At 39.6% G+C, this 62,997-nt stretch overlaps 1 protein-coding gene across 1 annotated transcript; it reads left to right on the top strand.

The window, feature by feature from the left end:
• The first annotated feature begins 8,558 nt into the window (after positions 1–8,558).
• On the top strand, positions 8,559–61,883 carry MOXD1 (monooxygenase DBH like 1). The gene is made up of 12 exons (XM_083830704.1): positions 8,559–8,921; positions 20,376–20,522; positions 21,991–22,158; positions 22,279–22,362; positions 41,224–41,403; positions 43,659–43,761; positions 46,879–47,045; positions 49,300–49,491; positions 52,287–52,346; positions 55,540–55,682; positions 59,010–59,178; positions 61,395–61,883. The coding sequence occupies exons 1-12, from the start codon at positions 8,643–8,645 to the stop codon at positions 61,560–61,562; spliced, it is 1,860 nt and encodes a 619-aa protein (XP_083686830.1). The 5' UTR covers positions 8,559–8,642; the 3' UTR covers positions 61,563–61,883.
• Positions 61,884–62,997: the final 1,114 nt, after the last annotated feature.

Below are 62,997 nucleotides of genomic sequence, written 5' to 3'. Positions count from 1 at the left end.
TGCTTGCCTCCTTCACTGGTGGCACAGCCAGTTCTTTCTGTTGTTTCATGCTGGGAGTTCATGCTCTGTAGGTTGTTTAGCAAGACGCCACAGACTCTTTCAGCATCACTGCTTTCAGGGTACTTTTTCTATCATACGTCTCTAACTTTCTTTCTACGCTTGATGTTATGGTCTTGCATTCTTGTGTTCCTTGTTAGGTATGCTGTGTGTCCCCTCAAGTTCGTGTTCCATTGCTAATGTCCAGAGGTGATGTCATTTGTTTATTTTAAGGTTTTTAATTATGTTGCTTTCTGTCATATTCTTTTCACTTTTCTAGTAACTGTGATTGTCTTTCTAGGTATGAAACTTGACAAAAGCACCAGTGATAAGCAACTCAAAAAAGTCTAAGTGGAAAATCCTGATGTTTTAAAGATCACCATGTTTAAACACCATCTTTTGGAAATCTAACAGTAAATATACCTTCAAATCAGCAAGCAAGAAACTCATTCTCCAGTTTGTGTATACCTCATACACTTTGTTTATAAATTCTTTTTAATCACAACTTCATTCATTACTTAAACACAAGCCATCTTGTGCATGTGTAAATGTTTGGGAAGCAGGGGGAAAGGGGAGCTGTTATTTCTAAAAGCAAAATGTATTGCATCCGTTCTGAGTTAAATAAATAAATAAGAAAAGAAACAACTCAGCAGTGTGCTTGAAATTTTTAGAAATGGGTATTTTTCATCTAGGAATGTTTTCCTTCTAAAAAGCAAGGTTAGTTCTGTTTGTGTTTGGAGATTTACCAGTGACTTCAATGGAAAGAAGATAGTGTTCAATGCTTTGCTGTGTTGAAGAATTCTGGAAACTTTTATGTGATGGAGCAATTGCGTGACAATCTTCAGAATTCATTGGGAGGACAGATGCTACCATTGTTGTCCAAAGGATGCAGTACATTTGGCATCCTCTTTCTGCTACATTTTTCTTTCTTGTGGGTATTTATAGCTTCAACTAGCTATTCAGCCCATTTGCACAGAGGGTTGCGAATAGTTGCCCGCTTGCACATGGGGTTGTGCTCCACTTCTGCAGAACAACATATTTCCTCAAAGGCAATGAGTCCTACCTCCCATTCTCCTTCTGTTTTGTGTTTGTGATGCTAATTTTACATTAAAAATGAGAGAAATTAAAGTTATGCCTTCTGTATTTTTTATCTGTCCAATTAGGAAATAGTGGATATTGTCCATTTAGCTTTAGAAAAATGGGTGTCTATCGAGCTTTGTCAAAGCTACACAACAGGTAGGGACTTCAACTTCTTATAAAAGTCATACAGGTTGAAAAAAGATATCCACCCATTGTTTCATGAACTATACTAACAGGGAGAGCAAGGCAGCGCAGCCTAGGGACCAAGAAGGGCCTTTCTCCCCTCTAGGAGCGGCTGTGTTGGCTTCCAGTCAGTCAAACAAATGTATAAGGTTCAGAACAGCAGTTATGGCCTTAAATTGCCTCCATGAAGATTAGACTCCTAGCAGAGCTGTCTGATGGGATGCGTGGTGATGGGTCACAGTCACACTGAAGTGAGAAGGAAAGAGGAGAACGGAAATGAATCTGCACTGAAAGACATCTTAAAGGGTAGGCTGGACAGACACCTCTCAGGTCTGACACAGGTAAAAGCTGATCTTGCCCTGCACTAAGAGCTTGGCTGAGATGGTCTCTCAAACTAAATTCCAACCTAGTGAGTGTGCTACTCTAACAAACATTTCCATTTTGATTTTAGCCTGCCTTCAGGGAAAAAAAAATCCACAGGACACCTTCAGACTGATAATTATTTGACAACCCGCTTTTTTTTTTTTTTAGTAAAAAAGATGTTATTAAAGTTGTTAACCAATTAACATATACTCTGTCTCTCAAAAAATTAGTATTATGTGGAGATAGCAACAATTTAATTAGCCAATAAAATATGTGAAAAATGTCTCTACAGTCTTGTTATAATCAATAAAAAAAATAATTTAATAACTTTGGTTTTCCAGATTTTTTCTCATGTTTGAACTGACTAAGACACAGCAGAGAGAAGCAGGCAGACTCTTTTTTCACTGGTGTCATTGTGGTAAGAGTCCTCTTGGCACGGGCTGTTCTTTCTGGGGTTGGCTGGCTTCCTGCACCCTGTGTCTAGTCCAAATACATGGATTTGTCTTGCCATATGAGAGGAAGAGTATGGGAGTTAATTTTTAGATGTAGAAATGTAAGAAAAGAGTAACTATTCTATTGTGTCAAATCCATTCAGATGTTTTGCATAATCACCAAAATTTTTGAATCATTGCTCCAAAATATGGGTTGATTTTTTAATGGGACTATGAGAAGTTGATTTAGAAGTGTCGGAATTTCAGACATTTTGGAGTACCATAAGCCACCCACAACCAGAAGCCTCGGACCACTAGCTTGTTTTGAAAACAGCAATGTATGAAATTCCATCTTTTTTTATATATATATTATTATTATTGTTATTTTTGCATTTTCAGCTGTGGTTTGTGTGCATTTAAAGCTACAGCGATTTCTCTCCAAACGATATACTATTTTCATATTCCTTACAGGTAATGAATTTCTCATAAATTCAGGCCTAAGACCTGTATGTAAAGTGCATGTGGCAGGTTTCAGTGTTGTAGGGAATTATCAAGGTTTAGCAGATGCTAGCGAGTTCAGGGAGATAGGCACCTCTGCTCCTGGTGCTACCCTACCGAGGGTGCCCCTAGGTGTTGATAGGAGCTGGGGAGAGATGACAAAGCGATGATGTCTCTGTTGTTCCTTAATGAGTCACTTAATTACGATGCTTTAGCCTGATTACAGGTAGTGGCCTAACACCTAATTGAAACAGGGAGCAGCCCAGCCCAGCCCAGCTCTATGCTCTGTCCGTTCGCAGAAAACAGGACATCCCACAGACATACAAAAGTTTAATTTCCACCAGTTTGTTCCATATCCAGCGCTCGGTGGTGTGCTTTGTCTTAGCTGTGTGCTGGCTGTTCTCTTATGCACTTTAGCCTACAGCAAGGAAATCCGTGCATATGGGATATTGGCTACACATTACTAGTAAACACAAAGTCTTTTATAAATGTTTAACAAATTACCTAGCCACTGCAACACCATCTTGCTAGTAGAAGGCAACAAGAAGTTTGTTCACACCTGTGGAAAATGAAATAAAAAACCTTTTACCTAGTTTTTGAATTCCTTTTCTGTCCCCCATCAGAATGAACGACATAAATCCAGATTTTGTTGTCAGGGGGGTGCGAGAAGGTTAGAGAGTTAGGTTGCTGATCCAGCTGGGAGCTTGTTATATTGAGAGGATACCGACACGGAGTAACCTCCCCAGGGTACGTAATTCAGCTCGTGTTCCATGCAGATGGGGTGCCAAGAGCAGGAAGGGTTGTGGGATGAACCATGATTTGGTTGGATATCAGGTTGGAAATGAGGAGACATTTCTTCTCAGAAAGAGCAGTCAGGCATTGGAACGGGTTGCTCAGGGAGGTGGTGGAGTCACCATCCCTGGGGGTGTTCAAGGAAAGGTTGGACATAGTGCATAGGGACATGGTTTAGTGGGTGACATTGGTGGTAGGGGGACAGTTGAACCAGATGATCTTGGAGGTCTTTTCCAACCTCAATGGTTATACGATTCTGTGATATTGCCTCTGAAATGCTAAGGCACAGGACAGGCTGCTGGGCAACACAATCTGTAAAGCTCCTCTGTCTTGATGCAAGGCCAAAGTTTCTCCAAGAAGAGCAAGATGGAAACGTTCCACCTATGCCTCCACTGGTGCCGTTTTCTCAGGCACATACGATGATTCAGCTGCTGTTAAACATTTGTTTAAAACACTTGACTTGGAGGGAAACAAAACAAAAACCAAAATCCTTGAGGTAGGCAACAACTGTTTTGTCCTAACCTACTCGATTAAGCTTGGAGACAAGAGCATGATGCTTGTTTTGTTGATGGATTTTTTGAAGCTGCACCCAGGAGAATAATGACATGGCCATGTAAATACACCTGAAGTTGGGCATTTACTGTTCCTGTGCACTCCTGTGTTTTTCTGAATAGATATCAAAGGCATGAACTAGCTCTGAGAGGAGAAATATATGGCTCTGTTGCATCTTCTGAAAATAGAAGCCCGCTGAAAGCAAGATATTAGTAAAAGTGGGGATACAAGTTCTCCACCACTCAGCACTTCAGTAAATATTTTGTCTGGAATTTGATTTATTACTTTATTTTCTTTTATCTTCTGGTCTTTTGAGATTTTTTTTTTCACTTGTCTTTTTTCCACCCCATTTCCTAAACACTCAAAAACTATTTTTACATTGTACAATGGAATCTACCTGCAATTTAATTGATCACTGTAAACAAAGTAACCACATGAAGGCTTTTATAAATCTTTCTAATTCTCTTACTGTGCATTTTATCTATTTGTCTTGCATTTTTCTTTTGCTGGGGGAGTGGGGAAGAAGGTATCTCTGCTTTTGCTTTCTGGTTGGCATACCAAGGAGTTACAAATTCTTCTTATGAAGTAATATACATTAATCACTGGAAGAAATATTTGGCACCACTGGGAACATAGGTAGAACAAACCTACCTAGCTATTCTTGAAGCAGCTTAACCCTGGCTCAAGTTAGGGTAGTTTTGGACCTCTCCTGTGCTGCCTTAAACCGAAGTACTAAATGTTTTGTTAATCTCAGACTAATATAAATAAGGACCAGGACACTTTTGGCAGTTCTTATGCTGAGTTTTGGCTCATGTAGGCTGATGCTTGAAATTACTTGCCTGAGGACAGAAAAACAAAATCAATTTTAGGAAAAAAAAAAAAGAGAAGTTTTCCCAATCCTGTGCTGGGAGCATTAGCAGAATTATTTAGCTTTCTTTTCCACACTGGCAGACTGGTATCTGCAGACATTGCCAAATTTCCAAATACTTTGAGTTAAGTTCATAGAGACTTCTCACTTCTCCTGGGAGAGAAAATTGGAGGGCAAGGTTTTTATTAGACCAGTTGGAAAAGCATACAAGCTTTACAGCAAAGAGTCTCTCATTTCTCTTGGTTGTGGTTGTTGTCCTTTCACTTCTTTTAAGAGTGCCTCCGTGAAAGGAAGCACTTAGTTGCAGTCATTCATGCAGTGCAATACTGGGAGCTGATTCACGGGCAGTGCCGCAACGAGCTACATCAGCAATGGCATTTCTGTGCAGCCGTAGCTCCTCAGGTGTGTGGGAGAATTCCTTCCCTTTCACCCCAATTTGTCCCAATCCCAATTTGGGGATTTTCACAGAATGTATCACTTCCTCCCTAGATGGAACTGCTTTTAAAATATGTACCTTTATGTATAAGTACCTTTTAAAAATGGTCGACTACGCTTCATATTTACTGATCTAAGACACATATAATTATATTTCTATTTGTCAGTCCATCTAAATGTCACACAATGCATACCCGGAGTTTAAATGCTTTTTACATAGGCATAACAGCAATTTTTATTTTGTTTTGTTTTGTTTTATTTTATTTATTTTCAGTAATTGCTATGTACTATTCTTCACAGCATTATTCACAGGTGCATGGTGCCACACGTGCACGTAATGTATCTGCATGCATTTCTTGCAGGACATGGGAAGGTCCTTACCCACTTGGCTTCAAATGTTTCTATACTAATTAAACATGGGGTGCCTGGTGCAGGAGCCTTTTTTGGGCAAGTGTTTTGTTTGAGGGAGATGATGTTGCTCTGAATGAAACCCAGCATCGCTGTTAGCTCCGAGTGATTTTTTTATTTTTTACGCTGTTAGCTCCGAGTGATTTTTTTATTTTTTATTTTTTTTACATTTCTTTCTTACAGAGCTTCAGTAGTTCATCGAGCAAGGCACAGCTTTCCCCTGAGTAGGCAGAGGCTGTTGCTTCATCTGTGACATGGTTTTTCTCTGCTTACAGTTCTGGGAATTCATGGGTGGAGTGTCTTCTGCAACAACAGGCACTGGTTTGTATCAAAAGATGTCTACATTTGTAATAAGTTTTTAGTGCTTTATAGATCTTGTGCTTTTTTCTCAAATGTTTGTGACATGAACAAGAACGACATTTTTACACAGTATTTTAGTATATGGGCAATGCCGTGTAACTGTGTGAGGCAAGATCATCTTCTATAATGTCAGTAAGAGATCTAAAGAGGGAAAGCACTCACTGAATCACTCTGTGATTGGTGTGGTGCCTGCCTTCTTCTGAAAGAGAAGAGGTGGGATTGGGTTCAGCCAGGAGAAGGTGGTGACCAGATGTTGCCTCCTGCTCCTGCCCACAGCATTGCTTCTAGGACAAGGATCAGGTTTAGAATGTGCTTTTGTACGAGTTTGGTCTCATTCTGATGAAAAAAGAAAAAAGAAAAAAAAAAAGAATTGTTTTGTCACTGAAGTGTCCTACTGTGAGATTTGGGGTTGCACTACTCTACCCATAAAGTGCCTCTTCTAACTCCTCTAGGAAAGTTTTATTACATTGGTATTGTTCTTAGGATTATAAATAGCAGCAAGTATGAAAAGGTTGGTTTTGTCACTGTATTTGTAGATCAAGCACGCCAGCTGTGCAAAACTGTTTGGATGGTTTGTTTTAATGGAAAAATATCTGCTGGAGGTTGGAAAGCAGCAGGCCTGCTATTCCCGCACTCCTCGTGTTCCAAATTCAGGCACTGCAATGGGATGAGCAGTGCCACTGGGCTCAGTTCAGTCACTGGAGGACAGGTTAGCATCCTCAGATGTTGGTGAAGGGTCACCAAGGCTTGTGAATAAAGCCTTCAGCAGCAGCTCTCCAGAGCTGTGAAGGCGCAGGCTGACCCTCGAGCGGCGTGGAGAGAAGTTCATTCGGTCCCACAGGGCACTGCAGGAACTCTAGTATTGTTTCTGTCCCAGCCCTCAGCCTCCAGAATGCCATTTTCCCCACAAAAGAAAATAAAGCCCAGCAGCAGTCTGGGGCTAGCTCCAGAGCCGTGGTGGAGCAGGGAAGCCCTGGCCATGGGCTCTGCAGGCACAGGATGCTGACCTGCATGCCAGGCTGCTGGGGGGCTGTCCCGCTCCGAGGCAGGGCTCCCTGCAGCTCGCCTGAAACACCAGACTTCCCTGTAGCATCTCCACTTTCATCAAACCCCTTGGAACAAACCTCTGGTCATCTTCTCTGCAGCATGCCCAAGTTACGAGGTGGTGCTGCTGTCTCGGCTTTTGGCTGAATTTACTGGAATGAGTTCAGCTGACCCAAAGCCTGGGTTCATGGGAGCCTGCTCTTTAGTTTCTTGTCTGCTCCTGTGTGGAACAGCCTGTGGGCAGCCTCCTCAGTGCTCACCTCACTCCACCTTCACTTTCCCCCTGGCCCTAGCATCCCTGCTGGCTGGGAGCCCTGCTTCTGCTCCCTGTGCCCATACTGGGCTGCGTGGGGTGCTCTCTACACAAGAATACCCTGTGTCATGTACAGGTTTCTGAGATGTCAGTATCGTTTCTACTAAACATCACAGGGTATGTTTAAATAAGTATTTTCCATTTTTTTTTCTGCACGAGTGGTGGCCGCTGTCACGGTTGCACGACGACAGCTCTCCTCCCAGACGTGCACCTCGCTCCGTCGGTCCGGGAGTGAGGTTGGTGCCTGAGCTCGTGGTGTCCACAGGACTGAAACTTTACCTCGGGGTTTCTGTTGTGTAAGAACAGAATAAACAGCCTAAAAGAAAAGGAAGCCACGTTTTGGGAAATAGCCTCCATTCAGAAAACATAAGCATATTTCGTGTAGCCGTGTAAGAGGTGGTTTTACAAAGGGCGTGTCCCCCACTCGAGTGCTGAGGCCACACCTGTGGCCTGCAGAAGTATCGTGCACTTGCAGCTCCTGCTTAGATTCACCCCCATCTCCTTGTAGCTGTTAGCTGGCTTTGAGACGAGAACCTAACAAGCCAATATTTCACCGTTTTCTATTTTGTGAGTTGCCCGAGTTTGCAGCGGTGAAGTTACCGCTGTAACGGGAAGAAAGGCCACGCCGATCTTTTCCCTTTGAAAATGATTTCCATTTCACCGGTACCTTTTTTTTTTTTTTCGTCCTAATTTCTTATGATGCTTTAGGTGAAAGTAATTTTTGGCGCTTATTTATTTATTTATTTATTTATTTTTCTAGGGGCGTTTAGTTCGATGTCTGGCTCACATGGCGGCGTGTGCTGCTGTTCGCCCCGGTGCTGTTCGTGTCAGCAGCCCGTAAGGGCGGCAGCCCTCACCCCCGGCCCGTGCGACTCCGGCCGGCTGCCAGGGAGCGCGCGTTTCGCTCCCGCTGAGCGCTGCCGGGCTCTCCCCGGTAAGTTTCACCTCGCACAAAGCACCTCCAGCAGCCCAGCGCCTTCCTCTCCAAGCGGACCCCGGGCTGCCCGCGCACCGCGGGGCTTCCCCCGTCGCGGGGGGGGGGGACGGGCGATGCCCAGGTGCTGCCGGCGGGGCTCGGCCCCGACGGGACCCCCACGGGTGGTGGGCACCGGGGGGCGAGCAGAGCGGCGGCGGCGGCCCCGGTGCGCGCACCCCCGACGGGGCCGGCCGGCCGGCGCGGTGCCGCCCGCAGCGGGGGCGGGGTGAGCGGGGCTCCCGGCCCCCCCCGGGCCGCCGGGGCAGCGCACACGCCTCGCACACTCACACGCGTGGCGAGAGGATGCGGCGGCTGCGCCCCTGGGCGCTGGTGCCGGTGCTGGGCGCCCTGCTCGCCGCCGGCTCCGGCTCCGGCTCCCCGTCGCGGAGCTACCCGCACAGCGCCCTGCTCGACGGGGCGGCCGCCTACCGCCTGCGCTGGGGCCGCCGCGGCAGCGCCCTCGCCTTCCGCCTGGAGGTGCGCACCCGCGGCTACGTGGGCTTCGGGCTCTCGGCCAGCGGCGGCATGGCCTCGGCAGACATCGTGGTGGGGGGCGTGGAGGGGGGACAGCCCTACCTGCAGGTAAGGACCGGCTCCTTCCCCGAGACGGCACCCCCCGCTCCGCTCCCCTGCCCTGCCCCGAGCCCCCTTTCCCCGCCAGCCTCCTTTCCCCGGCCCCCGGTTCTCCCGCAGCCCCCCGCTGCCGGCCTCCCCCTGCCTCCCGCACGGCTCCCCCGCTCCCCTCGCCCTGCTCGGCGCCGGCCTTTGGCTTGCTCCCTGCAGCCCCGCGGGGGCGAGGGCGGCTATAACGCCCCGGGCTGCCGATGGACGTGGCTCCGGGAACAGCCCCCGCTGGCCCCGGCCTTTGTCTTCCTCCTCTCCTCACCCGGAGATGCTCCGACCTTGCCACCGAAAAGGATTTAGGAGCGGCCGCCGGGACTCGCCACTTGTCCCTCGCCTGGCAAAGCGACCCCCGAGGAGCCCGGCCGTGTGAATCCCTAGATATTTTCCCCTAGCTGTCTAGGTGTTGCTGGGGACGTGGGCTCAGCCGGGGCTTGCAGCGAAACTCTGCTCCGAGAGGCACCGGGGGGGTGGGAGCCGGGGGAAGGGACCCTATCCTCCGGTCCCCCCCCTGAGCCCCAGCCTGGGGGGTTGCTGTGGGGCCAGGGAGCAGGGACAGCACGTCCCGTGGGACAGAGAGGGGAGCCAGGCTCGGCATGGCGACCTGTCACCCTCCTTGCCTGGATGACAACTTTTAGAGAGACAAACTAAGGGCAGAGGAATGCCCGGTACGGTCGAGGAGCTGTCTTTCCTCATTTTGTTGGAGCTAGCTGATCTTTGAAGTTGCTGCTTAAATTTTGAGAGTTTTCTTTTGTAAGAGTATGGATTTTTGCTAACTTTTCGCCATAAGAAAACCAAACAGTTAAGAATCTCTCCCTACTGTTTGTCAGGACTATAAAAGCAAACCTTTTCTGGAAAAAGAGTGCTTTTAGCATAAATGTATTTTTCCCCTATTAGTTTACTATATCAAGTTTAGGCAAATATTTGTCTTATTTAAGTTCAAACCAGTGATTTCCAGAATATTTTTTTCTCCTATTTCAAAGTGAAGATCATTTTTTCAGAAAGCCTCAGTCTAAATAAACCCCTAATAATAAGAAAACCCATTCTAGTCATCGCGCAGCATAGCTCTTAGAGGCGCAGAATGTGAGGCTTGCTGGAGCCCTACAGTTCAGAAGATACACCTACTAAGCATTGAAAGAAACCAAACTTTCTGTTTGGCTAAAATTTGGCTGTCCTCTTTGTGCAAAGCAAGCATTTCAGAAAGGCATCCAAACCTAGCGTAAAGGCGTCCAGTGACGGAGAATCCATCACTTCCCTTGGTAGTCTTTGGCAGTGGCAAGACTTTAGCCCTTCCTCATTTCCAGTATTTGTCTGGCCAGGTTCAGATTCCAGATATGCATTTTCTCTACCAGATTTAAAAGTCTACTTCCTCCACCCTGCCCCCATAAAATAATTTATATGCTGTAATCAAGTCACTCCTCAATTTTCTTTTGCATAAAATAAATAGATCGAGCTCTGTAAGTATCCCACTGCAGGTCATTTTCCCCAGCACTCAGTGCACTTTTGTGGCTCTTTTCAGCATCCCTCACAGGTTTTCAGCATCCTTAAAAATGCCGTGTATACAGAATTCCATTCTTCTTCCAAAGGCATCACATGGCAAATACAACATGCAGAGAAAGGGGAAAGACTGTAGCAAGTGCCTCCTGTCAGGGAACAGCTGATACTTTTCCTGAAACACTAATTTAACACATAAACATCTGCTATGCAAAGTGCTATGAGTTATTGTGTTACACTCTGGAGTAGATAAGGCACAGAAGAAATAACTTCTATCTGTTAAGCTTGCTGGAATTTTGGTGTTTTCACTATCCCCATTTCTTCTTCAGTTAGGCAGCAAAGCAAGTTTTATTTTTAAACTGGGAGGAGGTCTTTTAAAAAAGGTGGTCTGTTAAAGTATTTCTGTGCCTGCACTGAAAGAAGGAAAGGTGAGAAACAAAGAGGATGGGCTAAACGCTTTGAAGAAACAAAATTTGTCCAAAGGTTTTCTTCTGGACAGGCAACACAGACTGATATAAAACGAATACCTAGTTCCTGAATCCTGTTTTAATAGTGTCTAATTCTTTACTTAGACACACAGTTAAGATTTTAAAAACACTTCATTTATTAATTGTATATAATCGTTTACAGTTAGTTTTAGTTACTACTAAAAAGATTTTTTCATAGATAGTGGCCTTGGAAGTATGTGGTTTTATGCCTAGCTGCACACTATAAGATTTGTACACCATATAATGAAAGAACTTACTTTTCGGTTTTAGAAATATGTTTTTATTCCATGATCATCACTCGGAAAATGTGCATCGTGGTGTAAACTCTTAGAAGGGTCATTTTTTGGTTTCTTTGACAGTTTTGAGACGCTAGTTAGTGGCCTGATTTTTCGAAGTTGTTCTGAAACACCTTTATAACCTTTCAAGTGGGCATTAAAATTGCTAGTCTCTTAGGAGAATTTAGCTTTTTCCCCACCTTAAATCCTCTCTCCTCCTCTAAAAATAGAAAGTGTTCTCGGAGGGAAGAGTCCTCTTGTGGGAGCAGACGTGTAAATGCAGTTAGACTACCACCCTCTGTAAAGGAACTAACAGCAGATACTCCCTGGTTTGTGAGAGAGCAATGTACCGAGGTGGAGGAAAAGTTCCAGTTCATTTTCAGAGAGGAGAGAGAACATTTCCTCTGGCATTTATTCTTCATCCTCTCACAACAAATGGATGTGATTCCCGCCATCAGCAGGCAGTGCCTTTCCTTTAAAAAATCTGATGACTCAAAGTTCTGGATATCTGAAATTGGATTTTATTGGTTTTTAGATGTTCTGTGATCTTTGGTGTAGTGGGTTACTTGTTTTGCTTTGCTTTTCCATGTCTGAATTGTATTTAAGGAAAAGGAGGTCCGGCATAATGAGTAAAGACTGGAAAGATTCAAAAGACAGAATTTTAGTTTTCTCTAAGTATATTAAGGTAAAAAGTGTTACGATGCCATGTGAGAGATGTACTAGAGTAGCTTTTTGAAGAGGTTTTGAATGATCCTCAAATTACGCATTGATTATCGTAACACTTTGGGAAGTCAGTATTTGGAACAAGAACCTAGACGTCTTTGGGGAGGGCGTAGAAGGCATAGCGTGCATGCATGCGCGCATACATGCACAGCAGTGTTGTATTTTGAGGGAGCCACCTCCACCAAAAAGAGGCAGATCAGTGAGCACATAACTCTAGCACGTCCCTGAGAGCCCCGTGGTGCACAGCTGCAGACTATGCGCTGTTTGGGTGAGCATGTTTGAGAAAAAGTAGAAGATATCGATGGGGTCTGGTGTTGAAGAGCTGAGAGCTGCCTTTATCTCTGTAGGGAGGGGGTGGGCTTGGAAGAATAGCTTGTACTCAGCAAAATGTTCCCTGCAATATTGCTGTGGTCACTTGCAGCATGTGTTGCTCTTCATAAAAGTTTTTGGGACAGCTTCAGCTTTTGCATTTGGCATTCCTTCCTTCCTTCTTTGTGTGTGTGTGTGTGTGTATGCTTATGAATTGACACAGCATGCATTTTCATGCTAGACCCATGCCTTTTCCTTGGTCTCCACCCCTGTCTGGAATTGTGCATCCCCACCCGCAGCACGTAGCTGCCGAGAGCCCCATTTTGGGGAGAGTAATCCTCCTTGATGAATGGCTATTTTGTGCAAGTTATACAAGAGAGTTGCATTGTTAGAGTCTTCTGTTGAACTTGCACAAAAATAGTCCCTACTCAGGGTGAATAGGGACTGTGTGTCACTAAAAAGTACTTTATTATTCATTACAGCCTTGCTTGTTAACTGTCACCCAAACTAAAGAATATCTGTTATCAAATGTATCCCATGGAGTTAGCTTAATTGCTCACAGGGAAGTACTTGGAAGAGATTTTAAAGGACAGAAAACAGTGAGCATTCTCTGTACTTAACGATATGCTGCTTTTAAGTGCACTCATGCCAACAGCAACAAAAGAAGTGTTTAGAAAACAACTTGAAAGGCACCAAAAGAGAGATGCAAAGTGAGTGCCACACTGACATATCTCAGTCGGTGCTTTGTTGGAGGTATTTCATGCCTTCGGGCATTGTGGCAAAATCTCCAGATGACTAATGAGCCCTCTTGGCTTCAATGTGGGGCATAAAGAGACGCTACAGCGTACATCTCCACCGGCTGGGTGCTTTGTATTTCCCTTTCAGAGGTACAATAGTTAGGACAAGGAAGCAACAATTGGTGAACAGAAGATGAGAATAATTCTGGAGCTCTTGTGTTTTGCAGGCCTCAGGGGTCTGGTTTGCAAGCTGTTTTTTGTTTGTTTGTTTGTTTCCAAAATACCTGGTGTGTTGCTTGCAGATTGGATTTTGGCAACACCAAGGAAATTAAATGTTCTTACAGCTCCACAAAAATAAGTACCTCTTACAGTCAGAGCTTCACACCTGGAGCAATATGGAAAAGTAGCTACCATGAGTGACGCAAAGGCTTAAAATTATGGGATAATGGTTTCATTTTCCATGTAAGCAAGTATCTTAGAAATAGGAGAGGGACGAGGGGAGATTTTTGAAGGCACATATAGAAATGTTGGGAACAAGTCTCATTAATATTTGTGCTTCAAAATCCCTGCAGTGCTTTGAAAACTTCCTCATAATTGAAGTAATTAAAGTTATTAAAACAAGAAAACTTTTGCTGTTTAAATGGGCTCCTGTATAAGGAAAGTTTCTTGTGATAAAGTACAGTTGTGAGATTAGATCATGCAGTATCTCCTAGTTACGGTTTTCTTTCCCCTAAAACACATTGTGACATGTTTTGTCTAGTCTGTTTGTGTTAGGACAGCCTTTAATCTAGCTTCGTAGCTTCTGATATAGCTGGAGTATAACTTCTAAAATCAACATTTATTCTTGATGTAAAGGCTCCTTGGGACTGCTGCAGTCGAATGCTCCACGCTGATAAGCGATGCTATATTTTAACTTAAAACTGCTGATGCTTCATACACCTGTGTGTGGCAGCTAGAGAGCCCATCACGATTCAGTGCTTTTCATTTGTGTGTGTGGAAAGTGAAGTTTTTGTATCTTCCATGAGTGCCACAGAAACCAAGGGATGTCAGGTTGTTGGCTACTGGAAGGCAGCCCGGGGCAGCATCAGTCGAGGTACGAGAGAGACACTGAAGTGTATTCAAATGACTTATGGCTTAAATGAGCAAAGACACGTCTCTCAGTAAATAATTATTTCATGTGTAAAAAATGTTTTTTTTTTCAAATACAATATCTGTACGTGTACACACAAGTGCATGCATTATCTGTGTACGTAAATGCACAAATGGAAAATGTGTGTGTGTGCATTTAAAAAACAGACCCCCCCCCCCCCCTTGTTATTTGTTACAGATAAAAATGTTCCGTCCTTGTTACAGTTAGAAGTATACCTGAAGTAAACAAGCCACACTGACTCCAGTGTATCTCAGGCAGTGTAACTGGAACCGTACCAGGAGGAGATGCAGCTTGTCAGAGCTGTCCGTGTGACTAAGATCTGGGCTTCTCAGGAAGGAATGAATCATCTCATGCTAATCTGGTGTGTAGGTAAAAAAAAAAAAAAACACCCAGCAAATCAGTCCATTAGCTCTGAGCAGTCTGCTTACAGGGCAGCAGCTGAACTTACTGATCCCACTGACTTCAGGAACTTCTTGCAGCTGTTTGATCGCTGCCGCTGTACCTTTTCCTGTGGATATTTTTCCATTTGCAGGCCAATCCCAAGATTGGATCAGTCTAGTGGAATGCTCTCAAGGTGTTCCTACATGAAGCAGTGATGCTTTCATACTCCTACTACTTCATGTTAGTTTTCTGTGGGTGGGCTTTGCTTTTCACTGACATAGGAGTATAGTAAGATCTTTGCATTAAACTCAAGCTGAAATTATTTGGGGTTGAAAAAAGTTAGTTTGCTTATTTGTAAACTCATGCTTTGTTTACTTCTCGCCAAATACAATGTACAAACAGCTTTTTTTTTTTTTTTTTTGGTGGTAATATCCAGTGTGTGCTGGAACCATGAGCAGCAGGATTCCATCTGAATTAAATGCAACAATAAAAAAGAGAAATGTTAACCACAGTTATTTTTTTGGAAACCCAGAAAGACATAGCTTGGTGCTGATTTCAGACAGAAGTTTTGGTCGCTTCTTTTGCATACTGTGGCAATTTATCCACCCTATTTATACTAGGATAGATCTTCTCCTGTGCCAACTTTCATGTTGGTTGCAGCTTCCCAATTTCTTTGCCAGGCTTGTCTTCAGCCCCGGTCTCAGACATCAGATGGGTCGTCTGGGGATATTCAAAACTGCACGAGCTGCCTGCAGACCACAGGTTAGGACTAGTTGTGACAAAGCTTGATTTTTCCCTCATTTCCCATTCCTAGCTTGTCCCTTGACTTGCTTGCAACTCTTCCATTGCTGCTGGGATGACAGGGAGCTCCTGTCTGGAGGAGGGCAGCACGCATAAATCAGAGCTGCTCCTGAGCCAAGCCTGCAAGGCGATTGCTGGATGGGGCCACAGTTTGGAAACTGTCTGCTGCTCCTTTAGGTTGAAAGGTGCTGTATATAATTTAGCATGGGAAATGGATACCATAAACAAAACGAGCTTGTACATTGTAAAGATCTGGGGAGGGAGTCCTATAAACACCTGTTCAAGTATGCGATGACAGCTGGTAGTGCTTTTCGGGTCAGGCTTCTTGGTGCAGCTGTGCTTACATTCTCTGAGGATAAAAAAGCCTATTTGCATCCTTTTTTTTTTTTTTTTTTAACAACCTTAAGAAATTATTCTCCCCATCTTTGTAGCACAACAATCAGAAACTGTTTATGCCACACGACATTTTTTTTTTTTTTGAGAAAGAGGGAGGTTAATAGGATCTGAAAAACTGTGCAACATGATGGGCCTCACTTCTGGAAAAGAACATACAAGAACTTGTACAATCAAGAAGATTTTTCATTTGCCGTATGTTGTTCCAACTTCTAGGTAGCGTAAGGAACAAGATACCTAACTATTTGATCGCACAGCATAGCCCCAAGTTTAAAATGCCAGCTTGTGCAATATAATCAATGGGAGTGCAGAAACTTTCAATGTTTCAAAAGTAAACAGTTTATCTAAGTATATTTTAAAATAATAGCAACATCTTTGTTATTTCATGGCATGACAAATAATGCTTCCAAATCTTTGTTTAAAACACTTATTGTTTAAATAATCAAAATAAGATGTTCATACCAGAAAAATAGTCATTACAGCTTTACCTTCTTTCTGTAACTCCTATGCTTCTGTAAAATTGATGTAAAACTTAGAAGCTTTATCTTTATTTAACATATATATTCTGTGTGTGCATAAGAAACCAAAGAATCTGGATTCAAGGGCTGAATCAGTAAATAAAGCCGTATTTACAGGTTTTTGCTGAGTGTTTCAGAAATTCAGTATTAAGAACCTGATAATTTTTACTGATCTGTGCTGGAACTCCATTAAATTCAGAATTATTTGTATCGGTATAATCTTGCCCACAAAACATACAGGTTTTCTGACTGTATGGCATGTCAAAACCAAATCTTTGTAAAAGATGTAGCCTTGTTAGAGCCTTTTCCTATTTGGTAGGAAGAATAAGCTGTTCTGAAATGAGGCAGGTTTCAGACCATCTGTGATGGATATTGAAGCACTGCGATTCTGTTGATGAACATGGCCCACTCCTTTCTCAACAGAATTAAATGTGTGAAACTTGGAAATTTAGGTGAGTTCTGTGTTATGGCAGGCTATCTCTGAGAGCATTTGGGACCATATTTAGATACCTTCTGTTCAGCTGAAGCCCAGATGCCTGATGTCTGGCTTCTGGTGCGTTCATCCTCTGTGCTGTCCTTTGGCCTTGTAAGTCACATTTACGGGCCTTCAAAGGAACCAAGCTTTCTCCCCGAGCAGACACAAGGATTTAAGTGGAGTATAGGCTGTCCAAATGTGGTAACATGGTGTTACACCATAGTCCACAGGACTTTTATTTGTTATCATTTTTCCTTTCTGAAATGAAGCATCTCCAGATGCACGTCTTTATGCCTTTGATGTTTGTGATGCCACTTACCCAAATTGCAAAGGGCTTACCTGTGTTGCAAGAAAGTTACCGACATTATGTATGTTCCGTGATAATGCATGAGTGTATTTGTTTAAAAAGTAATAGGCTTTACACAGGCTTTGCTTAGCAAGTATGAGGATAGATGACTGAAACTTCCAGACACTTTTTCTTACTTTTCCAACATACTGTTGAAAAGGACGTGGCATCGCAACTTGTCAGTGTGTTTTCTTTTTTGATAACCTCCTTTTGTTCATTAAGGCTGGTACGCAAACATGCGTGTATGTGTGTCTTAAAGTCTTTTAAGCTCTGATGAATAAATTGAGCAAAACATGCATAGTTTGACTTAATCTGTTCTGTGAACAGAAAGAGATCAGAATGTTTTGGCAACGTGGCCTTATTTTGTTTTCAAAGTGGCAGACAAACTGTTTTCATGTCAGGGATTGAGCAATCAAATTCTGAGCTGTTCTGAAATTTTCTTGTTACATTATTTGATTTTAGTTTTGTGATGAACATCTGGATGATTTTCAACAAAAGAAATAAAAATAGTAATAGAGGCAGTTTATAACTCATAAATAGCTCCTGGCATATATATTCATGCCTGATTTTCCTAGTGCTGCCCAATTGTACTCAGTGGAGTTATAGGACTTGGGCGATACAGGAACATCCCTGTCTTTCTGTGAGCTGCATGAATTTGCTTCCCAGGTATTCTCAGGACCCTGGTATTCAACGGATGTTTCAAGGTGGTGTGTATCAGGCAGAGGAAGTAAGTAGAGCCAGCGAATTCATTAATTCACAGAAATTTTCACGTGGGAAAGATTAACGTTAGTCGGTCAGATTAAAATCTACCCGCAGAGTACTTTCCGGGGAGCGACAGAGCAAGGTGCCGCGCAGAGGCGATGCGGGGTCGGCAGCGAGCACCCGTGTAGGCAGTGGGATCACCTTCCCCAGAGCACTCACCTGCAGGCACAAAGGGAGCCCCTTGCAGCGAGCCAGAGCTGGGACCCATCTTTGACTGTCATCCAGGAGAATGAAATCATTTCACTGACAATTGCATTATCAAGGCACATCTGAGCCAATATCTTAATTACACAGCTTCTTCCAGTTATTCTTGCACTCTCCCTGCAGGCTTATAGAAGTCAGGGCTATATAACATGCTTTTGTTGTTGTTTTTTGGTTACAGAGATGTCCTTTGGAGTTTTTAAGAAATGGTGAAGATCACCAGAAAAATATTTGAGTGTACACACCTAACTTGGCTTTATATTTCTGAACTTTCCTTCCCAGATGTTTCATGCAAAAACTTTCAACCTACTCCCATGTGGAAAAGCTATTCTTGGATTTCTGTTCCTCAGTAATTTGATCTCTGGATGCTTATTCTAATACAAGGATGCCTTCTTCCAGTTTAATCTAACAGAAAAGATACCACACTTAGGTAAAAGCCAATGTTAACAAGGACACACTTCTAGTCCAGATAAGCCCTTACTATTTCTAGGATAAAAGCAGAGGTTCTATAGAAATGTGTTTTCAGAACAGGGATGGTATTCTGTGTAGATATACGCTGTCTCTGTCCAAGCTCTGATGTAGGGGTGAAATGGAGCATTTTGTTCGTATAAAATACCCACCTTCAAGTACCATCCTAGCACAGGCCCATTATTTCCATCTGGAAAAGCAAATTGGTCATTCTTTCTCTAAACAAATATAACTCATCACTTCCTTTTGTTTCTTCAGCTCCCAGACCTCTCTTTTGCTCTTTCTGATGACAGTTTTTCAAAGTGTGTATTCTTCCATATAAGTATTCATTCACTTCTAGTCACAAAAAAGTGCTGACAGGAAAAGGATGACTCTTTTCAGTACCTTTCAATTTTATTATTATTTTTTTTTAATTTAGATTTGGTTTGGGGTGAAAAAATCCAAAATGTTTCAATAGTTACAGGAAGACAGAACTAAATCTCAAAGTTTTCATACTGGTAAAAATGGTCTGCTTTTTACCCTTTTCTTCCTTGAAACCGCATCATGAGATAATTTTATTAAATTTTTCATCTAAATTAAAATATCTTAATGAAATGTTTGGGCATGCAGCTATTTGTACATCAATAACAGGCAGACCGGCTTGTGAGCTGTGACTGGTGTGCACGTGGTCTCTTGTACACACAAAGATTTCTCGGGTGCGGTTAAGCTGAAGATTATGGCTCCCAACTGATCCTTTAGTGAATTAAAACCGGCAGCCACTTTTACCAGTAATTGGACATAACATTTTACATTTTTTCAGCTTTGTTCCCTTCCCTTTAGCAAAGGGATGTAAAAGCTAGAAATCCCTCTAAAACTAAATGGAGGTCCAAATAGCTTTAGAGTTAAATGCCTTCAAGGAGCAGCAGGTGTTGTGTTATTTTGCTAAGGATGCTGCATGGTTAATGGCATCTGCCAGTAACATGTTAAAAAAAAAAATCTGACCAAATTGCCTGCCATCAGGTGGTGTATTATGGAAAAAAAGAGGTGTTTTGCTAACCAAGGCTAGAGGCTCTTCTCTAGGACTGGGTGCCCAGAGCAGTTCCCGCAAACCACCCAGCCCTGCCCCAGCCTGAGCAGAAACAGCCTAAAACTCACGGGCGGGCAAGCAGAGCATGCACCTTGGAGGCAGTGGCAGGAGGAGGCTGGAGGAGAGGGAGGAGGAGGCCGGAGGGGCTCTGCACAGCCACCGCAGCTGCGCGGGGCAGCAGGAATTTGGGGTGAGGAGGTTAATGACCCAACATTGCTGCTCGGCTCCTCCATTGTACCGTGCTTCTGCTGAGCCGGGGATCGTCTTTCTTAACCTTTCCTCTAAGAAAAACCACCCAACCCCAAACCAACAAATAAACTCCAAAACCCTCCAGGCACCTTTTGTGTGCACTAAGCACTGTTCATCCTGGTTAAACTGCAGGATTCCTGGTTCCAATCGATTTTAATCCGAGAGGTTTGCTTTTTGTGGGGAAGGAAAAACAAAGACAAAGTCGTGAAAAGAGGGAACAGTGATTTTGTTGATTGGAGTATTAAGTGAATTTGTTTCCCTCTGTAATTTCCCCAAAGTTCACAGCACCCCAGTTATGATAATTTACGCTTATTGGTTGAGTACAGCCTTTATTTCCGTAGTCATGTACAGGCAGTGTATTGTTAAAGTTGTTCAACACATTTTTTAAGCTGCTTACCAAGGAGACTTGCTTTCTTGAAGATTTTTAATCCAAAAAAATGTTTAGCGTCGCTCAAACTGTCATCCCTCAATACTTTATATAAAAACAATGTTTAAGTGGGTTTAGCATTTGACAAAAAAGTTATGTTTTTTTTACTTAATATTACCTTTTAACAATGATCTACCTTTTATTTTAAACAGGATTATTTTACAGATGAAAACAGAGTACTGAAAAAAGACCCACAACAGGATTACCATCTGGAATATGCCATGGAAAACAGTACACACACAATATTGGCTTTTAGCAGAGAACTGCACACTTGTGATACAAATGATAAGAGTATAACGGTAAGATGCTCTGCCTATAGAAACAGAGATGAAATAAGTAACTCAGGCCAAAAGTATATGGTATTATGAAACTGGTTATTAAAATCTCATTTTAGTAAAAGAAAAGAATTAGAGAAGTTCACTTAGCAAATGAATTCAGCTCCCAAAGCACTTTCCAAAACATTTATTCAGTCAAATTAACCAGGTAAAATACTTGTGCTAGTTTTATTAAACTCTTATATTTTAACTTCAGCTTTCTTTGTTCCTTCACTTCAATGCATAATATTCTCTAATTTGTAACACACCACGTGAACATAAGATTCAAAGAGGTATCTCTGTGCTCCCAGCTCCTGTGTCCCACAGTTGTAATCATTCAAGAAATGTCAACTTGAGAAACACTTTTAGATCTTACACTAACTTGTAATTCATCTTAAATCTAGACTTTTGAGCATATGTAGCTAAAATATTTATTTTTTGGTTTAATTCTATATTAAAAATAAAGAAATTGAAGAATTTTATGATGCAGCTTTTTCCATGGTAAATACTTCCCATGGGAAATTCTTTTGTTGCCCTAGCGACCACTGTACTTCCTAAGCATCATTTTAAATTATATGAAGTTGATGATTTTCATATTGGAAATGACAGATAGGTTAGAGAGATTTACAGGACTTTCCATGCTTTGGCTTGTTTACTACTACTCATTTTGGAAGCATCACAGTAGCAGTTTAACACTATTGTCATTATCTATGTTTTCGCAATGTATGCAATAATAACAACACGAGGAGCTGAAAGATACACGAAGGAATTCCACAGCTGTATAAACCGCCAGATTTCCAGGCGGTCGATGGATCTGTGGTTTTTGCACCTGCTCCAAATTGTCTCAGTATAATTTAACATTCTTGGACACTTCAGCATTTATTACAGTATTTTGTCTCAGGGGTGATTATTGCAATCTGAGGATGGTGTACTGAGAATTGGTCTGCACTGTAGCAGTAGCCTGATTTTTAAGATATAAATCCGTTCTGTAATTGAATGTCTATCTTCTCTAGAATATAGGGACAGCAGCTCACAAAAGGTGTTCAGATCTTTGCATAGTTGAACCTGGAAGCTGTTTTGAAGCTGTTCTGAGTGCTGGTCAAATGAGTGCCATCTCTAGGAAAAAATGTTCTATGTACTTAGTTGGTTATGTCTTTATGAGTCTGTTCTGCCATTTGCAGTTATGACTTAAATTTGCTGCATTAGTGAAGCAAGCTATCAGAGAAAGATACAACTTCTGTAGATCCACATGAAGCCTGCAAATAGAAAACGTGATTCATTTTAAAGAAAACTCTGCGTCAGTAGATGATTTTGCCTCTGGTATGCATTATCGTTGTTCAAGTACAGCGATGTCTACATCACACCTATATTAGGAATTAAATGAACTATGTGAAGAAGATATTGTTCCTGTTCCTTATGGGTTTTGTTTGTTTGGTTTGTTTTGTTTTTCCAGGAGAGCACAGTGCGGGTAATATGGGCCTACCACCACAAAGACATGGGAGAAGCAGGTCAAAATTACCATGGGTCTAATCGTGGTACAAAGAGTCTACGTTTACTGAACCCAGAGAAAGCAGATGTCTCATCTGCCTCTTTGCCATACTTTGACTTGACAAACAAAGACGTAAGTTACTCTGGGTTTTGGATTTATGTGCAGTTAGGGTTAAGGTTAAGCCCAATATTTAGGCTTACACAACAGGGTAGTATGACTTTTATAATATCGTTGCCCTTTTCATTAAGACAGGTGCCTATACCAGACAAGGATACAACATATTGGTGCCAAATGTTTAAGATTCCTGTACAACATGAAAAGCACCATGTGACAAAGGTGAGTGATTCAGACTGTGTGAAGTCCAGGTTATGTTTTCTGTTTTTGTGTTTAGAGTTCAGGTGAGGATGATGACTCTTCAAATCAATTACTGCACTTTCAAAATTTGTTTAGCTCCGTGGTAGAGTAAAACCAAGACCTCTTGTACGTTTTCACAAACACAGGTAAAAAGTACGTATTTGTGTGCTCAGCACCTGGCCCTGGTATTTCTGTAACAATTAGCATGCAGAGTGATAGAGACCCTTTCTTTCTCTTCTCCCATGTCCTCTCTCCCCTAAGAAAATAAGGTTGAAAGTTACTGCTGTTCATAAATATTTTTGGCAAAGATTAAGTAAAAATGTCTGAAAGCATGTTCCGTCAAGCTTCAACTTTTATATAAGAATGTCAGGGATTTCTTTTAAAGGAGAGTAATTTTAGATTAAAAATAATTAATTGGAGAATTTTGTTAAAATGACTGGCATCATGTGAGAACAGAATTCGTTACCTTTCGCTGTGTAAAAGTCAAATATTACAAAAAAATAGATGGATGTTGTAGTTTATTCAAAAATTAATGAAAATGTGTAAACACCTACAAGAAGATCAGTGTGATCCAAAGTGATTTCAAAACCTACATGCATAAACATGATTTTGTATCATACATTTTCTAGCTTTTCTTTCAGTTTGGAACTGAAAGCTTCAGAGTACCGAGAGAAAGATGGTTCTCACATTCCTCCCCAGGAGCAATATACTGAAGACCTCATAAAGGAACAACCTCTTATTATTGTTCAAGACTACTTAAGATAGCATAGTGATATAGCTAATTAAAATAAATATACAAGCCTTAAGGTGCTTTTTCTATTCATTTGTCATTAACTGAATGCTGTATAGACAGTAACCTTAAGGTTGTTTCATATAAATCAAAAAACATCAAAAGAACAGAGCAAAGGGTTATTTTAGACTTGCATGGGAAAAATGAAGAAGATAAAGCAATCTCAGAGGTGGATAATACAACTAGTACTTCTTGACCTGAGTGGAACTAATTGTATGAATGTGGCTGCTGAATCATGGCCCTCATTTTTATGTTTCTTTGAACCCGTTACTGCATGTAAGTATTACATTTTATTTTGTTGTTGTTTGGTTGTTTTTTTGGTTATTGTCAGTCATGCTACTCTAATGAATTCAGTAAGACTGAAATTCTGTTTTAACTCAGAGAACCTGACGTGATCTCTAATGTACGTCTGAGAAGTATGTATATTCTGAAATATCGTGAGTTTCTTCATTTTATCAAAATGAAGAATTGGAAGGTCAAAATTTCTGCCCTCAGGTACTTGATCATTAAACACATTTGAAATCTGTGACAGGTGGTTTCAGAGATCTATATGGAAAACAAAATTTGCTCGTAATATGGTATATAAGTCAGGACTCCTAGTTTTCTGTTTTCAAGTGAGAGACCTTTGAAATGGCAATATCAGGGTCATGCTTTTCATATGTAATTTGGTGGAAATTGTATATGTATGCCGTTCTGCTAAGAACTGCAGAATTATCTCTGGAATTATTTATTATTTATATTTACTGAATTTATTTTTTAAATGTTTTGACTGACCACACATACAGGTACACTTTTCTAAAAAGCTGCAATTGGTTGAAGCTAAAACATTGTTTTAGTTCAGACATACATTGATTATTTTTTCAGAAGAGTTTTATATTCTTTATTTTTACTACGATATGTAATGCATATTATAATTTTAGGAATTACATTTTGAAATCAGCAATTTATTTGCCTGTTATAAACTTTAAAAAAGTAGATAAGAATCCCCAGGGATTTTCCAGCTTCAGAAAAGCAAACAGATTTCATACTGCTGCTTAAAAATGGTTAGAGAGAGAAAAATGATTACAGAAAAGAGAAGAATGAATGTAGAAAGACTTCCTTAGCATATCTTTTCATGGGCATAATTTATATTTTCATATGTGTGACTTTTGTAGATGACACTTAGCGAGTTGTTATGGAATTGTGTCTATACATTCTTACAGACTGTTTAAACATTTCCTAAAGCCTTCTGACACACAAAAGATTGGGCTTATGGGTACTCAGAAGGATGGATATTAACTATGCAAACAAAGGCTGAATTTCACAAAGGGAAGGACAGATGAATTATATGACCTGATCGAAGTGTTAGTTAAATACCTGTGTAGATGTTGATTCTTTATTCCCAGTGTAGCATCGCTTTCATAAAAATCTACACATCCTATTTTTATAGACAGAAAAAAAAAAGTTTAAATAGTGAAAATTGATCTCTGGTATAATTCAGTCTACATAAGTCATGTACAAGTGAGCCAGTTTTATCCATTTCTGTGCTACTTTGTGGTTTTGTGGAACATTTCAGTGCAGTCGGACAGCACGTGCCAGCAGCAGCATTGAATTGTGCTGTCAGCTGCTGTTCTGGAGTGTCAAATAGGTGCAACAACCACAAAAGGATTTTTTTTTCATATTGTTTAGCTGTTCTCCATCATTTCTTTTGTTTTGCAAATTGCTCTGTTCGTTTCATAATAATGTATTTTTTAAAAAGTCACTTTCCTCAGGAAAGCACAATATTTAAGTGGAGGAAAATGTCTGAGAAAAATTTAGACCTAGTAGTAGAGGTAGAGCCTGTGACTTCCAGCTAAGAGGCCTTTTTTTTTTTTTTTTTTAACTTCCATTGACCACATGTTGTTTTTAAAAAGAGTAGCTATATCCTACAGAATGTCTTCAAAGCATTTACAAATATATTCCGTAACTACACATTAGTGGTACAACAGCTGGGCAGAGCGATGACGCTTGGTCTTAGGGCACATCCAAACTAAACCATTACCATAACAGCATTAGAGTAGTGTTTAGATGAAGAGCATGCTTTTGAAGTGAATCTTCAAGTTATTCTTCCTCACTTTGGCAATGATACCTTCATGATGCAGTTGCAGAGCTCGTGAACTGAATCCCTTTGGGTGAAACTCAACAAGAAGATGTGTGCCAGAAGCACAATGAAAGTACCCCAGGCAGAAACAGATGTACCTGTACACGTAGAAAACTTCTAAAGCTGGATAGTGTGGATGTCAGGATCACAACATTTTCCTCTACTGTCCTTTTCTTCCTTTGTGCTTTTGGAGTAGATGTTCTTCTTTTGGAAATAAAATTGAGAAAGAGAAAGAGAAAGGGAAAGAGATAAAAATAAAAATAAAAATAAAAATAAAAATAAAAATAAAAATAAAAATAAAAATAAAAATAAAAATAAAAGAAAAAATAAAAGAAAAAATAAAAGAAAAAAGGGAAAGGGAAGGGAAGGGAAGGGAAGGGAAGGGAAGGGAAGGGAAGGAAAGGAAAGGAAAGGAAAGGAAAGGAAAGGAAAGGAAAGGAAAGGAAAGGAAAGGAAAGGAAAGGAAAGGAAAGGAAAGGAAAGGAAAGGAAAGGAAAGGAAAGGAAAGGAAAGGAAAGGAAAGGAAAGGAAAGGAAAGGAAAGGAAAGGAAAGGAAAAAGTCACGTCACTGAGTGACTCTCTGGGAAATGAGAAGCTATTTTGCACATGTGCCAATATACAGCCTTTGCCCTCTGGGGAGCCAAGGCAAAGTCCTCCACCTGGAGGAGCAAGCTGCTGATTTCAAGTGAATCAGAGGGCTTGTTTGGGTAATGACTGGAAGCACTGTGTTTTTCTGTTAGCACAAGATAAAGAAATGACTAGCATAAGATTTCAAAATCAGTGGAAAGTAAATCATGTAAGATCTTATGTCTTTTCTTTCTCTTTACATAATCTTCATGCGACTTTCCAAGAACCTCAGGTAATGAGAAACAGCATACTTTCATTGACTGTTCTTGATCAAGCTGCACTACATGACATGTAAATTGTGCAAGAGATAAGATTATAATCTTAGTTCATCTCATAGGTAGAATGAGGACATGGATAAGTAACTTCTTCTTGTGTTGCATGGAGAACAATGTGCTGCGATGGAGAACAGAGCCTCAGTGTGATAACAGGGCACTCAGCCAGGGTTAGGACTTCTCTTTTTAATCTTTCTTCGTTTCATATCTCTGCAACTTCTTCCCTAGGGAAAAGAGTGTGTCTTCCTACATGTCTCTACAATACCTTCTGTTACAAGATCTTCTCTGATGCCTCCAGGAACTCCTGGAGAAATAACTCACAAAGCTAGTTCTAATAACCTTATGCCTGCTAAGAAATAAAGCAAAATAAGATGATCTCTCAATAGCTGGACATAATAGTGATAAGGGTTATTCAGACTGCAAACAATGCCAGGCACCAGGCTGTTTTTGTGGCTCTGGTGGAGTCATTACTCCTTAACTTCAAGCAGCCTACCTGGAGGAGGGGTGGCTACTTGAAAAATTCTTAAACTTCCAACGGTTTTCCCTCTCCTGTGTTTTTGCTTGCTTGCTTCCTTACTTTTGTTAGCAGAACCAGTTATCAGGGTAATAGATCAATTTTGAAAATAACATCTCACAGAAGAGGTGAAAGGGAATGCTTGGAGGTGGTGGCCAGCAACTGTCTTCCTTCGCAGCAGCTGCTTGCAGGATGGCTCCAAAGTGGTCCTGGAGCGCAGACCCTGGCAGCTCTTCACATGGCAGAGCGCACATCGCTGCCTGTTTGCAAAATCCCCCTGCAGCTACATGTGCACTGGCCTGTTTTGCTGCTTTGAGCTCCAGGCTGTGGTATGCGCTTCAGGCTTACTACCCTACAGGGATTTTGTTTTTCTCACAGACGGAAGTGAGCTGTGAGCTTTCTCAGAAGTAGCTTTCTTAGAAAAAAAAAGGCATTCTGTTTATTAGCCCAGACTTTTTGGAGATGGGCTAAAGGTTAGTTCTTGCTAGGATTTCTGCCATGCTCTGTAAACAACATTATTTTGCCTGGTCCTGAATGTGTCTCTTAATCTCATCGCTAAAGCCAGTTTTCTGGTTTCAATGACTGCACCTGGAGAAGGACCTCTGCTTCAGGAGGACTCATCTGAGGGAGGGAGGGATCCTTGGGTGAAACAAACAGACAGACAGGCATGCCCATGCACCAGCCTCTCCATGAAAAGGTTTCTGTCTCCATGCTCAAGCCGCACAGAGGGCAGCTCCTGTGGGTGCGGATAGCCCTTACAGACAGGCAGTCACTGCCATGCCAGGGCTGGGGAGGGAGAGGCACTTACTGAGAGGAGCACGCAGTGAAAAGGGCACTCTGTGCAGCACCCTCCGTCCTGTAAGCCGCCCATTTTAAAAGTCCCTTTATTATTTCCCTTCTAGTTTAAAAAAAGAAGAAAAAAAAAAGTTATTTAGTGGCAGCACACTTGGGCTTCTGAAATCCTTTAATTTTTGTATGGTCGAGATGTATGATTTTCAGTGTACATGCATATGTATGCATTGACACGTCTATGATTGTTTTTTTTTCCTGCCAAAATGAATTATTTTTTGCTTACCGTGAGCTGGCATCATGTAGATATTTACCACCGTCATGAAAGTGAAAATTTGTTTCACATTCATGAGAAATATTTCTCAGTATTAAAGTAAATACAGCTCTTGCTGTATTTTTGAAGCTTGTTTTTACTGTTCTTTCTACTTGCGGTTCCAAAGAGACATCTTTGTTGTTATTGTCTTTAGCTTAGGTTTCAATATTCCATGTCTTCCATTTGTTTAATTTAATCTTAATGCTTAGTAATAAAACTGAATCTGCTAAAGATTCATTACTTTTCATATTTAGTAATATTCATTACTAACCTCATATCTCCCATGGGCACTGCTGTTTTTTTCCAGTGCAACTGAAGCAAGCTTAAAACACAGTTATTCCTCTACCGTGCCTAGATTTTCTACAAATCCTCTATATCCATGGTTCCCACTACACCTGACAGATTGTTTAATGTGGTGTGTTAACATCTGAAAATGTACAGTACCTACTGGTGAAGGAATGGTGTGTATATACTACGTGCCAGATGCTTCATCATTGATTTGCGTGAAACTTTTCAGCTTCAGTGTGTAGCATGCCCATGCTAGTTTCAGCACTGTCCATTTTCCCACTTTATTTTCTTAACTTCTTTGAAATATACTGCATTTTCCTCTGGGAAAGTAGTTCTGTAAGCTTGAGTAGTTATAATCACATAGACAAAAATATGCCTGACATTGAATTTCAGTTTATTTAATAACAATAGAGCAGTTGGGTCATTTAGCTGTATGTACATGCCTTTTCTTTAAGCATTGCTCATTTTCATACGATTTTTAACTTTACAAATTTTTGAAACTGGCAGTATAGCTGGGTGAATACCAGCAGAAGGCTGCAATGCAGCTGTGCTCAGGAGTGCAAAATACTTCAGATTCTGTAGGAGAACTTTTTAAATGGGAATCCCAATTTTAGAGGGTATTCAGAGCTGGAAAGGAGGAGAGTAGGTTCAATTTTGTAAGGCTTTAAACTTTTGGATGCCTGTGTAAAGCACCCCTTTCATGTGTGTTATTTGAACCTGCTTACAAGAATGGAATGAAGAGGTTAAGTATTGCTGAAACGGGGAACAAGCCCCATGTTGGGGATTAGGTACTGTGGTCAAAATTAAGTATCTCTTCAGTATACCTCATGCATACTGAATTAAGTTCAGGCAACACGTTAAAGACAGGAGATTTCCAAAAATGAAAGTGGGCTTTCTGTCATCTAACTTGACCAATCTACAGATCTGAGCTAGCTGCTTGAATGACCTTAGTAGTCAGTGGCAAAAATAGCCATTTATGTCATCCCAGAGTAAGTGTCTGAAATAGATGAGCTCAAACATCGCCTGTATGGCTTAGTCTCTCTCCTTTGACTGGAGAAAGAGAACCAGCCTGATAACCACCCTGTATTAGACATGTAGCTCTCTGATGGCTGAATCGGGGAAGGTGTGTCCCATCAAAATGGTCAGGCAACAGAAGAGGCTATAATAAGAACAAAAGTTGCAAAATAAAACTTTTTTTTTTTTTTTTAATTTGCCTGTAGGAAAAGAAATTATTTTTCTCAACCACAATTACTTATGTGTAATTTTTTGGCACTGAACTGAGGATGTGAATAGTGAAAACAGGCCAAGCATATCACCAGAAAAAAAAAAAAAAAAAAAAGAATTATTTAGGCGTTAGCTGAGAATTGTTACATTGGGCATATTTTTATATAAGCACCAAACTTTGCCATGCTTATCTCCTTAGAAAAGAGAGCTTCTTTCAGTTAAATAAAGGCCTGTATTAGCGCACACCAGCAGCTGCTAGTTAATCTTCATGTTCAGTTTCAGAGCAATCTCTGATAAGGAAGTAGAAACTCCAAAAAAACTTGTTGCCAAGGGTAACTCTGCTTTTTGACAGTGGAATGCTTTAGTAATACCAAAGACCCCAGTGTGAAAATACAAAGGGACTCCAGTTTAAGAGACTGATTGATTGAAAGCCAGAAGGGCAGCGTGTAGCCTTCAGTACCTAAATGAGGGCACTGATTTTTAACTTGAGTGATACCAGACAGTAACTGCTTGTTGTTCTCTGGCTTGAACTTTTACGTTTTGCTAAATGTGATAACTTGAACAAATTGCATCATGCAGCCTGAAACAAGCGAATGTTCTCTATTTTCCTGTATGTCCCCCTGCAAAGCAATTTCAGCCTTGGTAAATTAGGTTGGCAACCAAATTATCATCTTGCACTGCAGAGCTTGCAAGCTCTCTGCCCTTTGATCTGGAGGGCTGTCTTCATTGCAAGCCTGAATTGGCCCATTAGGTTTTGCAGTGTTAAGGACTCATATATAACTGAACTGACTGGAAAATCAAATTTTCCCAAGCAGCTCTCTGAGGAAATAACAGAAATACTGTCTTTTTTTTTTCTTTTTCATAATCTGCTGAATTATTTCACATGTGAAATTATTTCATGCATTATTTCATTCTGTGATCAAAGATGAAACTACTATGACCACAGATTTTCCTGTCACACCAAACTTAATTTTTCTTAGTGGAATGTATTCTTATTTTGTGGTAATCTTCTTTCATTTCACTTGTATATCTTTACAATAAGAATACTTTAGCTATGCTCCTATTGCTCTATTAATTATTCGATGTTTGGTATGCAAAAATAATCTACTTCAGTTCTGTCATCAGCAAACCTGAACATCTAGTTAATTTAATCCTGTTTCTTTGATTTTATTTATTTATTTATTTGTTTAAGACAACATCCATCCATTATGGAATTGTATTCACTAGGCCAACACATAGTTGGAAAATACATATTTTATGTGACTTTCTGATTAAATAAAAGTCAGAAGTTATGTAAGTTCTAGTTGCATATATGCATTTAACTTAAAATATGACTAAAGGTGAGCATGGGGAAGGGGAGGGTGCAGCTTTGGTGAAGCTCTTGGAGATTCAACTCCCATTTCTGAGATCTTCAGTAGAGGATTGCAACTGATTTACCCCATTATGTCATGTAAAATGTCTTTTTTCCTTCCTCATTCTTATCTTCAGTTTTAGAATAATATGATTAGCTAGTGCACTGAGAAGATAAAATCTTGTCTAGAAGTCATCCGTAGTCAACCTAGATAGTTTTATTATACAATTTTTATCATAGCAGGTAATATAGTTCAGAGAAGAATTGGGCCTCTGATGAGCAATTGTAAACCATCTTCTGAGCAAATAGCAGAACAGCAGGTTCATAGTTAGCAAAATCTGACTTGGTGGGGCTTACACAGTATGAAGTAAGCATCTGGATGGATCACAGAGCATATTTACCTCAGTCCTGCTAACTGCTTGGCATTGGTTCTTTCAATCAACTTTCTAATTCAGATGCGTCACGTAGTAACAGCATATTAAGCTGTTACTTAAGCTTAAATTTGCTTAAATTTTCAGTAGGGCCACACTTAATTGCTCCAATCTAATTTTTAGGGAGAAGAAATGTCATCCCCGATCTAACTATAAGAAGTATTTTTCTTCAGTTCCCATCTCTCCCTCTCCAACCCCAGCATTAGCTACTGGTTCAGTCTTCAGAGAGTAATGTTATGATACCTTCTCCATTTCTGCCTCCTTTTGCAGTGGACGGTAGTTGCAGCTATGTCCAGAGCATAGATTCATTGACTCCCTTGGGGGGTAAAATAGAAAGAAAGAGCACTAATAACACTGGAAGAATAATTTAGTCAGAAATACCACTCCACCAAGTCCAGACATAGCATATATGACATCAAATTCACACAGCTGATGACTGAACCACAGCTAGATGATGAACAGTTTCTCTTTGTGCCACAATTTAAGTGAAGTTTTACCTGTTATGAAAATAACTTACATCATGACTCTAATTAAAATTAAAAAAAAAAAACAAACAGTCAAACAAACACACAACCCTAACCTGAGAAAACGTAAGTATCTAAATTATTAAATGTTGAAAGCCAGTCTTCTTTCTCTTTCCCCTCATTTCAGTGACCTTGCCTTTACTATCTCATAAGTTGCTTGGACTGGAACTGTGTCTTTCTGTTTTGTGAAGTTCGAATTGAGTATTGGTTTCTAGACAATTATAATATGTATAGAGAATTAAGAATAAGAATAGAGAAATAAGAAAATTATCATAAGAAATATAATTTTACTACAGTATTCTTAAGTGACTTCCAAAGAGCCATGTCATCTGAAAATGGCACTTGTTGTGTGGCTTTCTGGGAGCTGTTGATGGGTGTTGGAGCAAGTGTACCAGGATCTGGCTCAGGGTGCGAAAATGTGGAAATCATGGTATTAACCTAGGCATAACCTAACATACACTACTCAACGACATGTATTTTGTAAACCATCTCATGTATGCTAAACCTGTAAATAAATTTTTTAGAGGGAAGCTGTGCCAAGTCAACATTGCTAGCCTTGAGCATATTTTATCCCATGCTTTCACTTCAGTGGATGTCAGGTGCCAGAGAGTCTGGGCTGGTGACTGCTGTAGACACTCAGTATCTGTAGACTTAAAGTCTTTCTCGTGCATGTTCCCCTTTGGTTCTCCTTTGCAAAAGTTAGCATTTCCTTCTCAGAAAACATGTTTGCTAACAGGAAGCCCATGTATTTGTAAAACACAAAGCAGACATGTTGGATATTCTCACGCATTCTGTCTTTGGTAAAGCTTCTTGTTCCCTCCCAAGCAAGAAGACAACAAGTATGAAGTTATTAAGCTGTCATCAAAGGGAACATTTTGCAGTTGTACAATACTGTTAAAACCTCTTCCCTTGCCATCTCAAAGAAGCAGCTAGACATCTCTGTGTATTAATGGAGATTTCATGAACAAAAAGGGAGTACCTTCATTGACTGTATAAGTAACTTGATAAGTACCTTCATTACTTATACTGTTCAAATTATATGTTCATCTGGAAATAATATACACTCTTTATAGACTACCCATCTTGGCTTCAGATCTGAAAAGTATTTGGTTACATATTACTGTATTATTATATTGTTTTCCCAAGAAAGTAATGATATTACTGATTAATTGCCGATTAATTCTGTTTGGTGCGTATGGCATGTTGAGAGACTCTGGTCGTACTCAATACCGCAACAATTCTGCCCATCTTTCTGTTGCCTAGGAGTGCAGTAAATATATTGCCAGAAAGCGTAACTGAGTGAAACATGTTTTTTCTTGACCCAAGCTTTTTATCAGATTGGTCCTTAGGGTTATACTTTTTAACTGTTGCTAAATGTGTTATCTTAAATCTTCAGACGTACCTCAGGCAGAAACCATTTTTTAAATGAATATTTCTTTGAGGTATATTTCTTTTGGATTTAGTCTAAATTACTGCATGCCTTTCAAATCTGAAACTCTTTGTCAGTGGCAGAGTTCCAGGCAATTAATTAGGAATAAGAATTTAGGAATGGACTCAAAGGCAGAGAGAACAAGAAGCCCTAAACTGTCTCTAGTTCTCATTTTAAATGCTTTGTTTTTCATGATTATTATGTTGTTTGATTCCTCTCTCCTAATTAAAATATTTAAGTTATTCTGCACACTGATCAATAGAAATTCTGGATGTACAGTTCAATCATTAGCATTTCTTTAATTAATATAATATATGGGGACCGAAGGATTTGTGTGAATTTAGAGGCACAGTCTCCTCTCCAAATAACAGCACAGCAACAGTAACTTTTATCATGAAGGCCTTATTCTTTTCCTATGAAAATTCTGCAGCTTAAAACTGCAGTATGGTAATTAGTTCTTAATGTGGTATACTAATAAAACTTAAATAAGAGCCTTCATTGAACAACACAGTCACTGAGTAAACAAATCCTTTCTTCTTTACACCAAGAACAGGAAATATCTGCTTTGAATAAGTTTTTCCATTCATGTGGTAAGTACTTTTTTCTCCACAGTGATGTTAGAATTTTTGTTACATGTTTTGAAGTATACCCAAAACCAGATAAAAACAAATGCCAACATTATAACTTAAATAAATAAATAAACAAGTCAGCACTGTTATTTCAACCTGGGATTATGTCCTGTATTTGAATCTTGCTTTGGGGAAAAAAAAAAAAACACAACTCCACACCATGGACAAACCATGCAAATTTAAATGCCTTAAGTTGTATGGAACCTCTATTTTTGGGCTGGAAAATTTCCATCCTCCGAGGAAACCTTACCTAATCACATTATTAGGTTGGGGGTGGGGGTGGTTGCTGTTGCCTGCGCCTTTGCTACATCTGCATCTCTTTCATATTAAAATATAAGAAGCCAGATATGTCAGTAGCTACACAGGTTTTATTTTTCTCCAGCTTGAATTTGTAAGTAGTGTGTATGAAAATAATTTGGGTGAACATTTTTACATTTGGAGGACAATTCAAGATAAGCAATAATGCTTATACATAGATAACCACCAGTGAAATAGATACAGTGGCATTGCTATGTCTCCTACAATTTGCTCACCAAACCATACACCTTTTTAATAAACAGCAGAGTATAAATTCAGAAGCACTCGGGATCAAGAGCAGTTTAAAGTGTTTTGTTAGTAATGGCTGAATTTAAGGTCTGGATTATTCAGTGAGAAAAAAAAAAAATGGACCTGTAGTTGTGTGCATGGAAATGATAGGGCCAATCTCAGTAAAGATTACAGCAGCTAGTCCATGCTAGACTGCAGCCTGTTGAGCGTTTGATGTATCTCTTTCAGTTCTAACTGTTCTGTGGTATTAATTTAATGCTTTCTGACAGATTGGTCAGGTGGGTGGAGGGCTGGAAGCATGGTCCCTGCCTGACCCCAGGATTCCAGAACCTGAGGCTGAAAGTCTGCAGCAAATTTGCGTCCCAGACGCAATGCTGGCCTAGACAGGCTATCCTCCAGACACGAGATAGATGTTGGGTTGTTGGGGTTAAAAACCTGGTCTACACTTGGGGTCATGTACTTAAACATCTATCCCAGCTCAGGGGCATATTTCTAGCTCTTGGGTTTTTGCTCAGCACACCTTTGAGTTGTATGGAAGAACCAATGCTAAGCAGAAAGACACTAGCATTTTTTTTTCTTTCTGAAAATTTATATAAAAATAAAACCATATTATTACTGAGATTTTTTTTTTTTTATGGTGGTGTGTACACGGAGTTTTTGCTGAAAAAGATCCAACTTTATTAAGCCAAGTATTTCCAAGTATTTGCTTTTTGGAAGAAAAAATCTTAAACCTTTAATCAGATGTTTTAGATAAATATTTGTTTATTTCGTGACTACATTTTTGAAAAAAAAAAGAAGATAAAAAGAAAAGAAAAGAAAAATCAGAATAATCTTGATGACATTGTATCTACCTTTGAGGAGCTTTTCTAAATTGAACAGTTATTTAAATGTATGTACATGCTGTACATTTTGGAACGAAGTATGAAGTCCAGAGTAGTCAATAGGATGGCGGTTGTTCTTCCCAAGGATGAGTATAGAAAGCAGAGAGCAAAAACCTCCATCTTCTGTTACAAAAATTCTCTTCAGTAATCTCAGCCAGCACTCAGTTTCACAACCATAGCTTTTTGGTCTGAGTTAATCATGACAGACATGGCAAATTCATATAAATAAAATAGCCAACTGTGGGCTAGAATGTTCGATACAGCAGTGCCAGGACAAAATCTTGTGACAAATTTTTATTTTCAGTTTTGAGATTTTAAAAAAATGTTTTTTCTTTGTGTCACCAGGGGTACATACACACAGTGTTGTGTAAGGCTAAGGCCTTGTTTGGAGTCATTTACAGTGGTAAATGCCATACCATGCTGTAGTGTCTTTTGGTTAGTAGAGGTCATGGCAGGATGCTTCATGCTTTTTAGTGTTCTCCAGAGGGAACTGGAAATCTTAGTAGCTTAACATGTGCAGCTGAAGTCAGTTTGAAGAAGACTCTGGGCTGAGGTACGTCTGTCCTTTTTTCAAACCATTCACTTTCATTTTTAGTATCACGGCCTTGCTTGAGGACTGCATTCCTTTTACTTCATTGCAGATTGCCTGGCGTGGTTTTGACCACTGCTGAACAACTAATGCCCAGACATGGTTCAGGCAGCTGTACGACCAATTATTAGACAGTTTAGCTCTATGAATATGTGAACAAGGCATCCCATGGAGATTCAAGGCAAGAGACGTCTGTGGTCTGTATTTATTAGTGTACCTTTGGCTAAAGGAGGCTAGATGTCACTGTATGTAATAGATTATTGGCAGCACATTTTATCTGGGCACTTTGAAATGTAAAATTAAGTTGAAGCTAGCTTTTGAGCCTGAAAAAATAAAATTGTATTTTTCATTGACATTTCTATATTAAAAAATCATTGCAACAAAATCAAAAACCTGTTGCTATTTTTGTATATAAAAATAAATTCAGCATTTTGTTTACTTAAGATCTGTGAACTGTATTTTGTAACAGGGACACTATGGGGAGACTATGGAGATAGTTTACTGACTTTTATCATTCACACAAACAGGCATGAAGAACAAACCACAGCTGTAACATCAAAGAAAGCAAAGCAAATAAAAAGGGAGGAAAAAGAATAAGCAAGAAAGACTTCCAGCTTTCTGGAGATAATTTTTCCTTGTAGGGAATCTAACTTCTTGGACCATTTCATCTGTTTGCATTTTCATCCCACTTAATGTGTCTTACATTAGTATCTTGACCCTGCTTATCAGCAGCTTGAGATGCAAGCCTCTATTATGTTACAATTTTGGTTTTTTTTTTTTTTTTAATGAAACAAATGCACATGGTATGTTCAGTTTGTGCAGTAGGTAAAGAGATAACAGGTAACAGAGAAGAGAGGAAGAAAAATTGAAGCTGAGTAATCCAGAACTAGTGAGCGTAGGCATTATCTTTGTTCGTGTGATGTAAACCTGCTGACTAAAATAGGGTTTCTGTTAAAGTAACAGGTGGGAAGCAAGTGTCTTTCCTATTTTAACTTAAATTGAGAATTTGTTATTTTTATATATTTTGAAAGTCAATATTTTGAGAAGTACTAAGAGAGACAGTAATGATGAAAAGAACTCTTTGATACCTCTCAACCTGCCCCATCAGTACAGATAATGCTAATCAAACACCATAACCATAACCCATACTTCTGGTTGCAAAAGGCATTGTCTTTATTTTGCATGATGTTTATTTTAAATACCTCCTTCTTTGGAACTATTATTTGATGTGGTGGGGGATTATAGTACATCTATTGTTTTTTACCTCTTTTAATGAAAGTCAGATACGTTCATGTATGTCAGTGTGCTCATTTAGCAAGATGTTTCACCCAAGCTTTCAGGAAAGGTAGAGAGGATGCAAAAAGTAAGCCTTCATGAATAATAAAACAGCAGCTTCTGTTTGCAGGTTTTGTGAAAAGCAGAGGAGGGCAATTCTTGTGCATCCACTTATTTTTTTCCAGTTCCAAATGCTTTTGGCAATTTGATGCAGAGTGGACATAGGGCTTTTGTTCTCCAAGCCCCTGGCAGTTATGAAATGTCAAGCAGAAAATGCACTTTGCCTGCAGGCGAGGAAGTCACTGAGGTGCCCCAGTAGTGCAGTATCTCTTTTGGCTTATTCCCGACATGGCAAACAGATGAACCCTGACAGCTGGTTCTTCTTTGCATTGCAGCAACAGTGAAGGCACCTCAAAGAATGAGGTAAAATGGAGAATTGGATGTTTTCTGTAATTATATGTATATTCCCTTTGAATCTCTTTTCAGCCTCTTTCTTTACTCCTTTGGCTAAAAGGAGGTGAGTAGGAATTAGCAAGGAAAGAGAAAGGAACAACTTTTCGAAGTCACAATTTTCCTCATAATTACTGAAATCTGGGGGCTGACTCCCGTTTTCACTACAACCCATTCTAAATTTCTCGGATATTGGTGGCTGAAAGTGACATTTGAGTGTCCCCTTACTTTACAAGTACAAACTAAGCAAGCCTATCTATAAGAATCCCAACAAAAATTAATGAAGTCTGCAGTGTTTATAATCTATTATATAGTATGCCTACTTTTATCGCCTTTTCTATATTTTTCTTCATGCCCTAATTTAGCATAGTAAATTACTATCTTTTCATAAGTATTCTAAAAGTTGAATTATTTCCCAAGACGAATGCACAAGACAGCCGTGGTGACTTTTCAGTGTTGGCCCACCATTATTGTGACTGGAGACCTGCAAACTTAGACCTTAGCTAAGCTTTCAGTTCTGTGGTTTGTGGATTAAAGACTACTACCCGCCCCCCCCCCCCCAAAATAAAAAAATGCTTAAAAATTCAAATAATTGGAAACTCTGAATGTGTGCACTAAACAGTTCACATTTTATGAATGAATGGCTATAATTAGGGATCGAGACTGATATAGAGCTGTTCATAGAGGAATAACCTTGTAGGAGATGATCCCAGAAATTGTTATCATTCATTGGGACTGCAAGTGCTCTGGAAACCAGGCCACCCTGGTATTAGGTATTTAATTGTAGATACCTGCTCTAGCAACTGATTTTACACTTGGGACTACTTATGCGTACATTTAAATGCATTAGTGGTTTGCTAGATTTGGCCTCATTTTTGAGGAACTTGGTCGTTGTTCATCATTGTTTGTAAGACTGGCCAGAAAACAAGAATTCTGTTTATTGAAAAAAAAAAAAAAAAAAGAGGTTTTGTAATTTCTTTTCTGCTTGAAGCAAATTAAGCTGCACAGATGCTCTTTGTGGAAAGTGAGAGAGGAAGAGGGAGGCAGCTTAAACACCCTCCTCACTATATAAGCTACAATGATGAACGGTTGAGTAACTAGGACAGCACTCACCTGGGATGTAGAATTGGCATGTTTAAATCCCTGCTTCAGTTAATCACTAGAATAAAGGGTCAAATAAAAGTTTTTGATTTTATTTTCTGCTGAAGTTATTCCACTAAGTAAGTATAGTTAGCTACTCACTGAATCAGAGAAAGGGAACCCAGTGTGTCAAGGGGGGCTGCTCCTCTTTCTTTCTCATTTCAGTCAGAAATGATGCTGTGAGCCTTAGGGAGCTGGCCAGTAAAATATTTCCCTACATTACTGGGTAACGAACAATTTGTGATCATGAGTGATTTTCCTAAAATTTTGTTAAAAGATTTTTGACCCACACCTAGTAGGTTTTTTTTTCTTTTTTTTTTTTCCTTTTATTTTCTGTATTTTGTTTAAAAGGAAGGAGAGAAGGGTGGTAGTTCTGTAACCAAGTTGTAATTAAAATGTGTGAAAGGTCTTAAGTTCACTGCTGCTTTTCATTATTTCTTGGTGCATGTGAAGAGTATGAGAAGTCCTACAAGATACGCTGCAAAGATGCTCAAGGTTTTTGTTTTTGTTTTTGTTTTTTGTTTGTTTTTGTTTTTGTTTTTTCTTCACTAAAGAAAGCTGAACAAAACTACTTTCTGAAATGCTGTTTTTGTTTAGGTATCTGACAGTAAGAAACTGATGACAGGATGTGAGTTTCTAATTTTGGTGCTGTCCCATTGTTCTGAGGGGAAGCTTGTTTTGCAGTAGTGATTGTAAGCACAGCAGGTACTGGGATCCTGTAGCAGCAGGCAGAACTGTCATGTCTTTGGACAAAAATATTCTTTTTTTCTTGGTAGATACAGAGATAATATTCCCATAACCATCATCCGACTAACCCATACACTATGTGGAATTTCTAAATTCCCAAGACATACATTGCTGTTTCATCTATAAGCTACCATGATACGATTCTGCAGCATTTGGATAGATGTGCATGTATATGAAGGAGCAGAGGAGGAAGCAACATCAAGCTGAAATGGATTTCTGAATCACTGTCAGTCAGCCTGATATATTTGGATATGAATTCTTTTCTGACTGGTGAACTGACTCTTTGCACCTTTTCAAAAATACCTTTATTTTCACAGTAGAGTAATTCATGATGATGGTAATTCTAACCAAAATAGGGATTACTGAAAACAGTACAGAATATCCCTTGTGAAGCATTTCAGTCTAGCCATCAGAACAAAACTTTGGTATGTCTGTGTAAATTGGCATCCTTCCATTGATTTCTAAGCACAGTGAGGTGGGTGGGTTTGGGTTGCGCACTTCTTGGACAGACTTGCAGGTACTCAGCAGCAGCTGGACTCCCCAAGAGCCCGACTTCAATGGTATTTTGCAGATTTATATCTCTGAGGGTGGTCTTGTTATGAACAGGCTCTAGTCACTTCTTCCTGCCCTTCCCCTTTTGTAATTGGTTTAGTGGTTTGAAGAAAGTGCAGAGATGAATTTCTGGTGACAATATTGTGCTGAAAATATTTTAATAAGGTAATAAACTATTCTTTCTTACCCTGCCCTTGTCCTCTGGTACCTGGGGTTCACGTGCTTGCAAAACAAATAGATGCAATGTTAGGATGTATATGCATTTTTTTCCTCTTTAAAACACCTTCTCTTTCCTAACAATAGTAAAATGCAATACTGCATGGCTCTCCACATCTTAAGTGCTGTATTGCTAAACCTTCACCTTTCTTGTGAAAACATTTACAGAGAATGTGTATGTTATTCAACTTAAAGGTAGATATGATCGACATGGATTTGCATTCAATCTTTGAATGCAAAACAAGGAAGAAACTCTTTTCATTTTAATATTGTTTTCTATACGCTGATATTTTGTGGAATATGATCTTTCTGAAAAGCAAAATAATTTTTTTAGAAGTATTCATGTTTGCCCAGATGTCATCTCTGATGGAGGTAATTTAACGTCATCCATCCGAAGAGAGAGCTAACACTGTTATATTGGAATGAAATTTTGGGCTACCCTGAAGTTCAGTGGTCACATTACACTGTGGGCAATCCTGCACCCCTGAGAACCTTCCAGCTCCTCATTGCCACAAGCAGACCAGAGCACCCGACCTCTGTGGAATGACTTAATTTTAATGAGGTCTTTACAACTGAACAGACTGTAAATTAGGTCTAATTTTTCATAGACGTCTAAAAAATTTGGAAGTCCATCTTGACCTGCTGAGGAATGTGGGGTTATACCTCCAGGCTCCCCCTACATTTACAGAATTTATGGGCAGCTCTAGTTCAAAGTAGTACAAAAGAGGCAGAGACAGGGATGAAATGTCCTGAGTAGTTCAGATACCAAGCTGGTTTAGCTGAGCAGACATACAGCTGGTTTATATCCCCTTCATGCTGGAATGCAGCTAAACAGGATTGGGCAGGGAGAAAGACAAGTGACAGTTCAAGACCAGGGTGGGATAAGGGAGAACAAGACAGATGGCAACATAGGTTTAATCAAGACGCAGATTTTTCTTCCTGTTCCCTACTGATGCACCCAAAAATGTTTTTAATGCTTGGAGGAACGCTGAAGTAGCATCTCAACCTAGTTACAATTGAATATCAAGGCTTCTCTTTCAATAAAAGTGCACCATATAATTTGCTGTTCTGTCTGCGTACCCACATTGAAATAGTCATATTTGAGATGTGATTTCTTTCCTTTTCGTTTTCATTTTAACATTGACAGGTTGAGCCGTTGATCCAGAAGGGCCATGAGAACCTGGTGCATCATATCCTGCTGTATCAGTGCAGCAGCAACTTGAATGACAGTGTGCTGGATTACGGACACGAGTGTTACCATCCCAACATGCCAGACTCATTCTTCACATGTGAGACAGTCATTTTTGCTTGGGCCATTGGAGGAGAGGTAGGATGAATGGCTGTCTAACATGGTTCATCAATGGGGCATCAGGAGGGTGTATATCACAATAAAGCTTCCTTCCAGCATGTTAGTGAATTCTTAATCTGTCTTTTTTATTTTTATTTTTTATGGGTAAACAAGCACAATCCCTAAATGGATTCATCGCTGTCTTCAACTTCTCGTTGGCCTTCTAAGTGATAAATGAAATGAACGTCTTGAGTGACAAGCTAAAAATAATGAAAATAGTACAGAGAGTTGATGCTTTAGGCAGAAAAAGATTACTTGGGAACATGGAAATCTGTCACCATATCAGCTTGCCCCATCTGATAAGAAAATGCACTGCTTCCAGCAAGGACTAATGTCTGCTATCTGTGGAGGATGACAGAATGAAAAGCACTCTGTAGGTGACTGCATCCAAGACTTTCCAACTGAAGTCAGACATATGTCTAACTCCTTTTGTGCCTAAGAAGGACCTTCCCCCATTCAGGCAAATCATTCTGAAATTTCCTTCCCAGCCCTAAAAGGCATAATTTCAGTGTAGGAGTGATTGTGTTTTGGTGCAGAGCCGGCACAAGGACGACTTCGCTTGTGGCAATGGGGCATATCTACTGAAAACACAGTCTCTGATGCCATGTTAACCCCAGGCTGTGTTTTCAGTTTATTTCATATGCTAATTTAAGCTGCAGTTAATGCTTTCAGCTGACATAAGGCAGCACTACTGCCAAAAGAAGCATCCCAACCCTTCCTTACCCCCTTGCTTCACTGCATGCCCACTCAAACCTGGTGCAGGCAAAGAGAGGGACTTGGGGGATCACAGTTTTTGGATGCTTCACTGGCCAACTAGCAGTCCAAAAACTGTCTTTGAGTGCTGCAGTGTGAGGAGGCTGGATGTGCTACCCATGTAGCTACTCATCAAAAGAAGCTTAATCCACTATGAGCATTATCCCTGATGTATGCTTTGTGCATTTTTGCCATCAGCTATGCTCTGACCTAGTATTTGTATTTTCAACTTTCTTAAACTAAGTGAAACAAAAAAAAAACTCATATAAATAAGTTATCATCTCACAAACTCTGTGAAGGCTTTTGTAAGGATGGTCCTGTTAAAGATCTACAGAGAGGGTTACATTCAGGTTTACTGGAGTACTCACAGTGCTTCAGTTTACCTTTATGTAGCATGGAGGTGATAATACTTACTACTATATTCTGAGATTAATTCATTAATGTCCATCAAGCATCGGAAAGTTGGGATCTCAAACATAGTATCTGTGTAGTAAAGATTCATTCCTCCAAAAGTGAATATGTTATATGAGTTCATTTATAAAATGAGTTCATTTATAAGATACTGGTATTTTACATTGAATCAGGAGTGAGCTTCTGAAGCAAATCTCCCAGTTATCCCCACTTCACTAAGCTTGCTTTTTTTTTTCTTTTTTTTTTTTTTCCTTAACTTCAAGTTAAATTGAATGTTTGGGGTTGAACCCAGCACCTCCCAGCAACAAATGGGATTCAGTGCATAGGGTCTGAGTAGAGCTTGTCCAAGGAAAATAGTCTGAGGACAGAGGGTCCAGCACAAGCTGTTATGCTGTACAGATCAATTTCTTTTTCATCACATGGCTTCCTAATGTAAATGTAGCCATTAAGATCGTTTTTATTGTTGAAATAATTTTTTCTTAGAATGCAGTGATTTATGCAGGAAAAACAATCTAGTTGCAAACAACTTCAGTATTCCCTGAAAATTACTGCTTTTGTAAACTAGAAACATTTAAAATGTAGATTCACTTTTTCATACGGATTTTATTGTCAGACTAACTGCTTGATGGTGCAGTGTTTATACATCTAAAATGGCATTTTCATTTTCTACTCAAGCAATAAATAAAGGATAAAAAATCATACGATCATTGGATAATGCGGGTTGAAAGAGACCTCAGGAAGTTTTTAGTCCTGCCTCCTGCTTCAAGGAGGGTAAGCCATGAGGACAGACTGGGTTGCTCAGGGCTTTATCTTTTGGAAAGCACAAGCCCTAATAATTTATACTGGCATAGTTATTTAGTGCATGCAGTATTAATAAATCTAGTATGCCAAAATACCATATTCAGAAAGTTACATTTGTAAATTTAATTATTATGATGATTGTATCGGTAATTTTATTTATTAAAAAAACAACACACACACAAAAAAAAAAACACACACACACACACAGAAAAAACACTTTTAATTATGGGAAAAGTTCCTTAGATTAATGTGCAAGTGTTGATTTCCAGGGCTTCACCTACCCTCCCCACGTTGGCTTATCCATCGGCACAGCAGCTGACCCTCAGTTTGTTCTTATGGAGGTGCACTACGACAATCCATCATACACGGAAGGTTTGTACCCTCACACTCTTTAAAACACGCAAGTTTGAAAAATGTACTAGACACAGGAGTTTCTCATTGCATCACACTGCAAGCAGAAGAGATGCAAAGCTGAGGCTATTTTTCCCTGCTCAGTAGTTCCTGGTTCCCAGTGTTTTTCTCATTGCACTGAAGTGAGAAAAACTTCACACTGTCTTAGCCTGAAGACAGTGGGAGATTCAGAGATACAAGGAGTTGTGGACCAGGTGAATACACCTTTTATCACAACATTCTTCATGTTATCTCTCTCTTTGTGCTTTGCTTCTGCTCTGAAATCCATATCAGAGATCCAGAAGTCTCATTATTCAGATTGAGAAATAGCAGTACATCACTCAAAGTGCTAGATAGCATCACAGGGAATGTGCCTTTTATTCATTTTTAAAGTATTTTTTTAAAGACATCTAGCTACACTGTGGGTAATTTCTGAAAGTGAAATGAAAACTCAGGATTCTAGACTATTCATTAGGTAAAACCAGTTTATCTTAATTGATAAGCTTCTCTTTTATAATGTTATTTTTTAATCTTCATTCTAAAATTTATTTATACCTAGAAGAAAGAAAATTAAGTCTGTGTGTGAAACTGGGGAGCCCCCAAAAATCTAGGATACTTCAAAGCTGACCTTTGAAAAGATCAGTAATTTTTTTTTTTTTTGTTCTTTAACAAAAATTTGTTGAGCTGCTATGTCTGAGGATATTCTGATGACTAGTACAGACGAACTGAGTAAAATCCATTGCAGCACAGTGTACTGGTCTGTCTTTACATCCCTATGTATTTAAGTAAATTCCTTTGTTTTGGCTAGGGCATTCTTACTGTTATTCCCTTTCTTTGTTATGTCAGAAATGAACTTTCTTAAAATTGTTTTATTTAATGACAGCCACTCACCCTTCAGCATGCACATTCTTATGTGATACAGCAATCTTTGTTTGCACCCTTGATGCTACACGCTTTTCCACCAAATACTACCTGAAAGCCTGATGTGTCACATCCAGAAAGCTTGTATCCAAATGAGACTGTGTCCCCAAATTCACTATTTTCTTTTAATTGACTGTGCTGTATGATTTTGGTTTAGTTTAAGTAACATACACAAAATCTGGGAATCAGTAATATTTTGTTTCCTTCATAAGCAACGGGGACAGCTTTGTTTTTTGTTGGGACAGCCCCAGGTGAACACAGAGTCTCACCGAAGACCTGGGAAAGTTCAGAGAGCGTAGGCAGAGCAGGGTGTCTGTGATCTGCGTGGTGTTTCTCTCCTCCTTGACAAAATACATGGTATGAGATTGTGATAAGAGAGGGAAAGAGAGGACCCAGGTGCTCCCGCTGCTTTGGTGCAGGTGGGGTGTGCGAGCCCTCCCACCCATCCTGCCACCAGATCACCTTTCTTTTCCCATTTTGGGGTCTGTGTTTTCCCAGCTTGGGTCTTGCAATTAAGCCATCAGGTTCACCTCTGCATTTGGGGCAATGTTTGCCTAAGTGACTCAGCTTCATAGTCAGTGCTGGCTCCTGGTTAGACTCAAGAATTGCTTCTTGTCTGTTTTTGAATGTTTCCTTTTCTGAAGTCATTTACATCCCCTTTAATATGAAAGATGACCTCTTTTGATTTTGTTTAACAAAAACTCTTAGATATTGTAACAATTTTTGGCATTTAGATATTAGCAGCCTGCTTGAAGGGGGAATACCACAAAAATCCAAGTTGACGAGATTACAGATAGCTTCAGAAAGGGAATGAGTGCAGATTCCAAAATGAATTAAAATTGAGATGTTGTGGTACAGTGTATATCAGCTGAAATATGATTTGTACACTGCAGATTGTCTTGTCGTTCCCTACCACTTGTAATTGGTTGTGCTTAGCTCATATCGTTTGTTCTGTAATACTTACATGCTACTCTGTCTTAGGTACTACAGGGAAGGAGTAACTTAGTGCCTCCTCTGTCCCTCTGTCATTTGCCTGTCTTAAAATAACCTGTTGATTTCATACTGATGGAAAATTTGGTTTAAGCCACTGCTATGTCTGTTTTGTTTTTTAGAAGACAAATAGAGGAAGCCTCTTACCTCTCTGAGATACTTGGCAATGTTTTTGCATTTTTGATTTTCAAAGCTGAAATTTGAAAAGGAGCAGCAAACAGGAAGTTACCAGATGAGCTAACACAGAATTTAAGGCTTGTGTAATAAAAATTAATCTTTGTTTTTGCTTATATCTTGCCTCATAAAAATGGCTAATGCAAGATAAATATTTATAATCAGTGAGTGAGTGGAGGTACAAATTCTGAGTAGATATACAAACAAATGCATATGGCATTTAGATGAATGAAGTAGATTCATATAATTTTCACTTTTAAAAGCTCAACCTTCTTACAGTAGGCTTTGGTTCTTCAAACTACTTTTGAAATCAAGAGAAGTCCTTGAGGGCAGGATTAAAAGCCAGTGTAGTTCTCTTGCCTTCTTTACTCAAAGTGCTGTAATTATCTTCAAGTTTGTGATTTAGGAAGTTATTTCTCATATGTTTAGTTCATACTCTTAATTGGGGAGATTGTGAAAGGGATGCATTTGGTCATCTGAGGTATGCTGTAATGTGACAGGCAATCTAAAAGAAAAAATATGATTAATATTAGGGATTAAGGTAAAGGAATAAATAAATTCACAAGCAGAATATAACACACGGCTCCAAAAGTTCAAAGAAAAAAAAACAAATACAACTTTACGTTGTGCTTTAAATATTTTATTTTAAAATCACACATGACACCTTTTGAGGTCTTATTTCCTTGTTTTGTTTGGTATGCCTGTGGTCTCCTTTCTTTTCTCTGACATCCATGTTTGGTAACTTAACAGAAGGGACTATGAGCAGCACACATTTTTCATTTGTGTCTGAACAGCGCAGGTATCAACATACCATCTTTAACGACCCTCCTGTGGGCTGCCCCTATTTATTGCTTCCTGCATATGGTTTGACTAATTTCCAGGTTATTGAGGTTGATTCCTCGATTTTCATGTAAGAAACTTAGGACAAGCCTTTAAAAATGCAAAATGATTGGGTTTTTATATTTTTTTAATACTGATTTACAGCCATGGCTGACTGTGTTTTTTTTGTTGCAGGCTTGATAGATAACTCTGGTCTGAGGCTATTTTATACTCCGGTTTTAAGGAAATATGATGCTGGGGTTATTGAAGCTGGTCTTTGGGTCAGCCTATTCCACAATATCCCACCAGGCATGCCTGAATTTGTGTCAGAGGGTCACTGCACATTGGAGTGTCTGGAAGAGGTATGTCTCCTGCCTGACACCAGTGGTTTTCATGCTTAGAAATAGTTTAGGACAGCCTCTTTATCGTCTTGGGAAGATTGATAGTTGCTGGTTAAAGACATGAGCAAAAGCATCTGCTACATGCTGCTCTAAGAAATTTTGAATCTTTTTGGATCTGGGTATTTTGGATGCTTGGTATTGAGGTTGCTTTTCTGATACAAGTAATATGGAATGATACTGTGTTTGCAATGATTTAATTCTGTGTTCAATATATAAACATACATTGTTTTCCAAGGCAAAGCTATTGATAGCCTGGTATCACTAACCTAAAAGAAATGTTGAGAGAGACTAATTAAGATCTATGCACATGCAAAAGGCTCCTAATAGTAAAGTGAAAGCCTGAAAAGTGTTCTTAGATGAACCGCAGAAACTAAAGACCTGAGCTGGTTTTGTTGTATGGCCCAAAGTAAAAATTATGCATTCATTAAACACAAGGTTTCATGAAGACAGCTTAAATTTCTCTACAGATAATGGAAATATTGTTTGAAACCTGAGATTCTCAGATACTCTGTCATTTTTAGAGAAAGGCTGGATCAATGTCTTCTTTGCATGATGTGGATTGAAGGGGCAAATTACGTATGGAATTTAGTTTTGTTCTTAGTGGTGTTAAAAGTTACATATTATTGTAGCATATTTCAGCTTAAAAACACTGGAGTAATCTATTATCGTGAGGTTTCTGACCTTAAGGCTACACTTGAAAGCTACTGCAATAACAGACTATTTTGATTTCGGGCTTTGAAGAAGAAGTGTTTAGTATATCCAAAGTTTGGGTCTGTAAATCTCAATTGGAATGGAAGTGATGTCAAATTTACTGATTTTAAAATGTTTTTGACCAGGAAAAGAGGTTTCAGATATAAACCTAGAATATTTCACTGTCTGTTGACATGAAGATGGGAAGTAGGACAGACTGTAATTACAGCTTCTTAATTTAAAGTGGCACAATATTGATGTCATTCATAGCTGCATAGATCCATCTAAATATTTATTTATTTATCTATAAATAAACATCCACATTCATCAGTATTGGTCAGTAACACTAAAGTAATGTTGAGATTTCAATATAATACATATAAAATTATGGTATATACCCCTCCAAAGGGACCTCGACAAGCTTGAGAAGTGGATCCATGTGAAGCTAATGAGGTTCAGCAAGTCCAAGTGCAAGGTGCTGCACCTAGGTCAGGGCAATCCCGGACACGAGTACAGAGTGGGTGGAGAACTCACTGAGAGCATCCCTGCAGAGAAGAACTTGAGGGTTCTGGTGGACAAAAAGCTTGGCGTGAGCCAGCAGTGTGTGCTTGCAGCCCAGAAGGCCAACTGCATCCTGGGCTGTATTAAAAAAGGAGTGTCCAGCAGGCTGAGGGAGGTGATTGTCCCCCTCTACTCTGCCCTGATGAGGCCCCACTTGGAGTGCTGCATCCAGGTCTGGAGCCCCCAGCACAAGAATGATGTGGATCTGTTAGAATGGGTCCAGAGGAGGGCCACAAAGATGATCAAGGGGCTGGAGCACTTCTATGAAGAAAGGCTGAGAGAGCTGGGGCTGTTCAGCCTACAGAAGAGAAGGCTTCAGGGTGACCTCAGTGCAGCTTTTCAGCACTTAAAGGGGACTTATAAAAAGAGAGACTCTTTGCTTAATCAGATAATGACAGTACAAGGGGGGATGGTTTTAAACTAAAAGAGGGCAGATTTAGATTAGAGATTAGGAGGAAATTCTTCACTCAGAGGGTGATGAGGCACTGGAAGAAGTTACCCAGGGAGGTTGTAGGTGCCCCATCCCTGGAGGTATTCAAGACCAGGTTAGATTACGCCCTGGGCAACCTGATCTAGCTGGTGGCATTCCTGCCCATGGCAGGCGGGTTGGAACTAGGTGATCTTTAAGGTCTCTTCCAACTCGAGCCATTCTGTGATCCTATGATGATGATTCTATGAAAAGTCTTAATGTATTGATAACTATTGGCAGTCCAGTTGATTTTCATAAAAACTATGTGGATTAGGAATTAAGACATGGTTTTATTAAAAAGAAGCAAAAAAAATAAAAATCCCAGCAACTTTTTAATATATAAAACCTTAATTTCACATTCTGATTTGCTTTTGCTCCAGACTGTACTTTGTTGTAAACTGACAGAACATGAACTGCATTTATTAATATATCTTCACTCTGCATTACATTACATTGCACCTAAGCACACTGATGGTGTTGGTTTCCCCTGGCCAGGCTCTAGGTGCTGAGAGACCTAGCGGGATTCACGTGTTTGCAGTACTTCTTCATGCTCATCTTGCTGGCAGAGCTATCCGGATGCGCCACTTCCGCAATGGCGAGGAGCAGAAGTTGCTTGCATATGATGATGAGTTTGACTTCAACTTCCAGGAGTTTCAGTATCTGGAAGAAGAAAGAACCATCTTGCCAGTATGACACTCTTAATGTTTTCCCTGAAGTTGTTTAAGAGATCATATACCTAACATTTACTCACACTTAGGATTAATTTCTTTAATGGATTGGTCATTTTCCCACTTATCACAGAATGATTAATGCATTAAAGCTGCTGTGTCTTGTAAGTATCCACACAATTCATTACAGAACTGGCTTGGACCATCAGTTCATCTACTGGGTGTTTTTTGGTGTCTACAATTACTGACTTGAACTTTACCATCATAAATTCTTGAACAAAGTGGATGACAAAATCACAGGTGTGCCTGGTTGTGCCATCTTCGTGAATCCGGCCAGCCGAAGAATGGAAACATCCCCTTGTGGCTTTACTGAGCCATTGTAACCAAATAGCACATCCTGAGAATTTGCACATGGCAAGTATTCAGCCTTGCAAATGTGTCTGCAAATCAACCAAGTCTTCTATTTGCTTCATATTTTGATTTGTTGTTGGGAATAAAATTCTACACTCCTGTTCTACATGAGGTGTCACTAAGTAAACAAAACCCTTTGGAAGAAGGAATCATGCAATTCTATCTGCTGTTCTTATGATAATGTAATACACTTAAAAAACAAACAAACAAACAAACTATTTTTATATTATAAAGTGTTAAATTAAACCAGTAGCTATTCATGGGTATTTCATGAAAGAAGTCTCTCTCTCTATGTTTTTGGATGAGTCACTCATTTAAAAATTATTCACCCATCTCTTGTTAGTTCCAGCTGGCATTTGTTTTTGAAGTTTTGGCCTGATGACAGAAAGCTAAGTAGTGCAAAGAGCTGGTTGCTCCAGAACTGACCAGCAGTGCAGATGGCGATGTGCTTGTCCTGGTGCATGTGAACAAGCTCATTACCTCATGGAATTGGTCAGATGCAAAATATCAAACAACTGCATTCTGTTTATGATTTGAACTGAAAAGGCCATTGGAATGGTTGAACTTCATGTATAGTCAGGAGCCTTGTGGTTTGATCTTCTAGGCTTCTCTTCAAGTCCCCTCCTCTCTTATGTCTCTTCTCCCACACTGAGATACTTTGACATTTGTCCTTGAAAGGCAAAAAAAAAAAAAAAAGTTAACTTTAGTTCCTACAGCAAAATCTAGATGCTCAGGTGCAGAATTTAGTCTTTGAAGTCCAACTGCTAGTACTCCACGGAGACTTCAAAGACAAACTGGTGTTACCTCCTCCAGGAAAGAAATGTTGAAGGGTTTAGGAAGAGGGCTGGCAGAAGATGACAGGTTTACAGAGAAAGCCTGTAATACTTTTAGGAATATCCATGCAGATTATAGAGAAGGGCCTCTTAAAATTCAAGAACAAAAGGGAGTAGACAGCAAAAAGACAAAAAGAGGTATTTGATAGTATCAGCAACTTAAAAAAGACAGATAGAGTAGAAGCTGGATTTTTTTTTCTTTCTCCGAAATGAGTCTTTTTTGTACCCTTTAATTGTTTTCATCTTATGCAAAATTACCAGCACAACTCTTCATGCATCATTCTGGTATAATTCTGACCACAGTTTAATCAATTAACTAATAATACTAATAATAATATTAAAAACATTCATCAAAGTTCTTACTACACTCTCCTGATAGCTCTTCCACATAGTGTATCCTTCTTTCATCTCTGCAGTCCATCTTATTTTCTTTGTGTACTCATATCCTCTTCTGAATTTGGACACAAAAGATCTAATCTTGCAAAGGAAAAACTTTTAGTGAATATTCTGCAGCTCCTTATACCAGCAGAGACAGAGTCCTCCCTAGTGCCAACAAGCATCTTCCTGCAGGGGGTGATGAAGTTGTGCCTGTTTACGCTCCTTCAGAAAGCTCAGTCTTCATTTAGCTGGCACAAGGCTGATACACCTTCTTGTGGTAGCCCAGACTACAGTTAGTGCTATCACTGATCTGGCAGTGGAAAAGCCCAAAGGGAAGTAGAAGTTCTCAGCCTTTGAAGGGTAATCTGATTTCTTCAGGGAAGATTAATACAATGGGTTATATGGAAAGAAGGTGGTGATACACAAAAACAAACCAGAGCAAATAAGCCTATGACATCCTTGTGACACATGTAGTTGCCCCAAAATGTCAGATTTTTGAAGTCTGTGTTCTTCAATATTTTTGATTCCATTTGATTATCATAGTCATTTTGAGATACGTATTTGATTAGGTACAGGGAGCAAAGATATTACCTTTTTATTTAAAAACATTGTAGATCTGTTTATGAAGACAGCAAAAAGTTAATTGCATGTACTTGAGAAGGTAAGTGTTCAGCCTTTCCCATACATATCTGTCGGTGTAGCTAAGTCTTTGCCTGCCACTCCTCTTCTCCTAGGCTTGGCAGATAAATAGTTGTTATTGTGATGTGGAAAACCTTATTTTCCTGATTTGGCAAGTAATTCTATAGAAGTTGGCAGGATAAATTAGCGTGGGGAGAGATACCCAAAGTAGCACTGGAAGAGTTTTGGAGCAGGACTCATTTATATACATTGTCTACATATATAATTTTCCTGAAAATAGGCTTCTAACTGAGCACTTCCACTGCAGTTTGAAAAAATAGATCATACTCTTAATAAGGCTCTGTTTAAATCCATGGGGGATCCCTGAGGATATGGGATAATATAAATGCTAATAGCCAAAGTTTTAGCATAGACCAATTACCTAATCCTTTGCTCTTTCAAAAACTCATATCAACTGCTCTGATCCTTTTAAGTTTTTGCTGTCATCCATAGATACCCTAAGCTAGTGGTCATAAAATTCAGAAATGTGAACCTCTTAAATCTTGTATTTCAGGGGGATAATTTAATCACAGAATGTCACTACAGTACTGTGGACCGAATTCGCATGACATGGGTAAGAAAATTTTTATTGGATCAAAACAAGCACACAGAAGATGAGGTGACCATTTTGGGGGACCAAAATCTTTTTCATAAGATGCTATTAAAATGTGTGAGCTTATTTGCTAATTTGCGTGCAGTTAATTATGTATTGTCTTTCATGTCTTAGGTTTTAAGTCATAAGGAATACTATGATCGTAGTCTGATCTCTTGCATATTGCATTCATATGTCTAGTTTATAAAAATAAGCAGGCCAGAACATAAAAGATCTTGAAAAATGAGACTTCAGTAGCAAAAGGAGGAATTTCTTCATAACATATATTAACATGTAAATTGTGCATATTATAATGAATTATTTTTATGAACTTGTTATCCATCTTTCCCTGAAATTGTAATTACGAGTTCTTAAATATTGATTTTCACTTATGCTATGACTAAGATCAGACCACTTGCGCCTAAAGTAGGACTGAGGCATGCCTAAGATGAGGCAGCTGGGAGCCATGAACCTTGGTGTGGTATGTTTATCATGTTTTCCAGCAGCTAACCGCTCAAATAAGTACTTTGCGTACGTTGGCCAAGAGTTGCAAAGACCCTCCTTGGCAGCTGCTATCCCCAGAGCAGGGCAGAAGTGGGTGCTCTGCCTGCGCGCGCTTGTAGCTACTGCAGCAGCTGGACTGTGCCAGCTGACTGCGAAACCAGGGAGTGAGGCCAAACCTGTTACATGTAGGGACAGGCATAGCTGCAGGCACCTGCCTTTTGCCAGGGGCTGATCCCTCGTCCTCAGGAGGGGCTGGATCCAGATCTCCAGGAGGTGAGATCTGTTTAATAGGGAAGACCTGGTTGGTCATGACATCCAGAGCATAGGGATAGCTCTTGCTGAATCATCAGACGCATGTAGGCATATGCAGTAGGTGTATGAAAAAACGCAAAATAGAATCATAGAAGCACAGAATATCCTGAGTTGGAAGGGACCCACAAGGATCGTGTGTCGAACTCCTGGCTTCACACAAAACCACCCAAATATCAGACCATGTGTCTGACAGCATTGTCCAAATACTTCTTGAACTCCAGCAGGCTCAGCACTGTGCCCACTTCCCTGGGGAGCCTGTCCCAGTGCCCGACCACCCTCTGGGTGCAGAACCTTTCCCTCACACCCAGCCTGACCCTCCCCTGTCCCAGCCCCATGCCGTTCCCTCGGGCCCTGTCGCTGTCCCCAGAGAGCAGAGCTCAGCGCCTGCCCCTCCGCTCCCCTTGTGAGGAAGCTGCAGGCCGCCATGAGGCCTCCCCTCAGCCTGCTCTGCTCGGGGCTGAACAAACCAAGGGACTTCAGCCACTCCTCGTACATCTTCCCTTCTAGACTCTTCACCATCTTCGTAGCCTTCCTTTGGACACATTCTAATAATATTATGTCCTTCTTATATTGTGGTGCCCAAAACTGCACAGAGTACTCTAGGTTAGGGTGTACCAGAGCAGGACAATCACTCCCTTCATCCGGCTAGCAGTGCTGTGCCTGATGCACCCAGGACATTGTTGGCCCTTTTGGCTGCCAGGACACACCGGTGACTCAGATTCAACTTGCCATTGACCAAAACCCCCAGATCCCTTTCTGTGGGGCTGCTCTCCAGCCTCTCATTCCTCAGTCTGTACGTATAGCCAGGGTTGCCCCTTCCCAGGTGCAGAATCTGACACTTGTTCTTGTTAAAATTCATATTGTTGGTGACTGCCTAGTTCTCTAATTTGTCAACATCTCTCTGCAGTGCCTTTCTACACTCAACAGAGTCAACAGCTCCTCCCAATTTAGTGTCATCTGCAAACTTACTCAGTATACCTTCAAGTCCTGCATCCAAGTCATTTACGAAAACAATAAAGAAATCTGACCCCAAAATGGAGCCTTGGGGAAGCCCACTAGTTTTGTGACCACCATTTACTATAATCCTTTGAGCCCGACCGGTCAGCCAATTGTTCACCCATTGTATTATGTTTTTGTTTATCTGTATACTAGACATTTTGTGCAAATATAGAGAATCAAGTCCTTTCAGTTTTTGTTGTGCCAGCTGTATCTTAATTGAGTGAAATATGCATAGAAACAATGAAACATATTAAAAAAAGGTGTATGTTGAAGCACACTAGTGTGCTTCCCTAGTAAAGCACTCTTCAAAAAGAAGGTGTCCTGTAGTAAATCTATGGTCTGTGGTCTTAGCTTACTTTTCGGTGGTAAGTTAACTGAATATTGTAATTTTAATTGGTATGACACTTCACAAACTGGTGCATAACAGCATGTAGCAAGGCAGTGAAATAAATATTTCTGAAGGTGCACAGGTTGGAATGCTGATAGGAAAAGAGAATTTCATAAAGCCTTGCATGGAGTTTTAAGAATTTCAGTTAAACAGAATACCTCAAAATGTATGGAAAGAGTTTGCTGATCCTTGTATCCTTGTGCAGAATTAAATCAGCTGCTTTCTGTTTGTTACTGATGTTTACTAGTGAAAAGCAAGCAGTTGGAGTTTAATTATTCAATCCTGTCATACTTCAGGGTCAAGTCCAGGTAGTCCTGTTTTCCTGTGTGGTGATTACACTAGCTCTTGTGCCCTGCTTCATGTATTTATGAGATTTGTGGGAACAGTCCCACAAATCTGTTTTACTAGATAAAATATAACTATATAAATATAAAAACCATAACTATATAATATACATATAACTATATAGTATAATACATAACTCTTTTTCTTTCTTACTCTTTATCAAAATATGTAGTCTATATAGAAACATATTACATCCCTTCCTCCTTTTTACTAGGCAAAGCTCATTTAATTTCCTGTTAAAAAGACTAATTATCTTACTAGATTTTTCCTAAATCTGCTCCATTTTGAAGACATCTTTCTGAAACATGGTACATATAAGAACCATGGAAACAACCAAAAGTAAATCTGAACTTCTCAGATCACACTCTTCAACATAACTGGAGGCTTATTTTATTGATAGGTGTTCCTTCTGACATTTTTTAAGCTCAGGAGTTGTTGTTTGAGCTTGCAGTATATTTTGTAATTAATTATGTAAAATCTTCTTTTTACTTGATAACCTAATGTGAAAGGTAAACCTGTTGAATCGGGCTTCCTGATACACATTTCATTAACATATAAATGCTAATCAGTGTTTCTATCTGTGGAATTCTAATGCTATCTTGATTAAAAGAAAAATCCCATTTTCAGGGTGGTCTGAGCACCAGGAATGAAATGTGCCTGTCATATCTGCTCTATTACCCACGAATCAACCTCACACGGTGTGCAAGTATTCCAGACATCATGGAGCAACTCCAGTTCATTGGTGTTAAGGAAATCTATAGACCAGTCAGGCAAGTAAAACGTTTATGAATACGTACAGCACCTCTATCTGTGTTGCTTTAATCTGTAATCTTACAGGGTCATTTCTATACAACCCTTATTTCTTTCAGACAGTGCAATGTGTTGCAAGATCACTCGTGCCACCTCATTTTGGTGAACAACCTGTGGAACTACTTATTTCTCCTGCCAAATTGTTTTATTGTTTTGTGTCTTTTTTTTTTAATTGAAAATCTATTTCTTCTGTTAAACAAACATTTTTTTCTTACAGCAGTTACCCCACCAACAACCATCAAAAAAAAAAAGTATCAATGTCATATCAGTGTTTCAAATGTTTATCAAAACATATCAGTGTTTCAATTACAGAAATAAAGGATATATAGATAATTTTGAAAAAGTAGGAGTTTGGGAGCATGAGAGTTGAATTAGCCTGTGTAGATCTGTTGTCATTAATTCTGCTGCAGCTGATCGATGCAACCAAGAGGACAATTGATACTAGAACTGTTTCTCACATCTGGAGCTCAGTGCTTTTTCAGTGACGCTGACAAGAATGCACAAAATGGGAAGAAGTTGTAAATTAGAAAAAAATGGAGGGGAGAGAATATTAAATCATTCATAGTAAAAGATAAAATTGTAGCTAAGCACCATGATGGGGAGATGGAGCTTTGGCAGAATAAGTCAGAAAATGATATACAAAGTGAGTAGAGAAAAATGGAGAAAAACTGGTACGAATCTAGCCAAGAGGAAGAAAAGAGTATTTTGGTTAGCTGTTGACTGCAGAAGGTTGCACTTCTGTGCAAAGACACTGTCTGCTGAGACTTTGATTCCTGCTTTTCAGGGAAACAGGTCACTGCACATTTTTGAGAGGTAAACAGGACTGTGTCAGAAAGAAACCCCCCTATCATCAGTTTTTCTTCCTTACAGAAATAACCTACAAAATGCTGAACATTGGCATGCTGCTCAGCTTGAAAGGGGTAATATCATTCTGTTGTAGGTTCTGACTACTTCAGTGGGCCACAAATATTCAATATCCCCTCTGTAAGTGGTGCGGGTGGTAGGGTACTGTTACTATTTAGGCAACTCTGGATCTGTAATAAACATCATGAAGGTCCATGCAATTCATCTGGCATCTGGCTGCTGGCCAGTGAGTTTGCAGAGGGTGTAGCACAGGGAGGAAAGTTAAATCAGGTGTTGCAATTCATTCATTAAGTCAGCAGAACTCTTGCTGGCCTTCATCATGAAGGCCTAGGCAAAAACATGTCTCGCACTGAGTTGTTAGATCTAACTTTTCTGCCCTTCTCATTTCACTAGGTTGACCTGCACAATGATATTGCTCACTGTGAGCAATTGTGATTTCCAGGATCTAACAGAAAATTTAGACTTCTATAGGAGATGGGAAGAAGCCTACTATGAACAGGATATATGTGTGTGAAGATATAAAAATCAATGAATAGCATATTTTTTAGATATTAAATGTTCCTTACAATGCCCCAAATGAAAGCATCTCAGTAGAGGATCAGCAGTGGAAGTGACTGCAGACATAGTGTGGGAATAGTCTGAAAGGGACAGTTCCCAAATGAATGAAATACAGAAAAATAAATATAAAACTCTAACTGCAAAGTAATTTGATGTACAGGCTTACTGGTCTTAGTTCTGAAGTTTACACCCAAGACTGAAGAGTCTGAAACAGTCAGAATTCAGTCAATGTCTACTTCAGTTTTAATGATATTTCTACTTACAATCCTTTTTAATACAGGGAGAACACAGTTTTTAAATCAGTCCTAGCTAGAAGAGTCTTTCTGAGGTTATAAAGAAAATATTCTAACAATTGTATGCTCTCTTGAGTGCTCATTCATGATAACTGTACTTAAGAAAAAAATGCACATTTGGCCTGGGGAAATAAAGATGTTTTGAATAGAGTAAGTATGCAGACTGTCTGCTGCAAATGGAAGAGTAATTAGAAGAAGAGATTATTAATGCCTCTAGTATTTATGACCTAATCCACAATTCTTGTTTCATTAAAGTCTGTCAGCCTAAGGATATGTGACCTGATACTCATCTCTCTTGTGTCAGTTTTACACTGAAATTGCTTCACTGACTGCTTTAAAGTCTCTCTTGACTTACACATGAAGGCAGCTGGAGGCAGGATCAAGGCACTGGTGGCTCACTTTAAAACTCCTTTTCTTCCTCAGACTGGTGGCCCAGACAGTGGTATAAATCATGAGGAGTTGAGATTAAAGTGATTGGGCTACAATAGTGTAAAATAGGTGTCTGATTAAAATTATGTCCTCCGTGCCTATATATTGAGTGGAGCTGAACTTTGGCATAGGCAACCCTTTAACCAAAGCAAATGGGAGACAGCATACTGCAAGATAACACAGGTCCATCAGTTTTAAAAAGATAACATGTGCTTCAGTGTGTTTTTAAACTAATAATTAGGTTAGTTAAAGTTTTAGCCACTTTATTTTTTTGCACAAAGTTTACATAACTTTCTGTTTTTAAACAGAGTCAAGACAAAGCAAGAAAAATGGAAAAGGTTTTATTTACTTAAAAAAAAAATAATTCATTATTATATTTGAGTTTTCTCTACTAAATGAAAGACAAAGGCATTCCTTCCCTTCCCACATCTCAGGATGGTGGTAGGGAAATGGACTGACCCCACTTGTTCAGGGAGAGTTTTGCCAAATGTTGGTGAATTTTCAGCCCTCTTAGAGCAATGCAGCAGCTCTCTATCCCAACCTTTGCCAAAAGTTCTCTTTTAGCCAGGGCACTGGGACATGCCAAAAGACAACGTCCAGAACACTGGTTATTGTCATTTGATCTTTTGGCACTGTTGCCAACCTAGCACCCTTGCGCTCGGATGAAGTTTGACTTGTTATCTGAGTTACGACCAGAGCTTGGCAGAGCAATCTGGAAGCAGCTTCCTAATGGCAAACATTTCTTTAAAACAGTCTGTCAAGCTTAGTAGAGAGTGTGATTTTTCTTTTTCTTTTTTCTTTTCCCCGGTGGTGGGATTACAATAGAAGATCTGTTTTGGATAGCCTGTGTATTCAGTTTGTAAATGAGATCAGCAATGTAATTCTTAACTTAAAATCCTTCATTTTTAAAAGCATATGGTGGCAAGTTCTAAACTGATGACAAACTTTCATAGGTCTGTTAGTGACACTATGTCAAGTTTCACTAGGAGAGAAATTAGGTGAGAATGTGAATTAGGTATACATATATATATTAATAGTGCTTTGTTTTTCTGAGTAAATTCTCCCAAAGCTTTCCCTTATCAGTTCCAACTTGATGACATTTATCTATTTTTTTTTTAATTCTTTGTATTTATTTTTCTTCAGGACTTGGCCTTTTATTATCAAGAGTCCTAAGCAATACAAAAATCTGTCATTTATGGATGCAATGAACAAGTTCAAGTGGTCCAGATCAGAGGGTCTCTCCTATAATGAGCTTGTGCTTAAACTACCAGTGAATGTGAGATGTTCAAAAACAGATAATGCAGAATGGTCGGTAAGTCTATTCCTATCAAGTTTTCTAAGTCTTAAAAAGGAGGCTACAATGCCATGAAACAAATGGGATTTACTGTGCTTGATTATGAATAAGTACCTGGCTTCAGACTCTTTACATGGCCATTGAAGACCTGCAATAACAAATGATGAGAATGCTTTATCAATGCTTTCATGTAACTCAAGTTCTAGAAGTGTTTAAGAAGAATAGAAAAGCTGGAGCTTTGGTCAGGATTTGGGTTCAGTGATAGGAATATGGACTTTTCCACTGTGCCTAGGACTCAGATGAAAGAGTAACCGTATGTATCCAGGTTAAGCAACCAAGTTAGAAAGCTAGTTTTCATTGGCTCCCTCTATTGTCAGGGTCTTATGTTAGGGCCTTGCAATGGAGGATTTGAAATTCCTGAATCAAATTTCTTCTCTGAATCACTTTGTAGGGGAAGGCATATTGACTGCATAAGGAAGCCTCAAGAATCCGACTTCTTAACTCTTAAACCACCTAAAGCTATATGAACAGTCTTCCAATATCTCTCACTTTTATGTTGGTCTTGTGTCTTAAGAGATGTCTATAGTAGTGGACCAGTGCATTAGCACTCTCTCTTTTTTGTGCACCTTTGGAAGATTTTAACTTCTTGATGAGAAAATGTAAGATAAAAATAATTACTCAGTAGGTTATTATTTAATCTAAATGTCAGTAGACACTACAGACCTTCTGTGAAAAGTACTCATTTACTACATGTGATTGACTACATGTGATGATAATACATATGACTATTCACTGTTTTTGGTTAAGCTTCTTGACCTTTGCAACTGCTAGCTAGTAGCAACTGCTTAGCTACTCTTTCACTGATTATTTGTCAAAGGACAAGTTAAGAAGATGGAAAACACATGGAAATTTTATCAGAAGGGGATAGGCATCATTTTTTAAGCAGTTTGCTTTCTGAAAAATGCTGTTCCCCTTTATCTTACAGGATGAAGGAACAATACTTACAACTTAAAGAACATATTCAAAGAGCGAGTTAACTGGAAATGAGAGTGTTTAGTTCTTCCTTTTTATCATTAGTTTCCTATTTCAAATGACTTGGGCATATTCTTCAAAGATACGATTAGGACTCTTTCCTTTTCCTTCTCTTATTAGTAATATTATGTGTAATTGGCCGTCCTCAACAAAATCAAGAACAGATTTAACATGAATGTCCAAACAATCAGTGAGTTGTTACAAGAAGGAAAAACTTGAAGTGGAGGAATTAATTTGATAAGATCTTCATCCTGCTGAAGGGATGGCTTCCTGATCCGTTTCAGCTTTGTGTTGTATTTGCTAAGAATAAATCCATATTTAGATTATTTTTTTCTGCAATGAAGAATAATTGCAACATGGAAAAACAAGCGCATACTGTACAGGTGGCCATTCAAACTTTCAAAAATGCTTATGCCCAGGGGCTCTCTTTTCACAGAACTTCTTTTCTTCACCATAAACCTGTCAGTGTTTCCTTTAATTCAAGAATTAAACCATGTAAGTAGGGAGTACATTTGGAAATGCGTAACTAAGTGGTGTACCCAAAGCTCTCTCATTTCATGTCAAAGCCAGGAGAGGCAAGTAGGTACGCAACCTCCATAAAAATTGCACTGAATTCTAAGGGAAGCATAAAAATGCTAAATATATAGAAATATGACACTACTCTAGGTGGCCCTGGTTCAGCAGGGGGGTTGGACCACATGACGTCCACAGCTCCCTTCCAGCCTCAACCATTCTGTGGAACATGTGTGCACAATTAACTGGCTTCTACATGCAAGTATAAGCCTTGTATGTACCAATGAATGCTTTCAATTGTCATCCAATATACCAAAAGCACTGTAATGCTGTAATCTTCCATTTTCACCTTCCAGAAAGATGAAAACAAAGACAAAACCAACCAAACAGTCCCACAAACCAAAACAAGGTCATACGAATCAACAAACAAAAGCCTGGCCTTGCTTTATAGGAGAGGATGCCAGTGTGTGCAATTGTTCCCAAGCTGAGAACAATGGATCTGCACACTGGATGATCATTTGGCGTGCAATATATTAATATTTTTACGGAGTTTGATGTCTCCACAATAAGAGTCACAACCGCAATACAAAGCTAACAATAGAGTCTCATGCAATTTGCTAACTAGTTAGAGAGTAAAATAGATTTCTAATCTTATATGATGAAACTGTTTTATTTTATTTTAATTGCAGTTCCAGGGCATGACGGCTTTACCCCCTGAAATAGAGAGGCCATACAAGACAGAACAAGTAATATGCAGCTCATCTTCCTGTTTAAGTTGCAGTTTATTCGTCGCCCTGTTGTTTGTTGTACATATCACAGCCAGTACCATAGGAAACATCGGACCCTTTGTACAATAATTTTTATTCATTTGTGTTCTGTATGCCATGCAAGTTCTGATGTGTTTGCACTGTTGCTATTGTAGATTTATTTTTTTACATATTAATAAACTAAATTCGCTAGTTCAAAATAAAATGTGTACTTCCTCTGAGAACTGTGGTTTATCTGGTTTTCAATGTAAAGTATATATAAAACACAGTAGGTACACCATCACGTTGCGTATTGAAATCTTTTCACATACCATTTTGTTACCCTTTGTCCTGGTTCTTCACATGGTGTTTTCAAAACCAACTATGTATATGGGTAAAATTAATAAACTAAAAGCAACTTCGTTAACCACATTCAGCCTGGAGTGTGCTATATTATTTTGTCTTGGTTCTTGACATCTGCAGGTTATGAAGTCATTGCTGCAAGGACAAGTCTTGCAAACATGTATTTGGGCATGTCTGACACCTGCAGTGAAGCCACAGGAAGGGGTCATTCACGGGGGACATTTCTAGAAGCAACACATTGCTAATCGGTCTCTCCTCCCAAGAGAAGGGAGCACTACAGGTGTGAGGGGACAGAACCCCAAACCTCCTCATGATGATTCCTGTACAAGGAATCCTTGACTTGGTAGGGATTTCTCTCCCCGTTTCTTCTCTCTTCATGTCTTCCTTAGTCCCTGACAATTCAACATGTTTCTTTTGTCTTAAGGTATGGGTAGGCCAAATAAAGCTTTGGTGAGGGCTAGGCACACCTTTGCTGTATTCCACACGGATAGCAGCAGTGATGAAGATCAATTTCACAGCCAAGCTCTGGCATGCACAGGGAACCTGTGTACAAGCCTGCCAGCAGCTATTGGTAGCACACGCTGAGAATCACAATATGCCAAACGGTTGATTAAGAGGTTATTTTTGTGGCCCGTGTGTATGACTTTTTATTTATTTAGTTAGTTATGTGTAAATCCATATCTTCTTTACTCAGATGGTGTTTGGCAGGGAAGATTCCCTAAAGATTCCTAATTTGTTGCTCCCCAATGAAATTACGGAACACAGTGGAAAAGGACTTGGACCATTCAAAAAAACTTATTTCTATATCCACTCTGTAGCTACAGTTCACTATAATTTTCTGCAGTGCTGCATAAACTTTACTGGAGTGTGGTTGTAAAAATCAGTTGTTTTGGATGTCGACTGCTGTAACACCTGCACTAAAACTAACCTGTGTAAATGGGCATTTTATGTTACTGAGTACTCTTGTGCAGTGTGGTGAATCCAGAGTAGATCAAGAACCTGATTTAGCTGAGTTGAACCAGTTGTCTGGGTCACTGGTTGTTAAACACAAGTACTTGCATTTGTTTGTGAAGTTACACCTCTTAATGAGCACAGGCCGTTCTGATGCAAAGAGCTATCACATCAGAAGGAAACTAAGGAGAGGATTTGGAAACTGTCTTGTTTGCATTTGAGATGTGAGAAG

Source organism: Anser anser (genome assembly GCF_964211835.1).
Source record: "Anser anser genome assembly, chromosome: 3".
Lineage (NCBI taxonomy): Eukaryota > Metazoa > Chordata > Aves > Anseriformes > Anatidae > Anser > Anser anser.
This window is presented reverse-complemented; position numbering and strand designations above follow the sequence as displayed.

What these genes read in the sequence shown, in the direction of transcription:
- MOXD1 (XM_083830704.1), top strand. Translation starts at nt 8,643, where the DNA reads ATGCGGCGGCTGCGCCCCTGGGCGCTGGTGCCGGTGCTGGGCGCCCTG. An exon ending in TTGACTTGACAAACAAAGAC is followed by an intron (nt 22,159 to 22,278) that starts GTAAGTTACTCT and finishes TCATTAAGACAG; the next exon opens with GTGCCTATACCAGACAAGGA. An exon ending in ACCGAATTCGCATGACATGG is followed by an intron (nt 52,347 to 55,539) that starts GTAAGAAAATTT and finishes TCCCATTTTCAG; the next exon opens with GGTGGTCTGAGCACCAGGAA.